At 38.0% G+C, this 72,089-nt stretch overlaps 2 protein-coding genes across 2 annotated transcripts; one reads left to right on the forward strand and one right to left on the reverse strand.

Annotated features, from left to right (window-relative positions):
- Positions 1 to 7,813: 7,813 nt before the first annotated feature.
- On the reverse strand, positions 7,814 to 16,862 carry HINT1 (histidine triad nucleotide binding protein 1). The gene is made up of 3 exons (XM_063087513.1): positions 16,655 to 16,862; positions 14,488 to 14,592; positions 7,814 to 8,136 (listed from the first exon to the last, which is right to left on the reverse strand). Exons 1-3 carry the CDS (start codon positions 16,763 to 16,765, stop codon positions 7,972 to 7,974), a joined length of 381 nt encoding a protein of 126 aa, XP_062943583.1. The 5' UTR covers positions 16,766 to 16,862; the 3' UTR covers positions 7,814 to 7,971.
- A 5,274-nt stretch (positions 16,863 to 22,136) lies between these two features.
- LYRM7 (LYR motif containing 7) lies at positions 22,137 to 43,986 on the forward strand. The gene is made up of 5 exons (XM_063087067.1): positions 22,137 to 22,205; positions 25,917 to 25,989; positions 34,049 to 34,119; positions 38,711 to 38,792; positions 42,449 to 43,986. The coding sequence occupies exons 1-5, from the start codon at positions 22,188 to 22,190 to the stop codon at positions 42,517 to 42,519; spliced, it is 315 nt and encodes a 104-aa protein (XP_062943137.1). The 5' UTR covers positions 22,137 to 22,187; the 3' UTR covers positions 42,520 to 43,986.
- Positions 43,987 to 72,089: the final 28,103 nt, after the last annotated feature.

Genomic DNA, 72,089 nt, shown 5'->3' on the forward strand with positions numbered 1-72,089 from the left:
TCTTTTTAAAGAGAGAGACACAGGAATAGCTGCTGTATATAAGAGAAGTAATTGAGAAAGGATCTTCAAGCAATTAAAAACAGCTTTCACACAAGAGAAGAAGCCACTTCAGCTAACAATGAAGCCCAGTAGGTTGGGAATTTTGGGTGGTCCGAGTCAGCCAAATCTCCAGTAAAGCTCATTCCAAATATTTAGATGCCACTCTTTCCTAATCAATATCCTAACTTCCTCATAAGATATTAGATAAGGCTATGAATTAAACTAATAAAATCTGGCAGTCTTGAAGATCAAATGTTTAGCTTACAACCATTTCAGTTCTTCAGCTGCAAGAATTTATGTCTTGCAAAATCTCTTACTGATTTTTATAGAAGAGTTTACTGTCACAGAAAGTCATTGGATTTCAATTGATGACTTGAGCTAATAATTCAGAATCTTAGCTTGTCATTCTTTTTTAAAGATGTTCCTCAATATCAGAAGCAGTCACAACACCTCCATGTCCTTGAATTCTGCCTACTCTTTATATGGTCCTATGGTGATAGCATTTGGAAGCCCAAAGCCTTGCCTTTAATTGCACATCAGTACAGATGATCAAAGGAAGAATTTAATTAGCTATCTTGCTACTATTTGCCATGGGCTGTGAAAATCCAATTCTTAAATGTTATCTGGATTCTTCTTGCCTCCAATCCAAACTAGGCCAATTAACCAATCCCAGCTCTCCACCACCCTACCCCACTTTTCCCTGAGGATGTACTGCCTGCAACCATTCCTGCTATGAATTTTTCCATCAGTTAATTTCTTGAAACATATCTAGTTGATGGCTCACAGATTAACTAGGAAAATAGGCAGGAATAAAGAGAAATTGTGCAGATAATACTACAACTAAAAATAGAACCAAAGAGCCAGTATATTGGATGCTGCTACTGCTGCCACTGAACACAGGAACTGCAGCTTGCACTGTTGTCTTACTTGGTATTCAACACTGGATCCAAGGGTTGGCAACACAGACACTGTTGTGCCTGCCAACTTGATGTTGTCGCCACCGACACCAGAAAGAAGTCTCCACTGTCCTTGTTTCTTTGTGTCATCAGTGTCAAATTCAAAATCCCAGATGAGTACACCTGATTGGCAGAGCCTAAGTCAAGGGCCTACATCCCAGCCAGCAGAGGAGCTAGAATACTAGGTGTCTCAACTTCTCTTTAGGGAAACAAAGAATCCTTCAAATAGGAAGAGATTTAAAAGCTAGACATCAATAATTACAAATGTCCATTATACATATAATGCTCTGAGCAAATGCCACAAGATATAATAGACACACACAGAGGTATTTTTTTAGCAATACTAAATTTAATACATATAGCACAGTGCCTGTCTCATAGCAGGCACTAAATAAACAGTAATTGCTATTAATACTATCATAATACTTTCATAATTACTATCATAATACTATCATAATTATGGTCATCATTATTACAAAATGTCAACCTATAGGGATCAATGAATAAGGATTAAACAAGATAATAAAAGTCTAAAGTAGACTGTAAAGACCAATAACAAAGAGGACTAGATGGCCCCTCCTGATGCTATGGCACTCCATAAGACCCTCCAGAAATTAGAATGACCCTGGGGATTGGAGGGTGATGGAGTTTGGATGTACTGTCCTCCCAGAACTCATGTGGAAATTTGATCCCCAATGTGGCAGTGTTGGAAATTGACTGAGTCATGGGGGTGGATCCCTCATGAATGGATCAATGTTCTCCCTAGGTGGGGGGATTAATGAGTGAGATCTCGCTCTACTAGTTTCCGTGAGAGCTGGCTGTTTAAAAGACCCTAGCACTCTCTCCCCCCCCCACTCTTTCTCGCTTCCTCTCACCATGTGATCTGCTTGTATCTGCTGGTTGCCTGCCGCTTTCCGCCATGAGTAGAAGCAGCCTGAGGCTCACACCAGATGCAGCTGTCCCAGAATTGTAAGCCAAATAAACTTCTGTTCTTTATAAATTACCCAGTCTCAGGTATTTCTTTTATAGCAACACAAAACGAACTAATACAGAGGGCAAAACTACAAAGTGACTAAAATTAAGTATCTTTCACAATGATGGATGAGAGACTCGAAACAGAAAAAAAATCATTACAGAGAAACAAAAGGAGGTATATTTCTTACATATTTGAATGGTAGGCTGATATCTGTACCCACAATACCTATTTTCAGGTACAAGTACTGGTCAAAAAAGGTGCCTACCTTGACTCCTCCAGGAAATCTTCAAAGGACCTGCCACACTCCCTGTCCCTTTCTATAAGAGTTATTTATACACAAGCCATCATACCAGATTGCCTTGCCACAGTGAAAACTGATCAGTCATTTATAGGCTATCCTGCAGGTTATGAAGTGACCTGGCCCCAGGAGCCTCTGTCCTCTCTTTAGAAATATGAACTGAAGTCACAGAGATACAGAAGTAATTAGTCTAATAGCAGGAGACAAGGAAAATAGCTGAGTCAACAAAATGATGGTGGGGGATAGACTGTTTAATAGCTATATCTTCCTCCCATCCTAGTATGCATGCCCCTTTGCAATGTGACTTCTCCTTCTCCCATGCTGAAGTGAAGTCTATTTCTCAAAACCTTTAAATCTAGCCCAGCCTTTTAACTTGCTTTGACCAACAAAATGTGGTGGAAGTGACATTTTGCAAGTTCTGAAGCCTAGGCCTCAAGAGACATTGCAGCATTTGTTTCCTTTCTTGGAATGCTGCCCTGAGGACAGTATGCTATGAAGAAGCTTAAGGTAAAAGACAACATGAAAAGAGGCCAAACCATTCCAGTTGTCCTAGCTAATTCCATCCCCCTGCCAACCTTCCAACTGGATATAGCTGCATGAGCATACTCAGATGAGATTAAGCAGGACTGCCCAACCAATCCACAAAATCATGAGAAATAATAAACTGTAATTGATTTAAACTAAGTTTGGGATTGTTTCTTACTCTGCAAACCCCATGAAAGGCCATATATAGGGGAATCCAGAGATTCCAAATGACTTCAAGTACCAACCATGAGACATCTGAGTGGGGTCACCTTGATTCTTCCAACCTTCAGCAGAACACAGTAGCATGACTTAGCTCAGGCAAAAGCAGCACAGAAACTTCCCAGTCAGTCCAAAGAATCTTGAAAAATAATCCTTGACTCCTCTCCTTCTCTCAGCCCCATATTTTACCCATTGGAAAATCCTGCCAGCTGCTTGCAAAGGGCATGCTGAATCTAATCACTTCTCATGAGTTCTATCACTAGCATACTAGTCCAAGTTACCATCCTTTCTTTTGTGGATTATCAAATAGTCTCCTAACAAGTCTATTTGGAGTGATCTAAATATTCTATATCTTGATTGAGGTGATAGATACATGACTATATACATTTTCAAAAATTATCAACTGCATGCTTTACAGGGTAGATTTTATTGTACTTAAATTATACCTCAAAAGTCCTGACTTTTTAAAAAGTAACATGAAGTCACCCATGCTTTCAGGTCATCTTCAAAGTACAATAAATCCATGTCAAACCAATGCATTTTTTCCTAGGAGAGGTGCAAAATAATCTATGGTATAAAATAAAGGGAAGAAGCCAGCTAGAGAAGCATCAAAATTTACTCTAAATAGGCAAATGCATATACAAGTCACACTATTTCTCAGAAGCTTATAGAACTGGCTATAATTAATATACTCAGGGAGAAAATTTAATGAGCTAGTACAGGCAAAACTCTCTTTATTAATGATCCTATATATCATAGAAAGCAATTCAAGTAGCAGTTACTATCATCAGCCAGAGTTCTAAAATAGTTTGTTTTACTGCTGAATGAAAAGACTGATATGCAGAGTTTAAATAAGTTCTTGGCACACTTGCAGTACATATTTGAAAGAGAAAAGCTTAACCACCTTTTCTTTTTAACTAAATCCCACGTCATAAGAAAAGGGCTTTTGAAAATGTACTTATTATTTTGTAAGCCATAATGTAAATGGGAAAAAAACTGTAACAGGTATGATAGAATACCAGAAATGAGAGCAGGAGAGCTTCACTTGGAATTAAACTCGTACCCACTACTATTATAGACAAGAAATAGTTGGTGGTCAACAAAATGCCTCCTGATCTTGACTCAGTGTGGGAGAAAAGAGAGAATACAGCCAAATGGTGGCTACTTGAAGCAGTCTTTTCAGCACTTGGGCAAAGTCCAAGTCTGGCTATTTTTCCAGTCATGAAAAGCACTGGCTATCAGTGCTGAGACAGAGACTGCGACCTGTCTCTCAATATCTACTACACCTTTCTAGTTTTGTTCTGGATGGCAAAATACCCAGCCTGTCTGATATCTTGTGGTGGCCAATAATACATAAGTAGAAGGTGTTAAGAAGCCTCTGGAAAGGCCCTTTAAAAAGGGACATAATGCTGACATGACTTTTTGCAGTTTTCCTTTCCTCTTTTTGATGGGAGGATCTGATAGCTAGAGCTGCATCAGTCAACTGCACCATGAGGTGACCTTGAGGATAAAAATCAAGTGCTAAGGACGGCAGAGCAGAAGACAGGAGTCTGAATTCTTGCTGATATCATGAAGCTCCCAAAAGAGCCCTGGATTGCTACTTCAGGGATTCTTTAACTTGAGGAAAATAAGCCTCTATCCTGTTTAAATCTGTTTTTTGTATTATGTAGACTAATTCTAACCTATACAAACAAAAAATACACATTTTAAAATCAAGATTAAAGGGCCGGCCCCGTGGCTCACTCGGGAGAGTGCATTGCTGGTAGCGCTGAGGCCGCAGGTTCGGATCCTATGTAGGGATGGCTGGTGTGCTCACTGGCTGAGCGTGGTGCTGACCACACTGTGCCAAGGGTTGCAATCCCCTTACCGGTCAGGAAAAAAACAAATTCAAGATTAAAGACCACTTTGATTTCCTCAGAGGCTTACTCAAGCAAATTGTCTCAGAGATAAACTAAGTTCCTTGAATGGCCTGAACCTATCACTTCAGATCTAAACCTATCACATTTAATATTAAAGACAGTAGTCATTTCCCATTTAGCCTCCCTCTCAGATCAGTTCAATCAAGCTGTGGTACTATGGTCCCCAAAGAAACTGGCTTACACTCTGCTTACAAGCCCAATTGTTATCTTCAAGTTCTAATCCAATTTATCCTGGTAGTATCAATCTCCTAGCTAATTCTAAGAGCAAAACAATCAAATAGGATGCTATGATTATTAAAATCCCAAGCCACCTTATACAGGTAAGTTCCACCACTCCTGAGTCATGGGTCTTGTATTAATTATAGTAAATACTTTTTTTTTTTTTTTATAGTAAATACTCTTAACTGCAATTACCTAAACCCTGAAATCTCAGTGGTTTCACACAAATAAAATCCAACATGGGTCAGAATGTAGAGAACACTGCTCCATTCAGTCACTTAGGCCTCTCCTCCGCTGGATCCTTTCTGCATCTTGTCTAAAAAGGAAGAAAGAAAGAATGGTAGATAGCATGAAGATTTTTTAGGGGCTTGGAAATGGCATAAATCAGTTTATCACACATCTCATGGACTGGACTACAGGCATATGGCCCCACACAGCTGAAGGGATGCAGGAAAATGCAGTCTAGCTATATGCTAAGGAAAAAATAACTGAGCATTTTGATAATCTATTACTACATATTACTCCAAAACTTAGTGGCTTAAAACAATATTCCCTCTCAATTTCTGTGAGTCAGAAATTTGGGAGATTAGCCAGGTGGTTCTGCCTTGAGGTCTCTTATGAAGTTGTAGTCATGTTGACCAGGACTGCAGTTATCTGAAGGCTTGACTGGGGCTGGGAGATCTAGGTGTTATTCACATGGCTGACATATTACTGCTAGCTGTTGGCAGGCCTCAGTTCCTCTCAACACAGGCTTTTCCAGGGGGCTGCTTGAGTGTCCTCGACCATAGCAGCTGGCTTCCTCCAGAACAAGTGTCTTAGTCTGCTTGGGCTGCTATGACAGATTACCATAGACTGGGTAGCTTATAAACAGTTATTTCTCAGTTCTGGGGGATAGAATGTCCAAGATCAAGGGACCAGCAGATTTGGTATCTGGTAAAGGTTCACTTCCTGGTTCATAAGAGATGGCTTTCTCACTGAGTCTTCACATGGTGGAAGGAACAAGGGAAGTCTTCAACATCTCTTTTATAATGGCACTAATCCCACTCATGAGGGTTCTGCCTTCATAATCACTTACCAAAGGCCCCAACTTCTAATACCATCACACTGGAGATTCAACATATGAATTCTGGGGAGACAAAAACTTTCAGTCTACAGCAGTGAGCAATCCAAGAGACCACAGTGTAAGCTACAATGCCCCTTATGACCTAACCTCAGAAATCATACGCTGACACTTGTTTTACTGTTGGTCACACGTACTAGCCCTGATTCAGTATGAGGAGAGACTATACAAGGGTGTGAATACCGGTGAGGATCCCTGTGGGCTATCTTGGAGAATGGCTTCCACATGAGGTTTGGTGAATATCTGCCACAAGGCAGTTTAAGGCAGAGAGAGTACAGACAGAACCAGCAGAATGACTCAGTGGTTGACTACCTGATTAATACTGGCTTGACTAAATCAGTGGGAAATATAACATGCCTGAAGAAAGCACACTCCACCCTCTTACACATAATAACAAATGCTTTTCTCATTATTTCATTCTTTACTGTGGCACAAATCCCTCCAAAACTCCTCCCCAGACCTTCCCTCAATATAAAATATAAAGCCATGAAAATACTAGGGACAAAAGAATGATTTTTTTAAATCCTCCTGAGATGGGAAAGACTTTATGAAATAAAAAATTGATGCAGTAACTATACAAATATTTTAAATACCATAAAGGAGACAAATTTATTTATTACACATAAAGGGCCAACTTCCCTACTCCCCCTGAAAAACTATTTAAAAATCACTAAGAACAAGAAAAAAATTTTAAGAAAATTTTCAATTAAGTGTTAAAACCCAACTAAAACAGTCTTTTTTAGAGATTAAAAATAGAAGAAACCCATAAGCACAAAGAGAACAGGAGAGGAGACAAAAGCAGACAGGAATAATCAAATAAATTTTGGGAGCTGAAGGTGCCTACATGAAGGAAAGCAAAGAAGCAAAGCTCTTGCCCTGTAGAAACTTAGAAAAGCTAAGATGCATGGCAAGACTAAAAATAGGTTTGGTTGTGAGTCTACATAAGAACTCGGACCCTGAAGTTCCCTCCCACACTCCACAAAACTAGATTCATACAAAACTTCAATATTTTGCTAACACATGCATACACATTTAAAATAGTGGGTTTTCAAATGGGGGAGTGACTTCTAGGTAAAATTTTTCATGTCTTTAAAATAAATATTCAGACAGAGGTTAGATAGCAAAGAAATTCCTATGCATGGTTTCATATGGTCAAAGATTCTGTGCAAACCTACTTTCATCCCTTCCAAATTACTCCAACAGTCCAGGGGAAATATGTTGGTTGGACATAAAGCATTGTTTCTAGACCCAAAATTGTCATTTCTGGATCACATCAATACTCCTTTGTTCTTAAAAAATGAGAGAATTAGATTAAAAAGTCTTCTTCTGGACTAATATTTTAGCCTAAAAGGATATTTCTAAGTTAAAACTAACTTTACAACTCTTGTAATTTGTCTTCAAAAACCAATCACATCATTACAATGTAATGTTCATATGTTTGGTCTTGGGTGGGCGGGGAGGACAAGAAACTTCCAAAATCATGAATCCACCTTCATACATTCCAACAAATACATTTTTAAAAATAATAAATCAAAGGCAGAATTTAGAGAGATTGCAAATCTTTTTATTACATATGAATTTTTTAAAATTATTTCCTTAATCTTTCCATACACAGGCAAAAACAAGTGTGCTGTTTAACATACTAGAACTTGCAAAGTTGATCACTGCCTAGAGTAGGGAAAATTATCCGCAAAACATGCTTAACCAGGAGGCCAATTCATCTGCCGACCACCAAGAACATGGAGATGAACATGATAGACAGATTGTCCCCCATCTGAACCTTCATTCACCACCATTCGATAGCCCTTCTTCAGGCCTAGATCAGCAGCACATTTCTTGCCAACAATCATTAAATGTCCAAGAAGCTGGAAAAGAAAAAAAAGTTTCTTAAGCAGAGGCAATTTACAACTTCTTGCCATTAAATAAATAAAGTTGAAGTTGAAATATCAAATTATAAAACTGCCAAGTTGAAACACACCCCTTTAGACAAATATTTGGAAACTCTTAATCCCAATACAGCATAATTTACAATTAAAAACCTATTAAGATTAGATATTTGGTAGGCATGAAATCTGCTGCTCAATTTAAAAATTTTTTAAATTAAATTAAATTCCAAGAGGTATTTAAGATTTCTTAATAAAGCAAGATATCTTGCTTTCTTCATATGGGAGAGTCAATCAGTATAGGCTTGGTTATGCTGTGGTAACAAACCACCCCAAAATATGATTTACAATAAAGATATATTTCTTGTGCTCTCTACATGATCACCACAAGTTGACTAGCCTCTATATTCTACATCTTTTTGAGACCCAAGCTGATGGAGCAGTCATATGGCAGAGAGAAGAGAGAACAAGGCAAACCAAATGCTGGCTCTTAAAGTTTCTACTCAAAAGACATATATCGCTTCTGCTTGCATTCACAGGCCAAATCAAGTCACATGACCAGGACTGACATCAATAAGGCAGGAAGTATAATTACCCCTAAAGAGTAGAATGAACAATTATACAATCTACCACAAACAGCATTAGGAAAAATTTTAATAGAGACCTGTACCTCCTGGAAAAATCAATTATTTTTCTTTCCTATGGAATCGATTGCATTAATAGACGAAGGGCCATTGAGCCGCTTCAGCATATCACATTTCTACCTTGAAGAAAAATGAGTCTCACTAACTAATCCTTGCTTGGGACCCTTTTTGGTTAGGAATCTTGTTTACTTCTTTTTGATATGTATATCTTCATAATTTGGTGAGAAATGACTTTTATATTTAAATCAGCAAAAGAACCACAATTTTTACCTCATAGCAATTAATTTGAACAAATTCTTCCTTTGGTGGAAGGGTATTCCAGTTGAGATAAAAGAATCCCACCTATCAATGTACAGAAATCTCTTTGCTGCTACCCCCAAATGCCAAGGAAGCAAAGCCTGCTCTGGAAATCAGGATCTTTCTGAAGGCAGAAAACTGAACAGTGTGTGGCAATATTGTTTGCCTACTTTATTTATCTAATAGTGAACAAAAGGTTCATTTTCTCTGTTAGTAACCTTACATGTATCATTGACATTATAGGAATCAAATGATGGCCTTCACCAGAATGGGTAGGCATCTGTAAGATACAGACTACAATGGACCTTACTGCATGAGCACCAGAGTCTACCATCCTAGGGCCTACTACGGCAATAGGAATAGAAATCTAAGACACTCTCTCCTTTCCTTCTTTTCTTACTATAGGAACTAAAGGAGTTACTTTTCCTAAGACCTTGTTAGAATTTTGGGAATACAGGTTAAACCGCCCCCCCCCCACCTTTGTTCTCTTACCATGGGAAATCATAATCAGTGAACCCATAGTTTAAGGTTTTTCACTGGCCAACCCGTCCTGCCTGAACTTTTAACTAGGAAAGAAAGCTTACAACACACAAGTAGACTCCCTGTGCAAATATGGACAAACTGCCATAAATTAAATTTTTAAAAAAAAAACAGAAACAGGATGACCTAGAGTAAGACCAGGTATTTGCCAGAGTACTACAAGTCCCCAGACAATACAGCAGATCTGGCAATGTCCACAGAAAAAACTATAACAGTCACAAGCAAATTATAAAGAGGAAGAATGTTTTGTCACCAAAATTTTGACAACCAAAGAAGTCCCCAGTCAGTCTCAAGAAGGAATGACTATTAAAAGCCCAAACTCAAGAAATTCTACTAGTTAACTTTGAAATAAAGGTTTGAAATGGTAAAAAAATCCCAATTTTAAAGTATTAAATTGTATACAGCATGTACCTATGCTGGTCACAAATTTAATTATGAGTTAGCAGTTTTAAAGCTGGTTCAGTAAATGTCTCCTGGCCAACTGTCTTCTATATAAAAGAGCTGACCTTAAAATTCTTAATTGAAAAAGTTAACTGAGCAAAAATTAATATTCTATTTGTCCTTACAGGTAAGAGCTGCATTTGAGTAAGAAGCTCTGGCCTTAAAATGACATAATTGTGCAATTATACTGAATGTTAAAAATTAATATTCTGAAGTTTTAATCTTTCTGTTATTGTAAATAAGATGGTATTTTACCATTAAGCATTCACTCTAATCTTTGTGATTTATACCAATGTATTAAATTAAAAATTAATGCCCTGAAGTTTCTAAGTTTCAAAAACATTCAATATTTTAATAACTTTTATCATGAAATACTACATACAGATAAAATGTATGAAAACATGAACAATTTAAAGAATAATAAAACAAACATTTACATACCTACCAGATCAAAAAATAGAACATTACCATACCCTTGAGGCTCCCAAGCCATCCTATTCATTTACTTTCTCCATCTTCCCTTCTTCAAAGGTTACAAATCTTTTCTGTTTGTGGTTTGCCTTTTCACTCTCTTTATGGAGTCTTTTGGTGAAAAGAAGTACTTAATTTTAATGGGCTCAATTTAATCAATATTTTTCTTTCATGGATTGTACTTTTTATTTATTGTTAAGGAATCCTTCCCAGTCCCAAGGTCATAAAGATATTCTCTAATTTTGGCTTCTAAAAAATCATTCTTAATAGGTCTTTAATGCACCTGATTTGATATTTATACAAAATATGAGGTTGTGGTCCAATTTCTTTTTTGATATGAATAATAATTATCCACTATTAAATATTCCATCCTGAAATAATGTCTGTGATTTGCTTCAAAACAACTAGGGATGGGAGGTGATATGGGTTAAGCATAACTTAATCAGTATGAATATATTGATAAATGCTGAAGTTGGATGATAGGTATCTGAGGACTGATTATACTTACTATTCTCCTTTCTTCTCTGAATGCTTGAAATTTTCCATAATAAAAAGTTACCAAAAAACAAGAAAAAACAAAATCCTGCCTTTCCTCAGGGATCTGGAATAGTCCTGTCATACTGAGGATACACATATGTGAGGGTCTGTTTCTAGACTCTGTTTTTTGCTCTAAAATTCCATTCTCCTTGGGCGGATACCACTGTCTTAATTACTGAAGCTGTAAAATGAGATTGCTAGGATTAGTCCCGTACCTTGTTCTTTAAGAGGTTTTTGACTATTGTTGAACCTTATTTTGCCTTGAAGGAAAGACAGCACCTTAAAAGTCTATCTACCATTAGCAACTAGGGAAATGCAAATCAAAACCATAATGATATACCACCTCACACCTACCAGGAAGGCTAGAATCAAAAAGACAGATGTAAGTGTTGGTGAGGATGTGGAGAAATTGGAACCCTCAAACTTTCTGATGGGAATATAAAATGGGACTGCAAATTTGGAAAACTGCTAGGTGGTTCCTCAAAAAGTTAACATAATTACCATATGACCCAGCAATTACAGTCCCAGGAATATACCCAAGTAAATGAAAATATATATCCACACAAATACGTGTAACAAATGTTCACAGCAGCATCACTCATAATAGCCAAAAAATGGAAACAACCCAAATATCCATCAAATGATGAATACATTAATAAAATGTAGTCTATCCATACAACGGAATACTATTTGGCCATAAAAAAGAATGAAGTACTGAAACATGCTACAACATGAACCTTGAAAACATTACACTAAGTGAAAGAAACAGTCACAAAAGACCACATATTGCATGATTCCATGTACCTGAAGTGTCCAGAATAGGCAAATCTAGAGACAGAAAGTAGATTAGAGGCTCCTAGGGCTTGGGGGAGGGACTTGGTGAGGTGGGCAAAATGAAGAGTGACTGCTAATGTCTATGGAGTTTCTTTTTGGGAGGAAGAAAATATTCTGAAACTAACTATGGTGAGGTTTGCATAACTTTGAACATACTAAAAACCAGTAAATTGTATGCTTTAAATAGGTGGAGTGTATAGTATATAAATTATATCTCAATAAAGCTGTCTTGTTTTGTTTTTTTAAAATCTACCTATCCTAATTGCTCCAATTAGTGAATTCAAGTAGTCAATGGGGGAGGATCCTTGGGAAAAACACTCATATCCCTTTACAAGACCATAATACCACTTTTTTTTTTATGGAAATAAACGAAAAGATAGTGACCATTGTGCTTAAGTAACATAGGCCTGTCCTGAAAGACAATTGCATTTCTGCACTGAGGGAAAATAAACATCACTCCTAATCCATAGTTAGAACCTTTTTGCTTAGTAGTCCTGTATCTTACTTTTGGTATTTAAGTCTCCTATAAACAACTGAGGAAAAAACTTACTCTTTATGCTTAAAATAAAGGAAACTGAATGTCTGGTCATCGCTTTTGTTAAAATAAAGGGTAAGTAAAATTCTTCAACCCATCTGTCTTTTGATGTCTTGAAATGCTCATCTCCCTGCTTTAAAATAATAGAAATGCCATCTACTTCTCATGAAAAATCATTCCCATCTTTTACGGGCTCAAAAACACCTTACACTTGGTAAACCAGTCTCATGGGGATTCCCAAGACAAATGAAAATGAACAGAGACATTAGCACTGAAAAAACCCACTTGAACTTCTCTTTGTTATTCAAAGCACTACCTTCAAATTACACAGCTTTACACTACTTAAATTAGCAGCTTCATAAAAATTTTAGAAAAAACAAATGTAATTCAAGTAATATCATCATGCTGGACTATGGAGGCATCTTCAGTCTTTCATTAAAAATACCAGGGAATTTTCTTCCCTCACTCTGTCTACTCAATCGCAAAGAATACTGATATTTTAATAAAGCATATAGACATATAATACCGATAAGTTAATTCATAATGAAAATTACGATTACTACAAAACACAGCTTAAAAAAGCAGATGTTTAGAACATTTACCAACCTTCTAAATATTTGGTTTTTTAAATCTGTGAGATTACTTGGGCCCCTTCCAGCTCTAAAATATTGTTTTCTGGAATCGAAGATGACCGGAATAGTTATATTTTTTTAATTCCTTTCACTGATGCATAAATCAGCCATCTGCAACTGAGTTCCAGAAAAGATGCTTCCATAAGGTTCTATCAACAACAAAACAATGTCTAGTAAATAATGATTAAAATAGCCTAAGAAACTCAAGCACTCGGCAAGGTTTCCTGTGAAAAAACAGTTACTCTACAGAAAGCCTGAAAAACCCTGAACTAGGTAAACAAACACCATAAATCTTCACAGAAAGAGCAATTTATCTACAAAGATCAGATGGTGGAAATTTATATATATTTTTGGATAAAAATCTTTCAATGTGAGATAATTCTGTCTTCTTAAACAGTTTACTCAGAAGAATTTACCTTTTATTGACCAATGTTATAAATGGTCAATATAATAAAAAATTGTTATAATAAAAAATTTCAAATTAATCACAATATTATGCAATCCTATCCAATAGGATCTGCGATATTAAAGCCCATCTAACCATGTATTATGTGGTTCCTGGATTGTTGGGCTTTTCAAGTTTTATCTTTATTTCATGGGTTTCCTAATTCCATTTACAGAGCTAAGTAATCAATTCTGACTACCCCCAGCAGTCTCTCTTTCTCTTTCTGGGCTGCTGCCTCTAATCTAAGAGTTGGCAAACTTTCTCTGCAGAGAGCCAGGAAGTAAATATTGTAGGTTGGTGGGCCTCACGGCCTCTATCAAAACTACTCAATTCTGCCTTTGTAGTACAAAAAGCAGCCATGGACAATAATAAACAAAGGAGAGTGGCTGTGTTCCAATAAAACTTTACTTATAAAAACAAGCAGCCAGCCAGATTTGCCCCACAAACCATAGTCAGTCCCTGCTCTAATTTGTGGATTTAGTAACCAAACATTTAGACATACTACGCATGTGTGTTCATAACTGAGAGCTGGAGAGGTTCACTGTGAGTTATATGCATGGACTTTATGATATCCATTTTGGGTAGACACATTTTATTTGGAGTTTTACATACTAGTGATTTTCCTTTTGGTATATGCCTCCAATATTTTTGCACAAATCATCCTTTAGAAGACTTTTCATTACTAGAATTTCAGCCATAATTTCAATACTTTGTATTTATATATTTTTGCCGTGATTCAATTTCTTGTCTTATGACATGCCAATAAAACGTATCTTATTTCTGAATATATATCAGTTTTATCAAAAAAACTGTTTATATATCACACTGATGTAGTAATGATTTTTCTGGTTTTCTTTAGTAATACCCTTAGGAAGATGAAAATGTTACATTACTCTGAGGACAAAATTTAATATCACAATTTAAAAAGAAAGTAAAGTGTGTTAGAAATGTACTTACACTTTCATCATCATCTTCTGCTGCAGAAATCTGGGATATATGTTTCTTGGGTATCACCAGAAAATGTGTTGGTGCTTGAGGGGAGATGTCATGGAAAGCAAGACACTAGGGAAAAGGGGAAAAAAAAAAAATCAAAGTTTTAGTTTATTATCTGGCAGGCTAAAATTTATTCTTTCAACAAGTATTTATTGAGCACTAGCCACCTGGGGAGAGAATGTCCTAGATGCTAAGAACACCTGGTTCTATGGTCCTTTTCATGGAACAGACCGACTTCAAACAAAGTTGTAATTAATTACCGAAGGTCAAACATGTTACAAAGGAAAAGTAAAGGGTGATTATCACAGAAAAACCTGACTTAGATTGGGTGATAAGGGACAGCCACTCTGAGGCAATGACATTTAAACTGAGATCCAATGGATGAGTAGAAATTAGCCATGCTTATCCTTGTCTACCTGTCCAGTCTGATCTCACACACTTGCTCAAGTAACACTGCCCTTCATAGCTCTCCACTCTCAAGGGTCTTTCTTTCAGCCGGTGTTCCCTCTACTGCAATGATCTCTCTCCCCAACCCCAATTTTTGTCTAACTTAAACTGCTATTCATTCCTCCGTTCCCAACATATACAGTTTCTTAAAGAAACATTCTGGTTCCCCTCCCCCTCCTACGTTCCCCAGGTCAGAGTCCCAGTTGTGCAATTTCTTGTTTATTTCCTCTATGGTAGTGATCAGTTTTGTAATTACATATTTGTCTGATATTTGATTAACACGTATTCTTCCCTCTTTACTTAACTACTTAAGAAATATACCTATTCTCTTTTGTAGAACTGAAGAGTGTAAATAGCATTTAGACAAGGCATCTACCACATTAGAAGTGGCTCTAAATATACATACTACATGAATGTTTTTGTATCTCCTGCTCTCTACCGAAGATGGAAGCTGCTTAACAGAACCTATCCATGCTTATTTGTCTCAGGAGTAATTCTGTGTGGTACTCCTAACAAAATGCTGTATCATTTAGAATGCTTCACGCTGTTATACTGTTGGAGTTAGGTGGCTCAAAAGTCAATATTTCGACGATCATTATAAAAAGCAACTGCCAAATTTTAAAAAGAAATGTGCACTTTCTAAAACAAAAGAACTTCTAACTAGTGACAAATAAAGGTACTTAAAATTCACCTCGAGCAACCTAATTAAATCTTAGATAACGTTTAAGTAAACGCTAATAGGATAAAAAGAATGACTTTCTTATACTCCATATTTCTTAAAGCTATTTAACAAAATGTTTACAAAATTTTTTCTACCTAAATCAGCCAACCTCCTGTCCAGCTTTGAGATCCAAACCCATAAAAACAACTGTCCACTAAATAATTTACACAAGGTGTTTCAAAATCACATCAACTGGGATTTCACCAAAGTCAGCGAAAACTACATTCTTAGTCTCTGCATAAAACTGTTTCTTGCCGAATAGAAAAGGAATCATTCAACTGTCTGTAAGTGCAAAATCTTCATACAAGGAGGTCAAAGAAAATCCACTCCCAGACGCGGGCCCATTTCTCGTCCCAGGGGTTAGCAGCACCAGCCTGGGGTCGGGGTGACGAGCCGGCCCTCGGGGAGGAAGCCCGCAGGCCCAGCGGGACGGCGCAGCCCCCAACCCCCAAGCACAAAGCCGTACGGAGCTGCGCGCCGGAACGCCGGGCCTTGGCAGGCCGGCTGTGCGCGGGAGATCGAGGAGATTGGGCCTGAGTCTGGGCGTGATCGGGTTTCTCCCTGTCAGGCAGAGCGCTGGCGAGATTGCGAGATTCCTGACCCAGGCGAGGTCCGAGGCAGCCAGGGAGGCGGCGGGCGCCCACGCGGGGACCCCGGCGCGCCCTTCACACGCGCCCTGGCCCCGCCGTGTGGCACCGAGGGCGCCCAGCGGCCTGGCCCGCGCCCGGGACTGATAACCCGTAACCGGAGCGCCGGCACGCGCCGGCAGGCCGCCTCGGCGTGCCCGCAGCCCTGCCCGCTGGCTGGGGGCCCGCGGCAGAAGCCACGCCGGCCCTGGCCAGGGCGGCTGGGTCCCCTCCTTTCCCCACGACACCCAGGACCCGTCCCTCCGCGGGAAACCACTGTTTCCACGGGCGGTTACCCCCGCCTCAGCCCACAAGTGAGGCGGTGTCCGGTGCCTACCCGGTCATCCTCGAAAATGATTTTGGCTGGGATTTCCTTGCGGATGATCTTCCCGAAGATCGTGTCGCCACCAGGCCTGGCGACCTGAGCCTTGGCAATCTCATCTGCCATCCCGGCCTCCCTCCCGCGCGGCGGCCAGGCAGCTCTGGAGGAGGGAGGAACCCCTGGAGCCTGCAGAGCGCGAGAGCGCGCGCCCAAGCCTGCGCAGGGACCGCCGCTCACGCGCCCGAGCTGGTCCTGCGCGTGCGCACTGGCCACCCGAGCCTCGGGTGCGGCAGACGCGCGATCCGAAAGGGAGAGGTCGAGGAAATGCAGAAGGGAGGTTCCTGATCCGAGGTTCCAAGGTGACGCACCGAGGTCGTTTTTCTTCAGTTCTTGTTTTCCGGCAAGTGGAGTTACTGGTATAAGCTCATTTGCCTACGGATGCTTGTAGGAAAAATCGCATACTGTAACCGAAAAGATTTGATGGTCCAAGCGGTGCTGGCCAACATTTGCTGGTTGAGACAACGTAACACTTCACTTGTCAGCTACTTAAGGTCTCGGCTCCAGCAATTAAGTCCTCCTTCCACTAGGTTTTTTTCTCTTCCTAGCAATGGTTTTCAACATCGACTGCACATTAAAATCACTTGGAGAGCTTTTTAAAATCCCTGTGAAACCTGGCTGCGCCCCAGCTCAATTAAATCGGAATCTCTGGGGATAAGACCCAGGGATCAGTAGTTTGTAAACCTCCGAGACTGTTCTACAAAGAATTTTTCCCAGCAGTTATCAACATAACGTAAAAATGCCCTACCTTAAAGGAAGAAAACCTTCCTTAATCCCACCTCTCCTCTGTATCTTTGCTCCTTTTTAAAAGAGTTTTCATATTGTGTCTATTTTTTCATCTTTCATTTTTGAGCCCATTTTCCTATTGTCAAGGTCACTAAGGACCTCCTCTCCAGTCCTCATCATACTAGACCCGTTGGTATCATTTGCTACTGTTGAGCGTTCCCTCCTTTCAGCAATAGTCTTCACTTCCTGCTTCTCTGGATGCTGTTTTTCCTAAACGAAGAGCCTCCAGTTCCAGACCTTTCAGTGAGTTCCGTTGTTGGCCCTCTTCTTTAGCTAATAATGAACCTTCAAGTGTCCTTATTAAGAAAAATTAACTATGCCTCCTGAACTGCCCTATATGATTACACTTTACAACTTCGTCTTGGTGAAATTATTGATAGCGCTTTCCTTTAATCTCAAAAGTGTCCCATTTGGTACTTTTGCTATCAGAGACATTACTGGGACAATTGGTGAAATATAATGTCTATAAATTAGATAATAGTTTTGAAGTCTTTTTATAGTTACCTTTATTTATATGCTTATATCTCACTTCTTTGTAGAAAACCTGCAAAACAACTTAATGAAGTCATGTTAATTTCCTGTTGTAACCACGGCAAAATTATCGAAATCGTGCCTGGGGGTGGGGCCCTGTAAGTTAGGTTTCTAACATGTTTCCAGGTGATCCAGCTGCTGCTGGCCCTGAAACCATAGTTTGAGAACGACTGATGTAAAGGAATATCTTTGTAGGAAAAAAACCCCACTGAAGTATTTAGAGGTACAGAGGCACCATGTCTACAACTCACTGACAAACAGTTCAGAGGGAAAAAGACATCCATATATACATATGTAGAGAGATAGAAAAGGATAAAGCACTTGTAGTAAAATGTTAACCTTTGGGGAATCTGAGTGAGAGGTTATGCAAACTCTATATTATTCTTGAAACTTTTCTGTAAATCTGTGTAAAGTAAGGCAAATCATAACTAAAGCCAAAATGTTTTATGATTTGTTATTATTTTAGTTATACTAAGTTTCCATTTATATTGTCAGAGCTAGGGCTCAGACCCTCCAAACCCGTTGTACAGACTGGGTCCCCAGACCCCTCACATGCAGGTCCATGCTAGGTAATAGGGAAAGATTCCAGGAGCTGTTGGCAGATAACATGAGTTCAGTCCTCAGCTTCCGCAGCGGCAGCAGCTTACAGGTCCAGCAGTGGCAGTGGCCTTGCAGAGGGTCCTGAGGGCACTAGCAGCAGCAGCCTCCAGAGGCAGTAATGGCCTCCCCATGCCTCCCCCATGGGGGGGCCATCCTAGGGATGGGAGGCACGGTGGATCAGAGCCACTCCTTCCACTTAAGTCCATAACCCAGGACACCTGGGTGCACATGCGCACTTACACTAGACGATAACCAAGGAACACCTGAGCGCATATGCCTGTTTACATCAAATGCTCAGCAAGATTCTGAACATCTGAGGGGCCCTGACCATTTTTCCTATATTTTCAACAATCTGAAATTGTCAAAATAAAAGATTAAAACAAAAAAAAGTGTGCTGTTTTGATAATAAATAATATGGTCAACTTTAATTCAGTCTGAAGGTTTTATCATCTATAGAGTAATGACACTCAAGTATTTGCCTCCTGACCAACCTCTCCCCTTAATTCTAGACTGGTCTATGATATACATTATTGCCTACTCACCACTTCCACTTGGACGTCTACCGTTCTTAAAATCTATTTTAACTCCTTCCACAACAAACAAACCAAAACCTCCTCCTGCAGCATTCTATATCTACCATACTACCATTTGCCCACTTGCTCAAGCCAAAAGCCTTGAAAGGAAAAAACCCCAGCCCGAGTGCAAAAGAAACACACCAGGAGACAGGGACTCAACCAAAGTGTATCGGGCAGGCAAAATGAACAAGCAGGCTGCCCCCTCAGAAGTGGGAGCAGCAGCAGCTAGAGTCGTGGTGGGCCTTTTATATCCAGTTAGGCTGAGCTGGACTGTTCCTATTGGCTAAGAAGGAAGGGGAGGGAAGCCAGCCGGGTTTAAGCTGAGTTGGGATTTTTCTATAAATGGAGAAATTCACGCCCGCAGGAAGGGGATGTGGTGGTGAAGAAGAAGGGAGAGGGGTTTTTTTTGTGATTCTCGGAAAACTTGCTGTCCTAGGGACCTGAAACTCTCCACAGACATTTTGGGTGTTCCTCCCTTCCGCCCACTGCCGTCTTAGACATCCGCTAAAACATAGTTGCCTAACAATCCTTAAATTGTTTCTCTGTACTTTCACCACAGATGAATTTAATCAATTCTCACCTCTTCTATTTCCACTACCCTACTCAAAGCCACTATTATCTCTTGCCTGGAGTACTTTGTAAGCCTACTACTTGGAGGGACTCTCTGCTTCCACTACAGTCAGTTAGCCATACAACACCCAAAATGATCTTTTTGAAGTATAAATCATAATGTCACTCTCCTGCTGGTAGTATTCCAATGCATTTCCATCATAAAGTCCAAAATCCTTAACTTGGTTTACAGGGCCCTATGTAATCAGACCCATGGCTACTTCTACTTCATTTCCTTCCACTTCAACCTTATTGACTGGTTTCACCCAAACTGGGTGTGGAAGACAGAAAATGCCTATGTCCTAATCCCTGGAGTCGGTGAATATGTTACATTATATGGTAACAGGGAATTTGCAGATGTGATAGTTAAGGATCTTGTGGTAGGGAAATGCCTGGTGGGCCCAATGTAATCATAGGAGCCCTTGTAAGTGAAAGAGAGAAACATGAGAGTGAGAGAAAAGATGTGATAGCCGAAGCAGAGGTGAGAATCAGATTTAAAGATGGAAGGGAAAATCAACAGGTGGCATTTTGGAAGTCAGAAGTCCAAATTAGGTTTCACTGAGCTAAAATCAAGGTGTCGGCAAGGTTGCATTCCTTCTGGAGGCTCTAGGGGAGAACCCATTCCCTTGCCTTTTCCAATTATCTACTTTCCTTGGTTTGTGGCCCATTCATCCATCTTTAAAGCCAGCAGCAGGGCATCTTCAAACCTCTCCCTGACTCTGCTCCCTTCTTCCACTTACAAGGATCCTTATGGTTACACTGGGCCTAGTAGACAATCCAAGATAATCTTTCCGTATCAAAATCTGTAATCACATCTGCAGTGTCTCTTTTGTCATATAAAGTAAAATAATCAGAGGTCCCTGGGATCTGAACATAGACATGTTCTGGAGGCCATTATTCTGCCACTACATAGCTCCATGAATTTACATGATGAATATGTTGGAATTTCCTCTTCAGTTCTGGGCCCTACAATTTGAGATGCAGACAAACAAGGACATGTTCCCAGAACAACCAGAACAGTAAAGCCATCTCATTTGTGGACCAGTTGGAGGAACTATACAAATTTAAGATAAGTGAAGCCACAGGACTAAACTAATTTTGGCCCTGTAGGAACTATATTCTCAAATATTAGCAGATTAGGGATTTTGAATAACTTAATACAGGACCCTAGTTAGCCAGAAATTATGACAGTAAGTTACAGATTTTCAGGAAATTGGGCTATGATTCTAAACGGGAAATGAAAATAAAAACCACCACCTTTTAATTATTGTCAGCATCCAGAAGGAACTACAATGCAATGTCACAAGGTCATCTATTGTTTCCTGTATGAAAGACAATACCCAGTACTTAGTTTGTTTATGTTATATGCTTTTCTGCAAACCTTATGCACCTTAATAAAAAAAAAAAAAAACCACAGTCGACTATTATGTTGCTATTCTTGTGATGACTTGCAATATTCTTTAAATTGACATTGATCATTGGCCTTGTAGATCCATTGGTCCAAATCATTCATTAACAAAAAAAATCAATTTTATTTAAAATTTAACCCAAAAGGCTGTGGAAGTAGGGAAGGCAATCAACGATTATAAATAGGAACAAGGTTAAGATACTTCTTCATGCTTACAAGGTCATAAGATATACTTCAATAAATGCCTTATGATTATGATGCCGCTAGTAAAATACCTATTTCCGACCTCTTTATCAGCAAAACCAAGGAGCAGGGCAAGTTAATTAGACAGGACTTAAGAGCAACCAGACTTTGGGGTCAGGCATAACAGATGTGCATCCCAGACCTCTAATTACTAGCCATATGAACTTGAGCAAGTAAGTCAACCTCACCTTCTGGGGAGAATAAATGAGAGAATGTACGAATACAACTTTTAGGGAGTCAGCTCTCCAATCAATGCACGGTGTAGTTGTTAGGGTTTGCATCTTATTTATTCACATTTCCAGAGAGACAGTCGCAACTGGGAAATGTTAAAAAAGGAGGACTCTTTAAGAGACGATCCTAACACCCAAACGAGGTAAACACGTACACGTGCCTCAGGCATCCATTAAATCCCAACTAGATCGACGCGGCAGTAGCTCCCCAACACGGAAGTGACTCTGCCCCGAACTAACATGGCGTCCAGGTAATTTCCGTTCTCCTCTGGCCAGTAATAGGGATTCGCGGCTTCTCGCGGTTTTACCATTTGCCAGCCGCTTAACAAACCCCTCTCCTTTGTCCTTTCGAGGAAGGCGTAGCTACGAAGGAGATGCTGCGTGGTGATTGGTTGCGGCGCGTTAGAAACGTGGTTACAGGGAGTTTGACAGTCCATGCCAGGCATTGATTGGTTGTCGAGAGGCGGGGACTGGACCGCCTGAGAAGTGCCGCAACGGCGAGGAGAACCATGGGTCAGGCGGCCAAGGTGACAGGGCCCGGGAAGGGGGTGGGTGTGATAGCGACGGGGAGGGTAACTTCGTGGCTTTGCGAAGGTTGTCTGGAGTACCTGAAGGCTGGGGTTCAGGACCCTTCACGGAGATGTGGCTGTTGCCGCAAAGGAGCCGGATGAACAACGCCGGGGACAGTCTAGGGCGTGTGCAGGTGCGGAGGAAGCAGGGAGGGACCCGTGTGGTTCCCATTTCTTAGTACTAACGGGGTACGGAGTGTTTATCCGTGACACAAGCCCGCGGCTTGAGTTCTGCCCCGTTTTCATTTAACAGTGTTTGTCTGAGGAACCCATTTCACATCCCTAGGAAGTATAAGAGACGCCAAAGGTAATCCTGAGCTGCAACCATCCAATGAAGTGAAAAGTTTACTCGGATAACCAGAAGGTGCACAGAAGTCTAGGAACCAAGGAAACCGAGTCCCGGTCAAATTACTTGCCGAAAGTAACACTTAGCGAGACAGAGCAGAGACCGGTGAGACCAGAGTGTTCTGCATGAGCTCGGAATGTGCTGGCCCCGCCCGGACCATCTCTCTGAGGACTTGGTCTCAGATTCATTTCTTCTCAAGCCGGTGCACGTTCCTCACCAGTGCACAATTCTCGGGGACAGCCATCTCTTAACCTTAAATATCATCAGCATGGCCGATTGGGACCTGTAGTTGTCACTGGCTGAAAACAGGCAGTGCTTATGGTTGTTCAATAATAAGGAGCCACCAAGCGGTCCTCATGTGCTATTGAGCTTGGTGTTCTTAGTATATTTTAATATACGTCACAATACGAATAGAAACAGAATTGTCCAGGGTTATTCATTCAAAAAATGTATCGAGTATCTATAATAATAATTAGTAGTAGCTAACAGCCAACATTTAGCCTGTATTAGCTAGACATAACAGATGCAACAATAAACTGATCACCTTTGCCTTCAAAAAGAGGTCTAGCAGGTAGTGAGATTTTAAACATTTAATTACTACCGTAATGAGTGCTTCAAATTGAAAATACAGTGTATTTTGTGGGCATATAACTAGGATTTAACCTATCTGAAGGGATGCAGAAAGAAATCTCTCAAGGAACCATAAATTGAGACCTGAAGTTTGACTAGAAACTAGTTAGGAGAAAGAGAAAAGAGCATTTCAGAAAAAGGAATTAGCATATGGAAAGTCCTTGAAGTGGGAAATTGCTTGGTAAACTTGCATACAAATGAGGTTAAATAGGATTCATTCTAAAAACACTTCTGGGGAGACCAACAATGTATAGAAGGCAATTGTGCTAACTGTGGAGGATACAAAGATGACCAGAAGCCTTTGAGGAAGGATGGGACAACAGTGAGTAAGCATTTAATTAGCATACAGTGTAGTAAGTGCCCAGTGCTGTGGATGTACTTGAAAAGGGCATGTAACCCAGACTTAGAAGAGATAGGTAGTGAAACCCAGTACAGAAATTATATCATATATCCTTAAAATTGGCCCATTATTCAAGAAATTGAAGCAAAAAGGCTAACTTGTCTGAGCATATAATAATTGGCAATGTCAGATTTAAACTGAACTATTAAGAATTCACTTTTCATATACACTGCCTAAGTCTACCCAATCAGTATAAGTAAATGAGGAAGAGAAAACAATCTGTAATCTAGCTTTCTGCATTTTAATAAAAGTTTATTAGCTTCAAGATGATATTGGCTCCAACAGCTCTATGGCAATAATGATGACATTTTATTTTTCTTACATTACTCTTTCTTAAATTAGGAATGCAGTTTGTTGTGCTTTCTCTCTTTTATTCTCAAATAGCATGTAAAACCATTAGGTTTACTTACCTCTCACTTTCTTAATCCCATGCAACATGTCTTCCACCACTGTTGCAATATTAAACTGCCTAGGTTTCTATGATCCCTTTAAAGTCCATATTTCTACCAACAATCTCTTCAAGGAGATCTAGGCTTTTACTATAAAGCACCACAAAATTCTCCCAGCCTCTGCACATGACTCAATTCCAAAGCTACTTCCACATTTTTAGGTGTTTGTTACAGCAGCACCCCATTTCCCAATACCAAAATCTGTATTAGTTTCCTATTGCCGTCATAACAAAGTACATACACTGAGTGGCTTACAACAGAAATTTACTATCTCTCAGTTCCGGAGGCTAGAAATCCAAGATCAAGATGACAGCAGGGCCATGCTCCCTGACACAATCAACATAGTTTGGCAGTTGCTCAAAAGGTTAAACATACAGTTATCATATGACACAGTAATTCTACTACTAGGTGTATACCCAAAACAATTCTGGGTAAAATCTTTCCTAGCTTCTTCTTACCTTCTGATGTTGGCTGTCAATTTTTAGTGTTCCATAGCTTGCTGTTTTATCACTTCAATCTCTGCCTCTGTCTACACATGGCTGTCTTTCCCCTGTGTGTTTCTGTCTTCACATGGTATTTTCCTCTTTTTATAAGGACATCAGTCATATTGGATTAGGGCCCACCCCAATGACCTCATTTTAACTTGGTTACATCTACAAAAACCCTGTTTCCAAACAAAGTCACATTTACAGATACCCGGGATTAGGACTTCAGCATCTCTTTTGAGGAGATACAATTCAAGCCACAACAATATGGATATTTCACATTTTATTTACCCATTCATGAGTTAATGAACATTAAGGTTGTTTCTACTTTTTGGCTATTAAGAATAATGCTGCTATGAACATTAGTGTGCAAGTTTTTGTGTGAACGTGTTTTCATTTGTCTTGGATATATGAGGATACTTCAAAAAGTTCATGGAAAGGTTTGTATTAAGTTTGAATTCTATTTTTCCACAAACTTCTTGAAGTACCCTTGTATACCTAGCTTTTAGTCATTTAAACTGTTTCTTCTGGGAACTTGAGAAGTGTGAGGCGACCTCAGCCTGTCTCTAAAGCCTCTTCACAATGTGTCTTTTACCAAAATGCCAGGCTCTTTTCTCTGTTTTGTTGTGGTTTTTCCCATAGACAGACTCAGAATATTCATAAAACTCAGCATTCGACTTCTCTTTTTAGAAATCACAATTAAACTTGCCTAAGTTATCTGAAACATCTTCCTTCTGAGTTTATTACACCTTAAGATGTAATAAGTTCATGGTTTTGTGTGTGTATGATTTTAAGAGCAGATGAAAGCCTCAATATGTTGAGAAAGATGAGAACAAATACATACCACCTTGGTAAAGTTGACACCTTAGCAGACCGGTTTTTGGCAAGAGGATTACTTACTTTTTTGGGGGGTGAGTGGGGCAGCTGGCTGGTACAGGGATGGAACCCTGGATCTTGGTATTATCAGCACCACATTCTAACCAGCTGGACCAACCACCCAGCCCTAATTTTTATCTTTTTAACCATCCTTCTATTGTTTGATTTGTTTCAGATAATTTTGTATTATTTTTGTAAATAAAGCTAATTTTTTTTAAATTTAGGGGGCTGGCCAGTTAGCTCAGTTGGTTAGAGCACAGGTTAGGATCCTCGTATCAGCCAGCCACCAGAAAAAAAATTTTTGTTTTTATTTAAAGATAAATAATCAAGGGAAATTTATGTTAGCAAGCCCTGGTTTTCACCAGCTATTTTGAAAAATAGTCTAAGAAACAAACAGAAAAGGAATACTGTTGAATCTTTAATACGATTATGTAAAATGTGAAATTTTTTCTTTCAAGGTCTGAATTCTCATTTTCTTAACAGGTTTTACAGCTCTTTAAAACACTGCACAGGACCAGACAACAAGTTTTTAAAAATGATGCCAGAGCATTAGAAGGCAAGTACATTTTTTACCCCTTTGGAGCAAGTCTGTTCTTTAGATAGCTGCTGATCTATCCAAGAGACCCTGCTGTGGCCAAGAGCCATCTTAGGGAATGACCTGTCTCTCCCCTTGGTGTTAAAAACACCATAATGTAACTAACTGAGCTAACTGGCCAGCCCTGTTATGTTTTATAAATGTTAGTTTACATTACATTTCTTTGTATAGTAGCTACCTAAAGAAAAAATGTAAAAGATCAAGTTTTCATGAAAAAAAAAAGCCGACAAAGAAACAAATTTTCAGTATTCATCATTGCTTGCCTCATGTTCAAGCCATTAAACCCATTTCTCTGTTACATAATCAAATTTTTACACTCTCTAAGACTAGATACTACCATATTGCTAATGCCTTCTGTCAGTCTAGAAATCACAGCTGCTGTGAAAGAGAATTGATCCCAAATGACTCCAAATTTAGTATCTCACTGTTTTAAGTAGTTTCTATCCTATCTTATCTGGAAATCACAGCTGTAAAGTTTAGGTTCTGTGTTAGTCATGTTTAGTTCCACTCCTCATACATTTCCAAACCTCGTTAAGAGGGCACCTAGGTAAAAGTGTCCCCCTTGTCCCTAGGAATTCAAGTTTCTGTAATTCACCAAAAATAATTTCCTAAATATTAAAGTATGTCATATTATCTGTACACAAACTCCTGATTTAATTCTCAGAACAGCTCTATGACATAGTTACTATTATAATTCCTATTTTTGCAGATGAGAAAACTGGCAAAATGTGAAAAGATTTGCCCTACGTCATATTTAGTAAGAGATGGAGCTGGGATTTAGGTTAAGCACTCTGATTCCAAAGCCCAAACTCTTAACAGCCGTACATATTGAAGTGTGTCGAGTATAGAAGGAAGGGTTTGTGGCTATTCTCTATCAACATGGCATATTTTTGTTGCTTTAAATTTTTTAAGTAAAATAATTATAAGAACAGGTAACACATTGTATATTTACTAAGCACTTTATGTGGATTGTTTCATTAAGTGCTTACAACAATACATTATGTCCAGTCAGATTAGAATAAATTATGCTGCTGTAATGATACCAACGTCTCAGTGATGTATGTGAACAAAAGTTTTAGTTATCACTCACATTACATGTCAGCCAAGTCACTCAAAATTATATATATATCTCCTCTTTGCTGCTATATCTTTAATTATTTGTGTGTGTGTGTGTATAGATGAACACAATTGTATGTATTGAATTTTGCGATCTTAAAAAAACATTTAAACCTAAATTCTTAGATTTATAGAAATAAAGCATTAAATTGGATTTATTACAATTCAGTAGCCATTGGTACACAAATGAATTTGGGAGTAAAAAGCGGGAAAGAAAAAGAGTAATAAAGTACTAAAGGTTTATATTAGGTTTACTTTCAAATTTGTCAACCTGTCAAAAGCTCTCCAAGAGAGTTTAATAAATTGCTTTTTTTTTGTAATTTAATTTTTTTTTTTATTTTATTTTGACAATATACAATGTGGTTGATTATTGTGGCCCATTACCGAAACCTCCCTCCCTCCTCCCTCTCCTCCCTCCCACCCAACAATGTCCTTTCTGTTTGCCTGTCGTATCAACTTCAAGGAATTGTAGTTGTTATGTCTTCTTCCACCCCCCCGGTTTTTTTTGTGTCTGTATGTGTGAATTTATTTAGTTATTCTTAGCTCCCACCAATAAGTGAGAACATGTGGTATTTCTCGTTCTGTGCCTGACTTGTTTCACTTAATATAATTCTCTCATGGTCCATCCATGTTGTTGCAAATGGCAGTATTTCATTCGTTTTTATGGCTGAGTAGTATTCCATTGCGTAGATGTACCACATTTTCCGTATCCACTCATCCAATGATGGACATTTGGGCTGGTTCCAACTCTTGGCTATTGTAAAGAGTGCTGGAATGAACATTGGGGAACAGGTGTACCTTCGACATGATGATTTCCATTCCTCTGGGTATATTCCCAGCAGTGGGATAGCTGGGTCATATGGTAGATCTATCTGCAATTGTTTGAGGAACCGCCATACCATTTTCTATAGAGGCTGCACCATTTTGCAGTCCCACCAACAATATATGAGAGTTCCTTTTTCTCCGCAACCTCACCAGCATTTGTCGTTCAGAGTCTTTTGGATTTTAGCCATCCTAACTGGGGTGAGATGGTATCTCAGTGTAGTTTTGATTTGCATTTCCCAGATGCAGAGTGATGTTGAGCATTTTTTCATATGTCCATTGGCCATTTGTATATCTTTCTTAGAGAAATGGCTTCTTAGCTCTTTTGCCCATTTTTTAATTGGGTTGCTTGTTTTCTTCTTGTAAAGTTGTTTGAGTTCCTTGTATATTCTGGATATTAATCCTTTGTCAGATGTATATTTTGCAAATATTTTCTCCCACTCTGTTGGTTGTCTTTTAACTCTGTTAATTGTTTCTTTTGCTGTGCAGAAGCTTTTTAGTTTGATATAATCCCATTTATTTATTTTTCCTTTGGTTGCCCGTGCTTTTGGAGTCGTATTCATGAAGTCTGTGTCCAGTCCTATTTCCTGAAGTGTTTCTCCTATGTTTTCTTTAAGAAGTTTTATTGTTTCAGGGTGTATATTGAAATCCTTAATCCATTTTGAGTTGATTTTAGTATATGGTGAGAGGTATGGGTCTAGTTTCATTCTCCTGCATATGGATATCCAGTTATCCCAGCACCATTTGCTGAAGAGGCAGTCTCTTCCCCAGTGTAGAGGCTTGGTGCCTTTGTCAAAGATCAGATGGCAGTAAGTGTGTGGGTTGATTTCTGGATTCTCTATTCTATTCCATTGATTAGTGTGTCTGTTTTTAATGCCAGTACCATACTATTTTGGTTATTATAGCTTTGTAGTATAGTTTAAAGTCAGATAGTGTTATGCCTACAGCTTTATTTTTTTTACTCAGCATTGCTTTGGCTATGCGTGGTCTTTTATTATTCCATATAAATGTCTGCATAGTTCTTTCCATTTCTGAGAAAAATATCTTTGGAATTTTGATGGGGATTGCATTGAATTTGTATATCACTTTGGGTAGTATGGACATTTTCACAATGTTGATTCTTTCAATCCAAGAGCATGGGATATCTTTCCATCTTGTATCCTCTCTAATTTCTCTCAGCAGTGGTTTGTAGTTCTCATTATAGAGATTTTTCACATCCTTGGTTAACTCAATTCCTAAGTATTTTATTTTTTTGGTGGCTATTGTAAATGGGCGGGCTTTCTTGATTTCTCTTTCTGCATGTTCACTATTGGAGAAAAGAAATGCTACTGATTTTTGTGTGTTGATTTTGTATCCTGCTACTGTGCTGAAATCACTTATCACAACCAAGAGTTTTTTTGTAGAGGCTTTCGGCTGTTTGATATATAGGATCATGTCATCTGCAAACAGGGACAGTTTGACTTCTTCTTTTCCAATCTGGATGCCCTTTATTTCCTTCTATTCTCTGATTGCTCTGGCTAGTACTTCCAACACTATGTTGAATAGGAGTGGTGAGAGTGGGCATCCTTGTCTAGTTCCTGTTCTTAAAGGAAAAGCTTTCAGCTTTTCCCCATTCAGGATGATATTGGCAGTGGGTTTATCATATATGGCTTTAATTATGTTGAGATACTTTCCCTCTATACCTAACTTATAGAGGGTCTTTGTCATGAATGAGTGCTGAATTTTATCAAATGCTTTTTCAGTATCTATAGAGATGATCATATGGTCCTTGTGTTTGATTTTATTAATATGGTGTATCACATTTATTGATTTGCGTATGTTGAACCAACCTTGCATCCCTTGGATGAATCCCACTTGATCATGGTGAATAATTTTACATATGTGTTGCTGTATTCTGTTTGCTAGTATTTTAGTGAGGATTTTTGCATCTATATTCATCAAGGATATCGGCCTGTAGTTTTCTTTTTTGGTTATATCTTTACCTGGTTTTGGTATCAGGATGATGTTTGCTTCATAGAATGAGTTTGGGAGATTTGCGTCTGTTTCAATCTTTTGGAATAGTTTGTAAAGAATCGGTGTCAATTCCTCTTTGAATGTTTGGTAAAATTCTGCTGTGAATCCATCTGGTCCTGGGCTTTTCTTTGTTGGGAGCCTTCTGATAACAGCTTCAATCTCCTTTATTGTTCTTGGTCTGTTCAGATTTTCTACGTCTTCATGGCTCAGTTTTGGGATCTTGTGTGTGTCCAGAAATTTATCCATTTCCTCCAGATTTTCAAATTTGTTGGCGTATAGTTGTTTATAGTAGTCTCGAATGATTCCTTGTATTTCAGATGAATCAGTTGTAATATTGCCTTTTTTATTTATAATTTTTGTTATTTGAATTTTCTCTCTTCTTTTTTTTTGTTAGCCATGCTAATGGTTTGTCAATTTTATTTATCTTTTCAAAAAACTAACTTTTTGATTCATTGATCTTTTGTGTTGTTTTTTGGGTTTCAATTTCATTAAGTTCTGCTCTGATCTTAATGATTTCGTTCCGTCTGCTAACTTTAGGTTTGGATTGTTCTTGTTTTTCTAGTTCTTTAAGGTGAAGTGTTAGGTTGTTCACTTGCCATCTTTCCATTCTTCTGAGGTGAGCATTTAATGCAATAAATTTCCCCCTTAATACTGCTTTTGCAGTATCCCACAGGTTTTGGTATGATGTATCATTATTTTCATTAGTTTCAATAAATTTTTTGATTTCCTGCTTGATTTCTTCCTGGACCCATATGTCATTAAGTAGAATGCTGTTTAATTTCCATGTGTTTGTATAGTTTCCAGAGTTTCGTTTGTTATTAATTTCTAGTTTTAATCCATTGTGGTGTGAGAAAATACATGGGATAATTCCAATTTTTTTGAATTTGTTGAGGCTTGATTTGTGACCTAATATGTGATCTATCCTGGAGAATGATCGATGTGCTGATGAGAAGAATGAATATTCTGAGGTTGTTGGATGGAATATTCTGTAGATATCTGCCAAGTCCAATTGTTCTAGAGTCTTGTTTAGATCTTGTGTTTCTCTACTGATTCTTTGCCTAGATGATCTGTCTAATATTGACAGTGGGGTGTTCAGGTCCCCTGCTATTATGGTATTAGTGTCTGTTTCCTTCTTTAGGTCTAATAGAGTTTGTTTTATAAATGTGGCTGCTCCAACATTGGGTGCGTACATATTTATGATTGTTATGTCTTCTTGATGGATCAGTCCTTTTATCATTAAGTAGTGTCCCTCATTGTCTCTTTTTATGGTTTTTAGTTTAAAGTCTATTTTGTCAGATATAAGAATAGCTACTCCAGCTCGTTTTTCTTTTCCATTTGCATGGTAAATCTTTTTCTATCCTTTCACTCTTAGTCTCTGTGAGTCTTTCTGAGTGAAGTGGGTCTCTTGTAGGCAGCATATAGTTAGGTCCTCCTTTTTAATCCAGTCAGCCAGTCTGTGTCTTTTGATTGGGGAATTTAAGCCTTTTACATTAAGAGTTGTTATTGAAAAGTGTTGATTTCTTCCCAGCATTTTATTGATTGTTTGGTTGTCTTAGGTGTCTTTTGTTCCTTGCTTTCCGATTTACTGTTTGTTTTCTGTGTTTGTTGGTTCCTTAGGTTGTAGATAGCATTTTTGTTTGTTTTCTGTTCATGAATGCCATTTTTATTATACTAGTGGGTTTTGATTTTTCTTGGGTTTTTATGGCAGTGGTAGTTATTTTTCAGGAACCAAACCCAGTACTCCCTTGAGGATTTCTTGTAAGAGTGGTCGTGTGGTGGTGAACTCCCGCAGTTTTTGTTTGTGTGAGAAATATACTATTTGCCCTTCATTACAGAAGGATAGCCTTCAGGGTAGAGTATTCTTGGCTGGCAATCTCTGTCTTTTAGTATTTTGAATATATCATCCCATTCCTTTCTGGCTTTTAGGGTTTGTGATGAAAAGTCTGATGTTAGCCTGATTGGGGCTCCCTTATAGGTGATTTGACGCTTCTCTCTTGCAGCTTTTAAGATTCTCTCTTTGTCTCTGAGTTTTGCCAATTTGTCTATAACATGTCTTGGAGAAGACCTTTTTGGGTTGAATACGTTTGGAGATCGTTGAGCTTCCTGGATCTGAAGATCTGTGATTTTTCCTATACCTGGGAAGTTTTCTGTCACTATTTTGTTGAATATGTTTTCAATGCAATCTCCTTTTTCCTCCCCTTCTGGAATACCCATGACTCGGATATTTGAGCGCTTAAGGTTGTTTGATATCTCTCTCAGATTTTCTTCAATGTCTTTGATTCTTTTTTCTTTTTTTTTTTGTCTGCTTGTGTTATTTCAAACAGCCCATCTTCAAGTTCAGAGGTTCTCTCTTCAACTTCCGCAGGCCTGCTGGTTAAACTCTCCATTGTGTTTTTTATTTCACTGAAAAACTTCTTCAGTTCGGCAAGTTCTGCTACATTTTTTTTCAGGACATTGATTTCCTTGTACATTTCCTCTTTCAGATCCTGTATACTTTTCCTCATTTCATCATGATGTCCTGCTGAGTTTTCTTGTATCCCATTCAGTTTCCTTAGAATTATCACTTGAAATTCCTTGTCAGTCATTTCAAGGGCTTCTTGTTCTATAGGGTCTAGAGTTTGAGATTTATTAACTTTTGGTGGTGTACTTTCTTGATTTTTTGTATTTCTGGTATCTTTTTTTTTAATGTTTATTCATTGTGGCAGGGGGTTTCACAGTCCACAGGTTTGACACTATTGACTAACTAAAATGTTGCTGTGGTTGCCAATTTGGTATGGCTACCTCCGTGACTGCTCAGTTGGCCTCTAGTGCCTTGTGTGTGTGGTTGCCTCTGGTCTTGGGCCTCTCCGGGGAGCCACCTCTCCGGTCAGCTTGGACTCTGCTGGGCTGCTGGATCACGGGGCCGTAGCACAGGGTGTGTGGTCTCTGCTGAGCTTCCACCTCCTGTGCAGGACTTCTCCCTGTTCTGTGCCCTCTGGCCCGGGCTGCTGGGATGCATCGAGGCAGCACAGAGTGTGTGGTTTCTGCAGAGCTTCCCCTTCCCCTACAGGATGTCTCCCTGGTCTGTGTGCACTAGGCCAGGCTTGGGATGCGGCTGGGTGGCGGCAGTGAAACCTACCTGCTGCTGGATCACACGGTGGCGGCCCCCCCACAGGGTGTGTGGACTCTATGGAGCTTCTGTCTCCCTTGCTGGACGTCTCTGTGCTCCGTACGCATTGGGCCAGGCTGCTGGATCGTGCGGCAGCAGTGTGGTCCCCATGGAGTTCCCGCCTCCCCTGCTGGACGTCTCCCTTCTCCGAGCACACTAGGCGGGGCTGGGGATGGAGCCAGGTGCCTGCGGTGAAGCCTACCTGCTGGATCACGTAGTGGCAGCCCCACAGGGTGTGTGGTTTCTGCCTAGTCTCCGCCTCCCTTGCCGGACGTCTCCCCACTCTGTGCGCACTGGTCTGGGCTGGGAATGGAGCCGGGTGGCGGCAGTGAAGCCTACCTGCTGGATCATGCAGTGGCGGCCCCACAGGGTGTGTGGTTTCTCCCGAGCCTCCGCCTCCCTTGCTGGATGTCTCCCCACTCTGTGCGCACTGGGCTGGGCTGCTGGATCACGCAGTGGCGGCCCCACAAGGTGTGTGGTTTCTGCCGAGCCTCTCCCTCCCTTGCCGGATGTCTCCCCACTCTGTGCATACGGGGCTGGGCTGGGAATGGAGCCGGGTGGCGGCAGTGAAGCCTATCTGCCATTGTGTGACGGTGGCCCCGTAGGGCAGGTGGTCTCTGCGGAGTTTCTGCTTCCCCCGCTGGACGTCTCCCTGTTCCATATGCACTTGTTGTTATCTTTTTATAGTTTAAATCAGTTGATTTGTGGGAAAGAGTGATGCTAGGGACCGTCTATTCCGCCATCTTGACCAGAAGCAGTTTAATAAATTTCTTATTCTTATGCTTTGTTGTACATGGGGGAAAACCATTTCCTATGCAAGAGAAGTAGTCATTCATAATGAATCACGTGTAAGTTATTGGGATGGGAATTATAAATTTAAAAAGCAAGAAACTATATATATATCTTTTTTTCTCTCCCTAGCAGCCAGAATAAAGATAAATGAAGAATTCAAAAGTAATAAAAATGAGACTTCTCCTAAGAAAATAGAAGAGGTACAGTAATTGAGTTTTTTTATTACAATAAAACCCTTACAGATTTTCTTGGCAAAGAGGAAATGATGAAAATAGAGGAGTTATGTGTAATAAAACCCATTATTTGATAGTTCAAGCCATCACAACTGTAGATAACCTTCACTTATTTGGTATGGCTCACCTCCTCAGGGTCATCAGCCTACACCCAAAAGACAACAAGTTGCCCTGTGAAAAGAATATGGAAGTACCCATGGTCAAAGTAAGAGCAACTGTACCAACCCAGAAACCCACAGAAATTCTGTCTTCACCTAAGCAAGTGACTGAAGCTAAGGAGAGTGAGTGTTGTAGTAACTCAGAATTACGGAGGGAACTTCTCTTTTAAAGCTCAACTAAGCAGTTAGATTTTTTTTTCTTTCAGTTCCTATCTTGGCAATGGCAATAACAGCCACAAACAGTTTATGAACTATTCTTGCTTTGCCTTCTGTATTTGCATTTTGGTCACTTGTTCTAGTTGAAGATGCTCTACTGGCACTAGTCTGTTAGCTTCCTAGTACTCTCAGTACATGTTAATTGAAAAATGCACAGTGATTCTTTTCCTGTATAACATGAATTCTGGCATATACATATTGTCTCTATCCTGAGCTTCCTGTGTCTATCTTCGCATAAAGGTAGGGAAAAGACCCTTCAGAAAAGAAGAAATTTTCAGAAGAAAGAAATTTTCCAAAAACTAGAAAATTATTTGCAGGTATAGTTATGAGTCCAAGAATAGGATTGGTAAAAAGGAAGGTACAAATTAAAGAAATTCTTTCATGTTTAGTAGAATTTCTACATGTAGTAGAGAAACATACTATTTTTGAAATAGCAAATACCTTTAATAATCAAGCTAATGAGACAAAGTAAGATTGCCTAAGGATTTCTCTCTCTATATAAAATAAAAAAAGGAAAGATTTTGCTTAAACATTTGATAGGGCAAACGGAATATGTAATTTTTATTCATGGCAGAAATTAAATGACAGTGTAATCAATTCATTATTTGAGAAGTTAAAAGGTATATGAGGAAGTTTATACTATTTGTTAGTCAGTAGACTGATTAATAACAACATGGTAACAATTAAATTTTGAAATTATGATTAAAGATTTTTTTGAGGTATGTTTATATCAAATAAACTGGGAAAATGAACACCCAAATTTATTTTACTTATCAGAGCATTAATTTAACATTAAGCAATCTAGAAATTGGGTATTTGCTATATTCAAATGTGTATTTTGTACTTTCTGCAACTTTGCAAATATTAAGTATTAAACATTGAGTAGATTTTAGATCATTACATTGTAACATATTGGAGGATTTATGAAGTCTTGGTACAAAAAGGAATCTTAGGCATCCTCTAGACTAGCAGTTCTCAAACTTAGTGGTCTAAAGATGTACCCTCTAAAAAATTGAGAACCCCGGAAAGCTGTTTATATCAATATTTACCATATTAGGAATTTAAACAGAATTTTTAAAAATATGTATTAATTCATTTTAGAATAATAATAAACCCATGAGATGTTAATAAATAACAATGTTTATGAAAAATAACTATTTTCAAAAAAAATTAGTGAGAAGAGTCGCATTGTTTTACATTTTTGCAAATCTCTTTAATGTCTGGCTTAATAGAAGTCAGGTCAATTCTCATATCTGCTTCTGCATTCAGTCTGGTGCAGTATGTTTGTTAGGTTGAAGTATATGAAGAAAATTCAGCCTCACACAGCACAGATATGTAGTTAGAAAATGGTAGAAGTATATAGTAGCCCTTTCAGATAATTGTGAATATTCTTTGATACTACACCATGACAAATGGTAATTTCTTAAAGGTTAGTTGCAATATAGAATTCTGTTATGTTAGACCAATGGATTTTTTTTTTCGGGGGGGGGGGAGGATTCATCCAGACCACCTCCTGCTCATCCCCTCTGATCTCCTCTAATCTCTTGTTCCTCATCTAGTCTTGTTTCCAGCCTTAGATCTAGGACTTAACTCAGTTTATGTACCTCCAGTGTGTGAGGAGGCCCACTTTTTTCTCCTTTCTTTACCCTGCCAAGCCCCTTTCCAAGTGTCAGGAGGTGAGGCTTTCTCTCCCACAGCTCTCTCCATGTCAATTAATGGCATCTCCCTCCTTTTTGTGCTGAGACCAAAAACCTTAGTGCTTTCTTTCTTGGCTGCTTTCCTTCCTTTAAACTTAACGTCCAATCTGTCAGCAAATCCTGTTGGCTTAATCTTCAAAATATATCCAGAATTCAATCACTTCTTATTCTCTCCATCATTATCTCCTAAGCCACCGTCATGTCTCCCTGAATTGTTACAACAGCCTCCTGATGGGCTTCCCTGCTTCCATTCTCACTCCCTACAGGCTACTCTCAATACTTTTAATGGCAAATTGAGTCTTTTTTTAAAAAGGCGTATCCCATCACTTATCTACTCACAACCCCCATGGTTCCTCATCCCATTCAAAGAAAAATCTAAAGAGTCTACCATGACCTTCAAGACTGTGTATCATCTGAGCCCTCTTACCTTCCCACCTCAACTTGTTCTGATGTTGGAGATAGCATCTCAGGGGCCTGATAGTCGACCTGAACCCACCCAGTCCTCTTACCAGATTCCTGACTCCACCACAGGGAAGAATTCAAGGCAGAGTCACAATACAAAGTGAGAACGAGTGTAATAGATAAGAAATACAGGTTCCACAGAGAGAGTGCGCATAGCTCCAGAGACTGAGCAGGGCCCACACCAAGTTTAACATAAAAGTAAGTTCAGTGCAAACTTCAAGTCTAACACAAAAGCAAGAAAAACATACTTAAAGTTTAGTACAGGGCCGAGCCCGTGGCGCACTCGGGAGAGTGTGGCGCACGGACGCTCCCCCGCAGGTTCGGATCCTATATAGGAATGGCCGGTGCACTCACTGGCTGAGTGCCAGTCACGAAAAAGACAAAAAAAAAAAAAATTTAGTACAAAGTTTCAGGCTGGCTCAAGAGAATGAGCAGCTGCTTGCTGAAAGTAACTTAGACACAAAGTGAAACATACACACTGCAGGTTGGGGAAGTGCAGGAAAGTGCAGGTTGCCACCAAGAAAGTGAACAATAACCCTGCCTTCAGCTGGGATTTGGCTTTTATAGTTTATCTAATGAACACTTAAATTGAGGGGGTGTTCCCAGTTACATGCACCAGAATATTCTGTGCTCTCTATTGAGCATGCCCAGCCACTGGATTGCATAAGCCAGCCCCCTGCCGGGTATCGTTTTCCCCTGTTGATGCTAGAAATAGGTCTAACTGGCAACAGTAACTTTCCTCCATGGGAGAGCTCAGAAAAGGGGGCCTGAACCCACCCAGTCCTCTTACCAGATTCCAGGCAATGGCTGGAAACCCAGAGGTATGTCCTGAAACCCGGGCCCAGAGAAATTGAGCACCTCCTGTATAAGTACCACATCCCCCTCACTCTTACATTCTCAGTGTCTTCTTTGAGGGTTCTTAAACTTACCAAGGACTTTCCTGTTTCAGGGCCTTTATGCTGTTGCTTCTTCCAGGGATATTATTCTCTCACATGCCCTCAAGGGCTCATTTAGGAGACCAATGAGTTTTAATCTCTTTACCTTTGAATGATTTTTCACCCATGCATGATATTGTAACATCATGCACTGGTGATTTAGAAAATACAGGTTCACTGAGTAATACAGATATTCCAAATATTGACATAGTTCATAATATAATATTTTTAAATTACATCTATTAATATTAATATCCATCTTAGAAAAGTCTTTAAGGGACACTAAATCTTTACTGTGAAGCTGTCAAGCTCACCATGGCAGATACAAGTTCTTCAGAATTCTGATTTTTGCTTGAAAGCTTCAATTTTATCATTGTCAGCAAATACCATCAGTTATTCTCCTTGAAGTGATACACTTACTTCAGTTTTTCAAGAAAATGTCTGCCAATAGCTACGAATGAATAATCAGTTTGTTAGTGGTTCTTTCAATTGAAAAATGGTATTTCCACGGAAAAAGCTCTTCTGCTCACAACTCAAATAATGTAGAATGCTGTAGTATTATGAAAATAATTTTGACCTCAGAGATCCCTGAAAGGGTCTTAAGGTCCCTCAGGGGTCCACAGCTTTGAGAATTGCTGTTCTAGTCCAGTTCTTCATTGTGAATTTGATGAAGTCTGAAACACGAAGAGAGTTAGGTGATTAACCCAAGGCCATCCACTTAATGACAGAGCCAGAGTTGGAATTCAAGAGTTCTGACTCCTAATCTCATATTCTTTCTAGTGTTCAGAACATCCAACTCTATGAAAGAAAGATTAAACACACTTTCTCCACAAATGTGCATTTTAAACACATTTAAAAATACATATTATAACAAAATGCTCTAAATCTCTTTTGAAACAAATTATAGAATGGATGGGTAAAATTCAAAACTATGCACATATTGAAGCTTTCTGTACTGCTTGGAATGGTTATAAAAAGGGAAAAGTGGTATTACCAAAAAAGAAATTGTAGGAAAACTATAGTTTTCAACAACAGTACATTCATATGAAGTACTCAAAGGATTTATTCTACTGTTTGGTTTTCTTAACAGCTGATGAAAACAGGTTCTGATGTTGAATTGTTACTAAGAACATCTGTCATTCAAGGTATTCACACAGACCACGATACACTCAGTAAGTAAAATTAAAGAAAAAATGGTCTCTGACTGCAGTGTATTTTAAAATACTGAACAATTGCAGCACTTTTAATGCTGAGTAGTGAAACAGCTTGATTTTGCCAGGCAATGTAGTATATATATTATATAGATTTAAAGGCCACAGTCTAAAAATGCCAGATTGTGAAGCTTTGTTTTACCAATTTTTTTCTCTTTTTAATTTTTTAAATTTATTTTTTCTTGTTTATCTTAACCCCTGGTTATATTGCAAAACTATAGTTACAAAAGACAGTATGACTATTTCTGTCATATTTATTTGGGATTCTTAATTTTTCTGGCATCATTATCGCTTACCTAGACTAATTCTATTTCTTTACCTTTTACTCTATAACTAGTTATTTTAATTCAGAAGAATTGGGATTATAGGAAATGGAAATATAGTTGAGGATCCTCCATTATACCTGGAGATTTCTGATGGGGTTTCGGGAGAATCTCATTTTACATTTTGTTTTCATTCCCTAAAGTATCTTTGAGGACAACAGCAAAAAAAGATGACATTCAAAATTGTTAAGAGGCTTTGTGTTTTAAGTAGACTGTTGAAGTATAACATGTAAACAGAAAAGTGCACAATTTATAACTGTACAGCTCAGTGAATTTTTACAAAGTGAAATATCCAGATAACCAACATTCACATCAAGCTGTAAAACCTTACCAGCATCTCAAAAGTCCCCTCATGCCTTCACGTTCCTCCCAATCACCCCTCCCCACAAGGATAACCACTATCCTGACTTTTAACACCACGGATTTTGAACTTTATATAATAAAGTGTTTAAACTTTATATAAATGGATTCATATGGGTTACTATTATGTCTGGCTTTGTTCTCTCAACATTATATTGGTAAGATTCATCTATATTGTTGTGTATAGCAACATTATTATGAATATTGTTTGGGCATACCACAGTTTATCCTTCTGTTGTTCTTTGGGTTGCTCCCAGTTTTAGACTGTAATGAATAATGATTCTATGATCATGTTTTTATGTGCCTTTTAGTGGGAAAATGTATATATATGTATATACACTTAAAATGTATTTCTCTTGGGTATGTGTATACATGGAAGTGAAATTTCTGTGTCATGGGATATATGTTTATTCAGCTAACCAGTGTTCCAAAGTGGTTATACAGGTTGAACATCCCTAATCTGAAAATTCGAAATCTGAAATACTCCAATGAGCGTTTCCTTTGAGCATCATGTCAGTCCTCAAAAAGTTTCAGATTTTGTAGCATATCAGATTTTGGATTTTTGGATTAGGGATTGAATTTTCAGCTAGTATGTATTCTGCAAATATTCCAAAATCCAAAACACTTCTGGTCACAAGCATTTCACGTAAAGGATACTCAACCTGTACTAATTTATGCTTCCAGCAGCATCTGAGAACTCCAGTTGCTTTACATTCTCACCAGAGCTATGTGTCTCTTTAATTTTAGCCTTTTTGGTGGATATGTAGTATTGTGATTTTAGTTTGCATTTCTCTGTGACTAATGAAACACAAACACCTTTTCAGATGTTTAGTGGACATTTGGATATTCTCTTTTATGAAGTACCTATTCAAGTCTTTTGCCCATTTTTCTAAGGGATTGTCTGCCTTTTTATTATTGATTTGAAGGTATTCATTTATTCTTCTATTCTCCTGTAAAAGTATTGTACCGCTTTTGTAATACATTACATTGTACAATAATTTGGTGTTTGTCTGTCTTTTCCATTAGATTTTGAACTCCTTGAAGCTGAAGAGACTATTATATATTGGCCTTTGTATCTTCATTTCTTGATGTAATGTTTAGCATAAAATAGGCATATATATTTCATAACTGAAACAAATTATTGCCATTGTTAATAAGTTAAAACCTACACTATAATTTACTCTCTGAAGAAACCTCCAAAGATTTGTTAAAAGCAAGTGAAACAATATAAACAATGGTTAAATAATACTTACGTAACTGGTTTTCATTTCAGTAAGACAGATTTACTGTTTGGCTAATAACATTATTTTTAGTCAGATCAGTTCTTTTTTTATTAAGTGAGAATTTCAGCTTTCTTTTGGGTTAAATTTGTTTTAATGATATATTTTTTTAAAAAAGCTTTTTGTTTTGAAAATAATTTAAATTTACAGAAAAGGTCTAAGAAAAGTTGAAGTGTGTGAGAATTTCCTTTACCCAGGTTCTACAAATGCTAGCATTTGACCACATGTGCTTTATCATCCTTCCCTCATCTTTTTTTTCTGCACTTTCTGAGAGTAAGTTGCACAGACATAATGCCACTGTACACCAAAATGAGCCTTTTTTACATCATGTCTGCCCACTTGGGTTTAGATCTTCTGGAGAATACTTTAGGGTATATTTCTGTAAAATATTTCAATGTATATTTCCTAAATATACAAGGACATTCTCTAATGAACCACAATATAATTATCAAAACTAAGATTTTTAAAAAATGTTTTAATTGTACGTATTTGTGGGATACAGTGTGTAGTTTCAATACATGCATATATTATATAATTATTCACGTAGGGTAGATAGCATAGCCATCACGAAACCAGAATTTTTTTTTTCTTTTTTTTGGCAGCTGGCCAGTATGAGGATCCAAACCCTTCACTTTGAGGTTATCAGCACCACACTCTAACCGAGTGAGCTAACCAGCCAGTCACATGAAACCAGGATATTAACATTGGTATAATACTGTTATTCACATCTTTCCATTTGTCCTAATGATGCCCTTTATGGCCGAAGGAAAAATATTTTCCTCTGATCCAGGATCCTATTGAGAATCACACATTGCATTTAGTCCTCATGTTTCTTTACTCCTGCTTAATCTGGAGCCGTTTCTGTCTTTCTTTGTCTTGCATGATCATGATATTTTGAAGAGTATAGGTAAATTATCTCATAGAATGTTGTGTGAGCATTTTTTGATCATGACAGTTCACCTGGGTTCAGCTCTTCCGGAAAAAAGAAGGCGAAATCATGTATCTCTTCAGAATTTTCTATCTTAAGAGCTTTTTTTTCTTGACTCCAGCAAAATGTCTTACCTAGGACTCAAAGTTTTTTGTGGTTGTTTAATGTTGTTTCTCAATGGCTGCCCTGTTGCCATTTTGGACAGGACAGTTTTTTACTGTGCCAGACTGTCACATAGCAAGAGATTTAGCATCCCTGCCCTTGCCCACTAAATTCCAGTAGCATTTTCCAGTCAGTATGACAACCCAAAACACTCTCAGTTAAGAACCGTTGTTCTATAAAATTTGGAATCTTTAGGAGAGCAGTCTAGCTTTTTCTACAGTAGGTAATATAAACAGATTTTCCAATTGATCGTTTTAATTATCAGTAATCGGCAATCAGATGGCCAATAATGTGTTTTAGCTAAACTCTGTTCAGTCATTTAATTAGTTACATTACATAAGTAAATGATCAAGGGTTAAGTTGGTCATATATGTTTTTATATCATCTGAAATGAGCATTCTATTAACTGTCTCCATTTAGAATCAAGGATTCCACCTTAGATATCAACTGAAATAAAATATCTCTGGAATATTTACTGTTATAAATTTTAGGGGGAAATAAGTGTACTTGCATTTAATTCTAACTTTAATGATGTTAATTATTCTCTTTTTGTTTTTCTTTCAGAATTGGTCCCTAGGAAAGACCTTCTTGTGGAAAATGTGCCATATTGTGATACACCAACTCAGAAGCAATGAATATTCTAGGATAAAACAAGTCTTTGCACTTTTTAACTTTAAAATACATAACTCTGGCAGAAGTCCTGCAAATGCAGACATTTTCCCCTGAACTTGCATATTGAAAAATGAATGAATTAAAGAATAGCTTCATAATTAAACTTCATGTTGACATGACATCACTGAGAACTGCAGAATTTAGTTAAGTATTTCTAAAGGACATTCAATAAGACGACATTTTATTTTCATTTATATTCATTTCATTTTATTTTATTTTTCTTTATAAAGTAAATTAAATGCTTAAGGAGATATACCATATTCAATTCTTTGACCTTGATGAGTATTTTGGTCTTACCATAGCTATTTGAGAATACCATGTTTTGACAAGTTAGTGAGCTTTCCACCCATGTGAAATGCAATTATTAGATTTAAATTATTAGATTAAATTGATGTTTAGTCTCAAAAATATTAAATTGGTCAAAAAATCAGAGTGTACACCAGCTCTCCTCAGAAGGTAGCCTTTGTTTCCTAAAGCACTGGAATTACTTCTGTAGCTAACAGATAATTGTACGGTTTCTTTTTAGAGATAGAGAATATCTCTGTGTTCTCATAAAAACAATTTTTTATCAGTCTTCTGAAGATAAATGAATAAAATATCAAAATCACATAGGGTCACTATGGAATAAAAAAATCCTAATTATTTTAGGAAATGGTGGCCCTTGATCAAATTATGTAATATGGACTTAGTAGAATTAGCGGAATTTAGACCACAATTAGACTTTATTATGAAAATGTAACATATGGCTGCATTCTCTTCATTTTAATCAGTAAAACTTAAATGGCTTCTCCTCTTCCACATTTCCCATCCCTGACAATATTGGCAGTATCACAAAAGGACTTGGCATTCTGCCAATGCTGGGAACTATAAAATCATATTTAATTCTTCTTGTTTCTCTTTTATCTGTGTGTTTTTACCATTCTGTCTTCTCAGTGAACAGTGTGTTTTCTCCCATTTAGTGATGAATTCTCCCATTTGATGACGATGCAGAGTTTTTAATTTTTGCAAGATTCTCAGTGCAAGCTTTGTTTGCGGCAAAACATATTGGTATATTCATACTGGATATAAAATGTCATATTTGAAAATAGTTTCATTTTAGGAGATCAAAAAATTATCAAAATTATTTAGACATAGTACATTTAACATTAAGCCAGAGACTACCCTTAATGCTTCCTAATACTTTTGAGGAGATCATTTAGTAGTCTGTGTAATGGATTACACATGTCAGAAATTTCACTATAATTTTTTTTATCTCCTGTGTATATTTCTTATTATATATATAGAAATTATACCTGAAGAAAAATGAAAGTTGGTTCAAATTTGAAATTTGTTTGCCTTTATAAGAGAATGCTGAAAGTCACTGCACAATCACTGTTTAAATTTCACTGATTTACTGTTATTACAGTGTCTATTATAAATTTTGAGGAAAGGTGGCTGAAAATTTAAATTTAATATACTATATTGTTTCAGTATCATTAAACCTTTTTAATAGTTCATAGCTTTTTTCTTTAACTTGAATTCCCTGGTTTCATTCTTTACTCACATTAATTTAAGTAGTTAATGAGATTTTTTTTATAAACTAATCATTAGTAGCAGTAGAGATTAATAATTTGCATATTTATTTTGTTAAAGCTAGTGGCTTAGAGCTTTTTTTATGATATATATAGATATAAATAGATACAATATTGTAAATTCATGCCTTAAAACTATGCAGTAAAGTTTCTGTGAAATATATCAGCATATCAACACAAGGCTTAAGTGTCACAAAATTCTGAAAGATTTGGCACCCTGTCCTTATATAGCCTAAATTTATGCATCAAATGAATTTTAACTAGATTTTTAATAGTTTCATTGGATAACTTAAGGTAATTCATGAGTTCTTGGGCCTTTTGCAAGATAAGGTTGAGAGTCAGTATTCTTGAGAGTAAACTTCTACACCTATATGGGGTTTAGTTTGTAAACTATTTATAAAAACAAAGTTATTATCTAGGTACCTAATTTCTCTCTTGTACAATGTCATCATTTAAATAAATCTTTTTTATTTAGTTGGTTGAAAAAAAGAAGCAGCTTCTTATGTTCCCACAGGGAGTTGCCCAAATCTAAGATTTCACTTTGACTATTGAATCTAGTGAAAGTGGGGTGTACAAATTCTAATTGCAGGCTCAGAGGCCCAGCAGGACTTTGTAAAACAATCTTTTGGCAAAAGTTAGAAATGGTGTATGGCAGGATGATCAGATTTGGCAAGCATATGTAGGGAAGAATCCTTCACTGCAGATTTGAAGATAGAATAAGGCAAGTAGTTTGCATAACATTTAATTCACAGCATTAAAATTAAGATTTGAGTCAAATTCTGTTTAAGTTGGTTCTTATTTTGCTGTAGTTGGCATCTCTCAACATGAGTATAATGTCCAAAAAGCACATGATAAGAATAGGTGGAATTTCCGTACTCACAAAACAAAGCCATAGCTCAGCAAAGAAATGAAAATTGCAGTTCTTAAACAGTTTTCTAAAACAAAGTGTGTAGATGCAAAATTAATATAGCTGTACTGTATATCAGCTATACCAATGAAATGAAATGGAAAAGAGATCCTGATTATAAAAGTAAACAAAACTATAAAATATCTAGGAATAGACTTTTTAAAAACTGTGACACTTAAATATTAGATACGATGCTTCTAGATAGGACGATTGAGAATTGTGGAGATGACAGTCCTTTAAATAGAACCAATCTAGGACCGACTCTGTGGCACACTTGGGAGAGTGCAGCGCTGGGAGCACAGCAGCGCTCTCGCGCCGCCGGTTCGGATCCTATATAGGGATGGCCGGTGTGCTCACTGGCTGAGCGCGGTGTGGCCGGTCACAAAAAAAAAAAAAATTAAATAGAACCAATCTATTGAAATCCCACCAGATTAACAGATATGTCTACATAAAAAGATAAACTTCCTTATCTTGTGAAAGCTATTATAAATAAAATTTAGAGAAAATTATTTACCACCTATGTAATTAAAATAGTTAAGATATTAAGTGTGCCTATAAATTAGTAAAACATAATGGACAAATGGGCAAATGATATAAATAAGAAATTAACAAAAGGAGAAATACTAATTTTTCCAGTGATCAGAGAAATGTAAATGAAACATTTTTGTTCATCATATTGTCACAAGTTAAACTTACCATATCCAGTATTTGTAAAAATTGTAAGGGTGTGAGGAAATGGGCACTGTCATATTTTTCAAAGAAATGTAAATTATAGGGCATGATTGAGAGGAAAATTGACATCGAAATTTTAAGTATACATACTCTCCAGTCTTTCTCAAGAGCTCACAAGTACTAATAAATGTACACTTGGCATACATATAGAAATTTCTGTGATATTGTAATTTTAAAAAACTGAAAACACCCTAAGTTTCCAAATTTCAGTGGACAATTAAAGAAAATGTGGCTCATCCATATTCTAGAACATTGCACAGGAGTTGAAAAGAATGATGCTCTACACACACACAAGGGTACTTCAAAAAGTTTGTGGAAAAATAGAATAAAAAGATTGTCTGAGTCTTTCCATGAACTTTTTGAAGTACCCTCATATATTTTTTCAAGTGAAAGAAGCAAGCCACAGAATGTCTTCACTATGTATCCACTTGCACACGTACATAGGTACAAATGCATAGAAATGCTAAAAGTGAATAGTCAGGGAGGAAATGAGATAGGGGGAAGGAAGTGGTAAATTGAGGACTTTTATTCTGTTTATTCCTGTTTATTTAAATATTGTTTACAGTGAGTATATCAACATGATGTTTAAAGAACAATAAGCTACTAGTGATTTTTAACTTAAAATTAATTATGGAATATTTCAAATATTAGCAAATAGTAGACACTCATGAACCTAGTTCCTACAGTTGACAGATGTTACATTTTGCCATATTTGTTTAAAGATATTTCTATGAAGCCATAACATCTTATAAAGCTGAAGTCCCACCCTCCTTTTCTTTCTCGTCTCTCTCCAAGGATAATCGCTGTTTTATAGTTTGTGGAATCATTCCCATGCTTGTTTTTATACTTTTACTAAATATGTATATATTCAAAAATAATAGTATTTTGTGGTTTTAAAATATAAATGAATGGCGTTATGCTCCATGCATTCTGCAACTTGCTTTTCACCATACATTAGGTTTTGGAAATTTATATTGTTGCATGAATATCTAGGTCTTTCACTTTTACATTTTATTTCATCGTAAGAATAAACTAGTTTATCCATTTCTCTGTTGTTGAATGATAGTATCATTTCCAGTTTTTTCATATTACAAACAAATTTTCAAAAAGGCCAAGCACATGGATTTTTACACCCGTGTAAAAGTTTATCTGGATATATATCAAGAAGCAGAACTATCGAGTACATAGGGTATCTACACATTCAAGTTTTCCAGAAATTTTTTAATTGCTCTTTAAAGTAGTTGTATTGGTTTACACTCAAATCAACCATGTAAGTGATGTCCCATTTCTCCACATCCTCATTGTTATTGTTATATGTGACTTCTTGTTTTTGTCAAACTGGTGGATATGAAATGGTATCATACTGTTTTAATTTGCATTTCCTGTTTCCTAGTGAGGCAAATCATCTTGTCATATGTTTATTGGCCTTTATGATTTTCCATTATGAATGTGTGTTTATATCCTTTGTCCACTTTTCTCTATTGCATTGTCTGGCTTTTTTTTTTTTTTTTTTTTTTACCAACACTTTATGTATTCTGGGTACTAATCCTTTGGTGGTTATCTGTGATGCAAATATCTTCTTCCACCTATGTGACTTGTCTTTTACCTCCATTTATAATAAACTTAACTGGGCTACAGGATGTCCATATAGCTGGTAAGGCATTATTTCTGCGTGTGTCTGTGAGGGTGTTTCTGAAAGATTAGCATTTCAGTTGTTAAACTGAGTAAATAATATTTCTCTCACCAATGTGGGTGGCATGATCCAATCTGTCAAAGACGAGAATAGAACAAAAAGGCAGAGGAAGGGCAAATTTGCCCTCTTTGCTTGAGCTAAGACATCCATCTTCTCCTGACATTGCTGCTCCTGGTTCTTGGGCTTTCAAATTCAGACTAGGACTTATACCATCAGCCCCCAGTTCTCAGGCCTTCCAACTCAGACTGAGTTACACCACCAGTGTTCCTGTTTCTCCAACTTGCAGATGGCAGATTGTGGGATTTCTCAGACTCTGTAACTGTGTGAACCAATTTTTGTAATAAATCTCTTAGATCTATCCACTTATGGATAGATATAAATATAGATATATCCTATTGATTCTGTTTCTCTGGGAACCTTGACTAATACAATGTTGAAAACAGTAGGTTTGTGAGGAAAGATCAGAAGTTTAGTTTTGGACATGTATTGATTGAAATGCCTATTAGATGTCCAAGTGGAGATGTTAAAAGGACATTGGATATAACATCTGGAGTTCAGTAAGTGATCTGAGCTGGAGATTTAAATTTGGAAGTCATTAGCCTAGATAAAGTACTTAAAATCATAATATTGGATGATACCGTCAAGAAATTGATTATAGATAGAGAAGAAGAAAGGTTAAGGATTGGGTCCTGGGGAATTTTGATGTTAACAAGTTAAGGAGGTAGGGAGCAACAAGCAGAAGAGACAGAAGTTTCCAGTAAGGTAGGTTGAAAACAAGGAGAATGTAGAGCAAAGGCTGGCAAGCCGTGGCTCACAGGCAGCAAATCTGACTCACTGCCTTTTTCTTAAAATGAAGTTTTATTGGAACACTGCTACACATTCGTTTACATATTGTTTATGGCTGCTTTTACACTACAATGGCAGGTTTGAGTAATTACAACAGAGACTATGGTCCACTAAGTCTAAAGTTGCTCTCTGGCCTTTTACGGAAAGGGATTGCTGATGCCAGGTGTAGAGTGCTGGAAGCCAAGTTTCATTGAAGAGGGAGTGATCATCTTTGCCATATGCTGCTGACAGGTCAAGTAATTTGGACTGAGAATTGCCTATTGGATTTAGCAATATGGAGGTGACTTTGATGACTTTGGCAAGAGAGTTTTAGTGAAATTGAAGAAACGTTCTATGCTCATGCTGAGTCTCCCCAAATAAATCTCTCAATTCACTGTAATTACAATTAAAGTTACTGTAGAATTTTTTTTTTTTGAGGAACTGGAAACTTACTAAAAAATTTATGAAGAATAATAAGTTCATAAATAGTTAAATCAGTCAAGACAAAGGAGAGTAAAATTGGATAGTCATATACAAAAAAAAAAAGAACTTCGATCCATACCTCACACCATCTACAAAAATTAACTCAAAATTGAGCATAGACCTAAATGTAAAACCTAAAACTACAAAATTACTTGAAGTAAACAGAACATCTTTGTGACCTTGGTTAGGCAAAGATTTCTTAGGTATAGTACCAAAAGCACAATGCATAAAAAAAAAGTTAATAACTGGACTTTATCAAAGTGAAAAACCTTTTGCTCTGCAAAGGTAGCTGTTAGAGAGTGAAAAGACAAGCCACAGACTGGGAAAAAATATTTACAAATTGTATATCTGAAAAAGAACCTTTACCCAGAATATGTAAAGAACTTTCAATAATAAGAAAAGAAACTAATTTTTAAAATAGATAAATATTTGACCAGACATTTCATCAAAAAAGATACACAAATGAAAAATAAGCACATGAAAAGTTGCTCAGCATCATTAGTCACTGTAAATTAAAATCACAAAGATATTACTACATACCTATTAGAATGGCCAAAATTAGAATGACTGACCATGCCGTGTTGGCAAGCATGTGGAGGAACTGGAACTTTCGTATGTTGCTGGTGGGAATGTAAAATAGCAGAACAACTTTGGAAAACTGTTCAGCAGTTTCTTAAAAAGGTAAACATATACCTTATATCTAATCCAAATTTTCCGTTCCTAGGTATTTACCTAAGAAAAATGAAAGCATCTATCCTTATACTTATTTATAGCAGCTTTATTTGTAATGGGCCCAAACTGGAAACAAACCAAATGTCCAAAAGATGAATGGATAAACAAATTGTGATATATTCATACAATGGAGTACTTCTCAGGAATAAAAGGAAATAGCAACATTCATGCAACAACATGGATGAATCTCAGGATACTTAACCTCAGTGAAAGAAACAGACCCTCAAAGAAGTACAAATTGTATGATTCCAATTATTTAAAATTTTAGAAACTGCAAACTTATTTATAATGACAGAAAGAAGATAGTGGTTGCCAAGGGCTGAGGGCAGGGACACAGGTGGGAGGGAGGGATTCAGAATGGGCATGAGGAAATTTGGGGAGGTGATGGAGGCAATTTCTTTTAACATATTAATTCCCTTTCATTTAATTCCACCTTGCTTTTAAACAGTCCCTTTCCATCAGTCATTAACTTTTTACTGTACATTAATGCTTATTAAAATACATGTACATATACATATATGTATAATTACATATTTAACATTTTCTTGGTTCACCTTTGTTTCTTGAATCCTTCTTTTTGAGTTCAATATTCTTCCTGAAGGACATTCTTAGTAGTTCTTTCAGAGAATCTGTGTCTCTGAAAATATTTATCTTCACCCTTACTTTTGAATAGTTTAGTTTGGTACAAAATTCTACATAGGCTTTGTTTTGCCTTAGCACTTCTCACATACTGTTGGCATTGACTTTTAACCTCACATTTTACTGCTGAGAAGTCTATTGTCTTTTTGCAATTCCTTTTGGCTAATCTGTCCTTGCTTTATGATTGCTTTTAAGATTTTTGTCTTTTCTTTGGTGTTTCAGGTAGAGATTTTATTTTTATCCTACTCAACCCTTTGTGTACTTCGCCTTTCTGATGATTCATGTTATGCATCAATTCTAGAAATTTCTCATCCATATTCAAATATTGCCTCACAAGTACTCTTTCCTTCTGGAGTTCCTGTTAGTCACCTCTCATTGTACTTCATTCTGGTTTATTTACTCAATTTTACAAATTCATTACCTGTTCTAATTCATTACTTCTTTTTTCAGCTGTGTCCAATCTGCTATTTATCCTCCCATAAACTTCTCCTATAATTTCGATGACTTTATTCATTATATTTGGTTTTTAGATCAAATATAATCTTTTATTCACAGTGATTTGTTCTTTAATTATTGTTCTTTATGTATTTCATCACTTAAAGACAATAATTTTATAGTCTCTTTCAGAATGTACTATCTTACCAAGTACCTGGATTTTCAATACTTCTCTTCATTCATGACACATTCTTTCCTCATGTGTTTTGTAATTTTTGATGGTGTGTATATCTTGAATGGCAATTGTTAATTCTATGAGGATCTCATGTGGAGTTGTAGACTGTGGGAATGTCCCTCCAAAGAGATTTTTTGCATGCTGTTGCTGGGCACCCAAGGGTACGTTGGAGATTTCCATACCGTTTAGGTAATTTAAAATTGATTCTAAATCACCACATGGTATGGCGATTCTCATCTCTCACCAGTAATTTTTCCGCTACTCAGAGTCTCTGGAAACTTGCTGTCACTTCTTGGGCTCATGAGTAATTTTTCAGCCCCCTTTCATGGCACTCACAATCTTTTGAAGGGTCCTAGCTTTATGCAGAGAATTCAGTTCTACTCCCTGCTACACTCAAGTCCAGAGACTCATCTTTTGTTGATACATGTAGCTGTTAGGCTTTATTTCCAAGTCCCCTAACAGTCTCCAGGGCTACCTTAGTATCAGCTTACAGTTACACACTGCTTGGCTTTCAGATCTCTTTTCTTTCTGACTTATGGGGATTTTCTTTCTTGTGAGCTCAGCCACATAGTATGTGTGCCAGAATGCAAAGAAATGCTGAAAGGCTAATGGGATCATGTTAAAAAGACAGAAGAGCCAGATTGAAGGGACCATTGTTGGTCATATTTAGGACAATTTATGCATCAAAAATAATAATGACCACAATAGACTAACATATTGCAAAAAAAAAAAAAACCTCATGAGTTCATAAAGACACTCAAAGAAAGGGAGAAAGGAGGAAAAATAAAAAGGGTAAGCTCTTTTTTACCCCTGACTTTCAACTTTTCTCTAGCTTTGAAATTTGTCAAAATAAAATGTTGGAGGAAATTAAAACTGAATTTCATCCAGCATTTTGTTGTGGGAAGGGTTCTAAATTAGCTTAGTTCACGTGTTGCCAAACTCAGAATTCAAGATACTGATTCTTTTAGAAGAAAACAAGTTTCTAAGATGTCTTTCTGGCAATCCATTATTAATATCTCAAGCCTTCTGAGGATAAAAAATCTTATTCAGTGAAACATGATTCAGGCCTTCAGTTTAGGATTTTTTTTTTCTGCTATAATCTTTTTCCTAATTTCAACTGAATACAATTTCTTCATTTATTCAAACAACGTTAACTCAAGACTTGCCCAGGGTAAATCTCAAAGATAGGTGCTAGGGATTCAAAGACAAGACAATTTGGTGGGGAAGACCAGCGAGGAAGTAGGCAAATATGGTGTAGTTGTGCTAAACAGGGATTAAACATAGGGTTTTAAAAATATAAAAATAATTTATTAGAACATGGTTTGTAAAATATAATGAATGTACAATATAATGTGTTTTTAGTCTCTTAAATAACTAGGTATAAAATAATTAACACCTAATACCATTTAAAAGCATGTAAACTGGAATGAGAAAAGCAGGGGGGTTTTGTGAGGGAGAAGTACTTTGGGGAATCTTAAACTTTCTGCCACAAACTGTTTTATGTAGCTTTTTTCTTCTCTTATCTTTTATGCTGGCAACAGAAAAGTGAAAAAGCTACTGTGTTAGATGGAATTCCCAGAGAAACAGACTCTGAGATAGAGATTTGCATGCAGAAGCTTTAAACTAGGGAGTGCTCTCAGGAAGTAAGAGAAGCAAGACTGGGCGAGGGAGTGGTTGAACTACAATGCAGTTGCAAAGGGAGCCTGGAGCTGAAATGCCTTCAGAATTGTTCTGAATTGGGGCAAGGGGACTAGGCTTTTGTTCCTTGGCATTGAAGGTAGGCCTACCCCAGGGAAGAGGCATAACCTCGGTGAGTCCATTTCCTTCACTGGGGCAGCTCCTAGAAAGAGCCATAGCTGTGAGCCTTCAACAGTCAATACTCCCAGGAGCTAAGGAAATGAATGCCTCTTTCTGAAGAAGACATCTGGGTGTTGCAAAGAATCCACCACACCAAATAAGGCCTTTCCATGATTAGCTCGAATTGCCTGGGCAGGAGAAGCAGAACTGTAAAGCTGAGTGTTTCTCTTCTGGGCAATAAGTACCCCAGAGACAATTTGTTGCCTATTCAAACCAAAAGAAAGAAGGCAAGCCCATTGGAAAAGAGCTAATTATAAGATGAGATTCAAAGCGTGTTAATGAATGGGGTCATTCATTCATTCAATAAATTTCTATCTAACATCAGCTGGAGAAAAGCCCACCAAAGAGAGAGGAGACTGGTTTCTAGTGACAGCTCTGTCACTGAAAATGGGGTCTTTGGGCAAATCACTCATCTCTGGGCTCTGTTTCTTTTCCTGTACAATGAGAAAAGTTCAGACTAGATGTTGCATTAGTTAGAATTATTTTAATTGTGAGTAATAGATATCCATTTTACCTAGCTTTAAAGAGAGAGAGAGGGAGGGAGAGAGGGAGAGAGAGAGACAGAGACAGAGACAGAGACAGAGAAACAGAAGAAGGTGAATTTGTTTAAAAAACAAATTTGTCTTGCAGACTCAGGTGTTGGAGCTAAGCTGCAGGAACAGACGGGAGTGCTATGGACAACCCAGGGATGCCCCACCCCTACACCTGCACTCGCTTCATTCGTCACTATTGCTGCTGTCCAGCTTACTCTCTTTTTCAGTTTACATGAAGAAAACAGTTACCAACACTAGCTCCCAAGTTTTCAACTCCTCTATTCAATACAGTAGCCACACTCAGGCTAACATCCCTTGGTCTCAATTCCAAATTGTCTGAGAACAGAGTTTGTTGTCCTTGATTAGATTAAGGGAACAACCTCTGATTCGAAAACCTGTGTCTAGGTAGAGTTTAGTCAGAAAGGAGAAGTTTCCACAAAATATTTAGGGGGGTGCTCAGCAACCAAAATGTCCACTGCTGTAAAATCCTCTGATTTGATTTAAAACAAAATACTACCTAAGTAAAAGTCAATTAATTTCTATCTGATTCTTAAATTATGCTTTAAACAGTCATTTTAAAATTATGATGGTTAATTAAAATATATAAATTGCTAGTGGAAATTTGACAATAAATGAAGGAAGCTGAAGCAGAAAACCTTTAGCAAAATACATTTATAACTCCACTTTTCTATTTAGATCCATAACAAAACTGACAGCGTTCACCTGGTAGTAACATACCAAGAAGTTGCACAAAGAACATTTTCAGAGGGGGAAAACGTTAAGGGTTTAAACCACTTGGACTACGAATAGTTTTTCCTGATTCTTGATTGGTTTATGGCTTAGGCAAATTGCTGATATTCATTCACAATGAAAGTCATAGTCTATAACCAGGACTGTAACTATCATAAGGGTTTGAGAAGAAAGTGACAGAAAGAGGCCATTGACACAGGGTAAGGATACAGTTTACTTTAATTTTAGCAGAGGATACAACTCATCTACACACAGAGGAAGGGACATAGCAGTGTCTCCAGTCCTAGGTGCAAATTTTCCTAACCTTTAAGTCTCTACGAAGATGTCGAGCTGCCACTTAAATGACCTGAGTGTATGAATGATCCAGTCAGCTCCTTCAAGAACTTTATACCACATTAATTCTTCCAAACTGTCCTGGAGACTCTCACCACATGACACCCTGGGGATGGTTCACTGGAGAAGTTGATATTGATTCACTCAGTCTTACCATAGATACTCAGGAAAGAGCTGCAGTAGCATAGACTAGGTGAATAAATATCAACACCACTGAACAATCACCAAGCCGATCAGGCCAGGTGTGTCTGCCTGAGGACTATTCCTATATCAGGTTTTCACTGACAGAAGGAAATAGGCAAATGCATAATTATTTGGTAATTCTGGTGACAGACTAGAGCAGGACTTGGACAAAATCCAGCTCTCCACCTGTTTTTGTAAATAAACTTTGATTGGAATACAACCATGCTCATTCATTTACATATTGTCTATGGCTGCTTTCTTGCTACAGCAACACAGCTGAGTAGTTGCAACAGAGACTGTATGGCCCACGAAGCCTAAAATATTTGCTGTTTGGCTCTTTGCATAAAAAAGTCTGTTAATCCCTGGTTTAGAGACAAAGAAATTAATTTTCTTACTCTATTTGTATAGGCAATCTAGAGCATTCCAAATTTGCCACCTAATTATATGCAATTCTGCTTTTAAAAACATGTTTTATGAATGTGCCTGTCACATAGGCTTGTCTCAAAGACATGATTTAGAAACGATGTTGTTTTCAATAAGTGGTACTGGGTAAATAGGACATCAACATGGGGGAAAAAATCTTGGACCATATCTCACACTACTCTCAAAAATCCATTCCAAATGGTATGTAGATTTAAACATAAAAGAGAAAACAATGAAGATTTTAAAGGAAAACATAGGGAAAAATCTTCATGACACTGGGGTAGGCAAAGAGTTCTTAACTAGGACACAAAAAAAGCACTAACTACAAAGGGGAAAAAAGGTTAATTGGGCTACATTAAACAAGAACTTTTATTTGCCAAAGATACCATTAAGAAAGTGAACAGTAAAATTACGGAGTGGAAGAAGATATTTGCGATACATATATCATCAGACTCAAATCCAGAATATACGAGGGTACTTCAAAAAGTTTATGGAAAGATTTACATTATCTTGAGATAATTATCTTGAGAATAAAATTGTCTTGAGGTAATTATCTTGAGAATAAAAGTTCAAAAACAAGTAAAACTGATATATGATGTTAGAAGTCAGGGTAGCAGTTACCCTTGGGGAGGGGGGAAATGACCAGAAAGAACAAGAGGAGGGCTTAAGGAATGCTGGTAATGTTCTGTTGTTTTTGTTTTATCTGGGTGCTGGTTATATATGGGTGTTCAGTTTATGCACATTCATTGGTTATATGCTTATGATTTGTGCACTATTTTGTATATTTGTTATACTTTAATTAAAATATTTATATTTTTAAAAGGCTGAAACCAATTTATGACAGAAGTCAGGATGGTGGATAACTGCAGATAATGTTTAGGAAAAGGAATAAGGAACTACTAGGGTGTTAGCAATATTGATCTCAGTGGGTGTTGATGTTGTAGACACAGGTTCTTGGATTCCCACATAGCAAATCAGACAATTTCTTTTTAGTTGTGAGTCTTGATATAAGGCCATAAAGGTCTAGACATATGGAACCTCAGTCCATTTATGGGCCCTGTGACATAAGAGATCTGATTGTAGAATGGTTTTGTAATTTAGAGAGCCACTTTGGGGCAATTGTTCCCCATCATCTAGCATATATTGCGGCCAAGCCACATTGCAAGAAAAAATTAGCTTTTTCTTTTTCAGACCATCTAGTTTTAAGTAATTCAAGTTTTTAATATGTGTCTGTTTAGGGATCACTGGAGTATTTCCCATCTTGTCTCCTATGGAAGTGAGAAAAAGACAGCCGGAAAGAAGCTGTAGTTAACTCCATCTGCTGGAACCCCTGAAAGAAGAGTCAGTCATCAAGGAGCAAGCATCTTCTCCTGGTATGATCTCCATCTGAATAAATGAGCAGGCATCCCTGGGCCATCTGCTACTGACTGGGGCCTATCAGAAGGCGTCCCTCTCCAACGCAGCTGTTCTGTCCTTGGATGTCTCGAAGTTGGAGAAATTCTGGGCTACCTCCCGGACTTTGCCCTCTGGACCCTACAGTGTCAATAGGGGCATTCCTTTCTGTCCAAGAGGGGAAGTCCTGGACTTCACCCTCTCTGTAAACCTCTTTTTCCCACAATAAAGCTGGTGCCCAACAATAAGGGTAGGCATGGAACTAGGATGTAGGTCCTTTGGCCCAGCATCTGCATAGGAGATAAACTAATCTAGATGTTTGTCTATGGCCTGAAGAATCCTTGACAAAAGAAACCTAAAGACTATGGCTTGGGGGTTGGGGGTGGGGGGGTCTGGCACTGCCAGGACTGAGATAGGAAAATGCCTATCTCCTCCAATGCCTGTAATCCTGTAGTTGTAGTTGGCAAAACTGGACATGATTAAACATATAAAGGGAAGAGTTAAATTTGGGCAAGGGAACATCCCAGTTAAGAAGTGGAACAAGGTTATGGAAATGAGAAAATCCTCCAGAACCTCAAGGTCACAGAAGAAAGGGACTCATTAGTTCCCACAGGTTAAACAAAATGTTTCCCAGATTTCTTCAAAGGGGATAAAGAAATGTGAAGGAGAGATTCCTGATCGTTTCCCTCAACATATACTTCTACAGCTGTCCTGACTAAATTAGATTCATGTAGCAGACAGTTCCTATCCCAGAAAGAAGACCAAGAAGAAGGCAAGCACCAAAAATCCTGGCTCACCGAGAGTTCTGATTCCATGTGGTCTCAGTTTGTCCCATCGGGGGTGCCAAAATTGATGTCAGAGATGCAGATTCTTGGATTTCCTGAGGGAAGAATCCCATCAGGAACCCTCAGTAATTGCAAGCTCACACAGCAGAGTCACACTCACACTCAAAGTTTATTGCAAAGCAAAAGTACACACAGAAGGGTGCATGGGTGTTTCCTCACAAGCGAGGAGCTCCCCGTGAACTCTTAGGGAAGGGTTTACATGTTGTTCAGGGATGGGATGTTTCTCTATCTTAACTAAAGGGAGGAGTATTCAAGAAAAAGGAGGAGAAAATGGGGTTTAGTTGCCTTTTTGCTTGATCAAGCTCTTTTCTGAGAATTGAAGAAAAAGGGGATTTTTGTATTTTGTGGTTTTGCTTCCTGCTCAGAAAACCACAAGGTTCTGAAGAAGAGCACGCTGATTGATAGGGTGGTTAAGCTGCTGCTGCTGCCTGTCTGCTCAGCCTGAATATCCACGAGCAGTCTCCCTGGGGCAAGTCCCTGCTCTGTCCTGCCTCAGTTGTTACACAGTTGTGTTCACTTTGTTAAAATTCTTTAAGTTTATACACTTGTGATTTATCTGCTTTTCTGTATAGATAGATAGGTAGATGATAGATAGATAGATAGATAGATAGATAGATAGATAGATAGATAGATAGATGATAGATAGATTGATAGATAGATAGATAGATAGATAGATAGATAGATAGATAGATAGATGATAGATGTTGTGCTGCAGTAAAATTTTTTATTTAGAAAGAAAGTGTAATTGATGCTAGATTATTAAACCTCATGATCTTGGCATAGTGACTTCAACATGATACATATTTGAAAAAAAGTTGTTGTTGTTTATAATAGTATAGATTACTCCAGTGAGTGGTAAGCCTATAATCCTGTTATACTTCAAGATTCAAAAATCATCAATTACCATGTAACCAAGTATGAGACTAGGAAGCTCCCTGATAGCAGCTTGTATATAAGTCCACATTTGTTGCTTATCCTGAAAGTACCCTAATAACCTTTTCAAAAGAATAAAATTCTGACCCTTTAAACTAAAAATAAAGTCTGGTCATTTTTTCCAGGAACTGTAGCTCTTTATTACTTCCCTCCACAATAGAGAACAAGTAATACAGAAAAACAGCTCGGTGAGATGGGTCATTAACTATTGTACTCAGAACTTGAGCTGCTATAACATCACTTACAAAAAGATCATGTTGTGGCTTTGCTGTACACACAATGCAGGAAAAGAAAAGTTGTGGGTTGCCACAACAACTGAAATGTAGGTATCTATTGGAATAAGGTTTTGATTATTTCTGCTTATGATCACTCTAATTCCTCTACATTTTATGTCAATATGGCTGAGTAATAGTGATACAGGAATTACTTAGAAGTATTGAATTTCTATAAATGTAAATTGTCAGTGCATAATGCTCTCTGGTCATATGCTTGCATTTAAGTATGTCATTTTCTCTAAGAATAACCCTGTTTTAAAAATACTTTTGACTTTTTTTCTCAGGAAATACTTCTAAGCAAGCAGCAATAACACTTACTTCTATCTGCAATAGCACATTTAGCTAATGTGACTTTATGTACCTTGATAGAATATTCTATTATAGATGTAGAAAGTGAGACAGAACGACAGAAGATAATACATTATTTAAGTTCACAAAGCAAATCAGGGCAGTACTACTACTGGAATTTTGCTCAGGATGAGCCATTCACCGGGTAGTATTTTCATCAAACATTTGCTATGGCCTAATTACTGGAGCACAGTTCTACTATATGTGCCTATATTAGTCCGTTTCTGCTGCTATTAACAAAATACTTGAAACTGGGTAATTTATAAAGAAACAAAATTTATATCTTACAGTTTGGAGGCTGGGAAGTCCACAGACCAGGGAACACATCTGATGAGGGCCTTCTTGTCAGTGGTGGCTCTCTACAGCAACTCAGGGTATCACATAGCAGATGACCTGAGCAAGAAGAGTCTAATCTCCTCACTTGCTCTCCTTTTAAAGCCATCAGAACCACACCCATTACCCCCCATTAAACCACCAACTTATTACTCCATAAATAGATCAATCCATTCATGAGAGTACAGTCCTCATAATCTAATCACCCCTTTAAGACCTCACTTTCTATTACCATAATAGGATATCCCACTCTCTAAACACTGTTACAGTAGGGATTAAGTTTCCAGCACATGAACCTTTGGGGGACACATCCAACCCATAGCAGTGCACATTTGACTATAACCTTCAAGTCATACACACTTGTTTGTGTGTCTGCAAGTCTGAAATGTCTCCAGGAGCAACTCACCAGACACTCTATATGTTCTGCTCATCCATTCTGTCTCCCAGACAAATCAATATTTATTAACATTCTCCTATATGCAAAGCACGGAGTTAGCTGCTATGCAAAATACCAAAGAAGTAAGAAACGTGACCCTGTCCTCAGAGAGCACAATGTAATATTTTCTTGTGTGAGCATATTATCAGTGAAAAACAAAACAAAAAGTGGCCCAAGAATACCAACTCTCTTTTTCCAAAGGATGAAACTTTCATGAACTATTTCTGTTATAGGATGGAGATGCTTCATGCCTAACAGAATGTCCTTGGACTTCTTTGTTTCATTTTTTCCCCTCCTCTACAATTTCTAAAGTAAAGAGGAAAATGTTTCTACTTATGTGCAAAATTCAATTCTCCTTTCTCCTTTTGTTCCTCCATTTGAAGCTCTCTTTTTTCCTCTTGTTTTCCCACTTCCTATCAGCCCTTTTCCATAGGTGAACTGTATAAATTTAATATTTTATTAATTGTTAAGTATTGGTATTGAAAAGAATATGGCAAGTTACCACTGATTTATGTGTGTGTGTGTGTGTGTGTATACACAAAAAGTCAGAAATCACTTAAATAACTAATATGTTAAGAATATTCACAGTAAACATTGTGTACGGTATAGTTTAGCACAATTCGACAATAACAGTCCCCAAACCTTTCAAACAGCTCTGACTCATGATTATATAATGCTCACATGGATGAATGTTCCAGAAATTGTTTGAATTCATAAAGAGTAACTAAAATTTTCTACTTTAATATCTCTGTGATGACAAGAAATTTCCACTCAATCAAATTTTGCTAATTTGGAATGGAATCTCATAATGCAAAGATAAAACAGATTTTTCACTAGGACACACAAAGTAAGTAAGCAGTTCTTGGCAATCCAAAAGGCCCTACATCCTGAGATAGAGTATTCCATAATGGTTAAAAGCATAAGCTTTTGCCACTAGACTGCCTGGGTTGACTCCCAGTTTCCTGACTATGTGTGCAGGGGCAGGGCAGGTTATCTAACCTCTTTGTGTCTCGGTTTCCTCATCGGTGAAGGGAGAATAATAGTGCCTACCTGAAATTACTTAACATATTTGAACTACTTAGAACAGTGCCTACCTAATTGTAAGCATTTAATATGTCAACTATTCTTTGCATTGTTTGATAGTGATATTGAATCAAAGAAATTAGGACTATTGCTAAATAAAATTTAAAACAAAGTTAATGGAGGTGAAGACTCTCACACATCCCTGCACTTGCTCTTGCTTTTGTATTTTTACTGCATGTATATATTGTCAGATGAGTACCCTGCAGTCCTGTTTTGGCCTCAGATGGCACACTATCTCCTACTTGTCCAGCCGTTTTATCTCAGCAGCTTCTTTAACAGAGATGTTACACTGTTGTGGACACAGAGGAGGACATGAGTGGGAGGCATGGCACCCTTAACTTCTCAACAACATTCCCAGCGATTTCCTCAGAAAGACAGATAAAGATGACAATACCATTTTCTACTTTCATCCTGCCACCTACTCCAGTCTTTGCTTCTGTGTTTTGCTGCCAAGCTTCCAGCTTTGTCCTAGATTCAAGTCTTCAGGCCTCTTACCATGAAAGGTATCATAAGTGCTGACTGATTTCTCAGCTAATGTAATTAAATCATTGCCACCCATCCATTTTCTTAAAATAGCAGATTATTTTCTCTCCTTCTTCCTAGCACTGTTTCTTAGCTAATTTAATTGGCTCATCATCACCCTATTCATTTACTTAAAATAGAAAATTGTTCTCTACCCCTTCTTTCTTCTTCCTTTCCAGTCTTAAATAGAACTCAATTGACTATAAGACTTGAATCATTTCTTTCTTTCTTCTATTCCCACCTGACATTTTAATCTAATCTGGAGCATCTTCAGACCAGAACTGAATGCCAGTGACCATCAGAAAGCCCTTTCTCTGGCCTTGCCCTACATATGCCTGGGGCATGTTTTCGGTCCTGTGCCCCTTTACCTCCCTGATTGGGATAGAACATGCTTCTGCAGAATGAGTCCCTGGGGAGGATGTCCTGGGGGCACAGCTGCCAGCTTTGAAGCTGAATTTCTCTTGATCTCACAAACACTTGCTTTCTTGTGATTAACACTATAAATCAGATAAAAAAAAAAATACAACTTTTTACTTAAAAACTCCCCGAAAATGGCTTGTTACCATAGACGAACTATTTCTGTTCTGTTTTAAAGCCAGTCCTCCACTTATGCACTAGATCCTCTCCCCTCTCACCCAATAAAGGGCACTCAAGTAGTTCCTACTTCCTAGCCCATATAATCAATTTTTTACTCTCCACTAAATTGTTTCCATCAGCCTACAAGCATGCTATTATTTCTACTACCTTTAATAAAATGAACAAAAAACTCCTCTTGACCTACTTTCCCTTCTAACTACTGCCCAATTTCTTTACAGCTAAACTTTTTAATAGCCATCTGTAAATTCTGTCTCCAATTTTCCCCTTCCTGCCTTCTCTTGAACCTACTACAATTAGGCTTTTGCTCACACCACTCCATCAAAACTGCTCTTGTCAAGGCCACCGAGTGGCCTCTGTGTTGATCATCCCCATGGTTGATCCTCAGTCCTCATCTTACCTGACCAGCAACATTTTATGACATCGGTCACTCTCTCCTCCTTGAAGTACGCTCTGCATCTGGCTTCCAGGATAGCATGCTCTCTTACTTTTCCCCCATCCTCCCTGGCTGTTTCTTCTCAGTATCTGGCCACCTTGATGTCTTCTCTCTAACCGCTTAGTGCTGGAATACCCCTGGCTCAGTCCTGGGCCCTCTCCTCTTCTCTGCGCACACTTACTCCCTTGATGAACTCATCTGCTCCCGGTGCTTCAAGTGCCACCTCTAATCTGACAACTCCCAAATGTATCTCTCCAGTTCAGCCCTCTCTCTTGAACTCCTGATTCACAAGTCCAACTACCTATTCAACATTTCCACTTGAATATCTAATAGGCATTTCAAATTTTAGAGGTCTCAAACAGAATTCCAGATCTTAACTTTTCAAACCTGTCCCATCTACAGACTTCTCCATCTTTATAATTTGGATATTCATGGCAACTCCGTCCTTCCATCTGCTCAGGTAAAAAATCTTAGAGTTATCTATGACTCCTCTCTATCTCTCACATCTCACATGCAATCTGTCAGGAAATCTGATTTTGCTCTCCCTTCAAATATACACAGAATCTGACCACTCGCTACCTTCTTGGTTTCTACCCTGTTCCGAACTACCATCCTCTCTCATCTGGCCTTACGCAATAATCTCCTCCCTATCTCTCTTCCTCTAATTCTCAAAACAGCAGCCAGAGTAAGTTTTCAAAATGTAGAACAGATCATGTCATTTGTCAGTTCAAAATCTTCCAATAACTTCTTGTTTTACTTGGAGTAAAAACCAAAACTCTTACAATAGGCCCAACATCCTGCCTGACCTGGCCTCCCATGATCTCTCTGACCTTATCTCTTTCTACTCTCCCCTCACTCATTGGCCTCCTTGCTGTTACTTGATCACCCCAGGCACACTTCTGTTTAAGGATCTTCACTCTGGCTATGCCTCTGCCTGAAATGCTCTTTCCCCAGAGTCCCCCTTAGCTAACATCCTCTCTTTCTTCATGGCTTCCCTCAGTGAGGGAACCTTCTCAGTGAGACTCACCCTAACCATCCAGTTCACTACCCTGCTAGGCGCATGCACACACCCACACATGCACACACTCACACACTTGCGTACGCAATCACTCACCACCGGCACTTCTGATTGTCCTCACCCTCTTATGCTTTTTCTTTTTTCCTGTTGCAGTCATCACCTTCTAATATATAATATACTTATTTATTATATCTGTTATTTATTGTCTGTTTTCCCACTAAAATATAAGCTCGAGGGCAATGATCTTTGTTTTTTTCACAGATGTACTTGAAGCATCTTTCACAGTAAATGCATTTGATAAATAGTTGATATATATGAGAGAAAATTATATATACATATAGAATGGTGTTTCAGAACAGGAGAGATGTGTGTGTGTGTGTGTGTGTGTGTGTGTGTGTGTGTGTGTGTGTGTGTGTGTGTGTACACACAAGAAAATGAAGAGCCATTTCTCTCTGATAATGCCAAATGACATTTTAAAATTCCTGGAGTGGAGGGACCATCCTCCATGTGTTAGTGCGGAGTGAGGCCCACACCCACTGCTGGGTCTGTTCATATTCACTGATTGAGCCACAAGTTTAGGCATCTAGGGAAAAAAAAAAGTATTTGAACTATGTTCATGATAGGAATTCAAACTGAGTGGAAAACAACTAGGTAAAAGAAAGTGGATTATGAAGCTCCAGGAAGACATCTGGCACAATAAACCAAACTCAGAAACAGGGCCTGAGATTTCAGGAGGATGCCTGGGTGCAGTGTAAAGCCTCTGACCCAACCTCCCATCTCCCTCAATCACCATCCTAATCACCAGCGTGGATGAATGTGTACAGGAGAGTGTGTGGATAGTACCAAAGTTCTGACTCCTTAAACTGTGTAACATCTCAGACCCAAGTGGCCTTGACGGGGGACCCTCCTACAAGAGGACAGAGCACAGGGAAGAGGAGACTGTTTCCCTACCCATTTTAGAAAAGAAAGGTGAGCACTATAGCACAGGACAGAGTGGTGGTGACAGCGAAGTGGCTGACTGGCTGCAGAGGGTGAAGTAAGTGCAGCAGAAGCAAGAGAAGACAAAGCCAGAGGTTGGGCAAGGTTGCAGGACAGAGCTGCAAGGCAGGCAGGAGCAGCACCCAGTAGATGACATCAGCCCGGCCACAGCCCACGTGGAGGGGCCAAGTAGGGCATCTAGGGACAGCAGCACAAGCCACAGCCTGAGGGAGAGAATGGGGTACGGATGAAGCAGCTATGCCGGGCTCTGAGGGCAGAGAGCATAAACACTAGCTGCTGTGTACAGTGGCTTAGGTGGAGCACTGTGCGGCAGCTCAGAGGAGAGCTGTGGTGTGAAATGGAGCAGCAGCCTGGCTGGAATCAGAGTGGTGTCCCATAGCCCAGGGGACCCAGAGCAAGTAAAGGAAACTCACACACAGTGGCTTTGCCTGATTTGTGACACTATATGACAACCTCTAAAAATCCCAGACATATGTCCATAGGAGAGAACCTCTGAAGGGGTCCAGGACTTTACAGTTATGTGTATCAGAGCTTTCAAACTAATGGAATTCTGGGCATAAATATTAATGTGACTTTATTTGTACCCACAAGCCAGGGAATTCTAGGGACGTTCAGAATTTCATAATTGTTTATGACTGGCTCTATCTCATGTGGTAGCAAGGTCAAGATTTCTGAAAAACAAACACAGGGGCTAATCCTGTGGGTGACTGAATTATGAGGCACTTTGAATTTACGACCTGATAGAGTTATTCTTTTTTCAAGTATGGCATTGATTGAAGAAAAGTGGGACTTTGGAAATTGATATGGGGACTCTATGGGAAGATTTGAATGAAGCTTAGTCTTTGGCCTCTAGATTCTGCCAAGTTTCTTTGCTAGTAGAGGTGGCCCTTCTTCCCTGTCTGAGAAGATCAGTCTCTCCTTGCCTGAAGAACCTGAGTGGCTTTGCCGGAGACAGATCCCACTTAGGACCTATCCCCACCATCTCTCACTGTTTCTAAACCTATGGCCTCAGGAGGTCAGCTACAAAGTGGAACTTGTGAGAAGGAACCAAACACATCAACTTTGATGGATAAAAACATATGGAATATGTTGGGAATCCTAAGAGTGTCGGATCAGGGTAGAAGGAATGCAAAGCAGGATCAAGCCAAATTTATTGATATGTGTGCATGAAGCAGTGGTTCTGGATTTGATGTGTTAATTCAAGAGACAGAAAGTGGCTTTAACAATCTGCTTGACTGTTCACTGAAACCTGGAACCAAAGGACGACAGCCTCCTCGAATGGCAAAGATCAATAGGCAGTGCTTAATTGCCAAAAATAAGGTGGGTGTGGTCAATGTAATGGAGGGCAAAACCGAAGTAGTAATTAGAAAGTGTCAACCCACAGAGAACTTTGGTGTTGACTAATTGCTTGTGGTGTCCCTACGACAGAATTAGATAGGCAATCTACTGACATCACACTTTAGTATAGTAATTTACATCATTTGTATTTCATATTGCTATGGCTTGAATATTTGTCCCCTCCCAAGTTCATGTTAAAACTTAGGTGCCAATGTGGCAATATTAAGGAGGGAAGTCCTTTAAAAGGTGATTGGATCACGAGGGATCTGCCCTCGTGAGTGGATTGAGTCAATCATGGGTTAATGAATTAATGAGTTCATGGATTAATGGATTATCATGGGAGTGGCACTAGTGGCTTTAGAAGGAGAGGAAGAAAGCACATTAGCATGCTTTTACTCCCTTGCCCAATGATGCCCTGCACTGTCTTGGGACACTACAGAGTCACCACCAGAAGGAAGGCCCTCACCAGATGTCCCCCATACACCTTGGACTTCCCAGCCTCCAAAACTGTAAGGAATAAATTCCATTTCTTTATAAATTACCCAGCGTGTTAGTCTACGTCTGTTGCTGATAGCCAAATACCTGGAACAGGGTGATCTGTAAGAAAGTGAAATTTATTGCTTACAGTTTCAAAGGCTGGGAAGTCCAAAGTCCAGGGAACACAGCTGATGAAGGCATTGGTGGTGGTGACAGTGACCCAGGGGTCTCACATAGCAGAAAATGGTGACATACAGAGACAGAGATAACTCTTCATGTGCTTTCTTTTTTAAAGCCCACAGAAACACGCCCTGACCACCATTATCAATCCATTCACTATGACATGGCCCTACGACCTAATCACCTCTTCAAGGCCCCATGTTTCAATTACCATAGTAGGATTTCCCACCCTCACTAGTTACAGTGGGAATTAAGCTTCTAATGTATGAACTTTGGGGGACACAATTCAACCAATCCACAGCACCCCGTTTCAGGTAATCTGTTGTAGGTGACAGAAAATTGACTGATAGAAGCATGATTTGAGTAAGCAGGAAAGCTCTAGGTTTGATGAGCAGGAGCCTTACTTTAATCACACAGTGGAGTCTTGGCCTCTACACCAATTCACAGACTTGGAGAGGAGGCCAGGTTCCCTGAGGAAAAACCCTGATACACAGCCAAATATTTATACCATAATTTTCCTCCTGATTTTCCCCAAAGGGACCTGCAGTTGTTTACCAGGGTGATGTGCACTGGAGAAAGAGGAATAAACAAACTTTGTGGAGATTACAGAATACCGGCTCTAAACTGGCCTAACTCCCAGAGGACCAATGCACCACCATAGTCCACCAGTCAGAGTAGGCATTTATGAAGGTCAGGTAATTACTGGAGTTTTGGTTTTGATCCACTTCACAGCAAGTTCAGTAGGTTCTTGAATTCACCCTATGATTATTTATCCAGTTCTGGCATACATAGTTGGAATAGACTTACTCAGCAGCTGGAAGTAGCCTCACATTGGTTTCCTGACTCTTGGAGTGAAGGTTATAATAGTAGGAAAGTCCAAATAGAAGCCACCACAACTGCCTCTACTTACCATATAAGTACTCTTACTGGTTTGCCTCCCTGATCAAACCCTGACTGATACAATTACTAACTCAGACTATTCTAAAGCTTACCTGGGGTACTAAAATGATTCTAGCCATATACAGTCAGGCAGAAATATGAAATAAAGACTGATGTTTTGGTCAGTTCAGCAGCTAGCCAATCCAGAGGGGACATTATCATATCATTACTATTAATGGAACTTTAAAAGAAGATCCCTTTACAAAACGTGGTCTTATAAAGAAGCAGGACTTTATAGCCATGAAATCTAACTTATACAGTTTGTAGATCATGACTCAATATCAGGTTGAGTACATTTGTTTTATAAAACTAAAATCAAACACTAATTTATAGAATTTTATTTTACTTTGGACATTTGTTTTAGTATCCTTTGGCAACTTTTCTTGCCAAGTATGAAAGTGAAAAGTTCTACTTATTTGGGTTATTGAAATTCAGTGGCTTTCAAATATAGAATAGTTCAACAATTTCCACAATTCTAGAACTGAAGATTGTATAAGGAAAAGAAAATTTTAGAATTAACAATGGCAACCACTATTTTACTGATTTTATAGTAAATGTGGATGGGTGGGGCATTTGTTAGGGTACATAACTGCCTTCATGGTTAATAATCATATTAGACATGTATTTCATTGTCTGCGCAACCTACAGCATTGTAGAAAGAACCTGCCCAACAGACTATAAACATAGCGCAACCTTGATCCCTGATGACTTTCTAGTTCCCATGAAGTACTTAGAATTTTGGCTTCAGTCTTTGGCTTCTGTGAGACTTTTATCCTTTATCTGAGTTATTCAAAGGCTCTGTTCCATACAATAAAAACAGTTCACTCTAAAAGTAATTAAGAATATCTCAATCTTTCTAGAGTGCAAATATCAGCAGCCTTAGCTCCTCACTTTCTTTTAGGGCATACATACTTGAATGTTTGTGTCACCCCCGCCCCAATCCATATGTTGAGTTCCTAATCCCCACTGTGACTACATTTGGCAAGGGTCCACTAAGGAAGTAATTGAAGTTAAATAACTAGAAGGGTGGCCTTATAAGAAGAGACACCAGAGAGCTTGTCGGCTTGCTCACTCAAGGCACATGCACTGAGGGAAGACCATGTGAGGGTGCAATGAGAAGGTGGCTATCTACAAGCCAGGAAGAGAGCCCTCACCAGAAACTGAACTGTCCAGAACGTTGATCTTGGACTTCTAGCTTCCAGAACTAGAACTTCTGTTTAAGCCATCCAGTCTGTGGTATTTGGTTATAGCAGCTCAAGCAGACTAATACAATTCTGAAGTTCTTTTAGAAGAATATCTTCAAGTTTCTTTTTTTTTAAATTTTAATAAAGTACACTTTATTTTTTATTTCATGGCTCATCTCTTCAGTATCCTGAAGTTTCTGATTTCCCAGAGTGCTGAAGTCTATTTAGAGCAAAATCAACTCATTTTCATGGAGAGAACCAGTCTCTTATTCCTAGAATTAACAAAGCTTGTATAGAATTATAATTACCTTTTCTAAATCAGACTGTGAAACAAGCTCATTGAATTATGGTACAAAGGAAAGGACATATAATACTATCAAATTATTGTGATTGTCTCAAAAATATATTTTCTTTCCTTTAATATTTACTAAGCATTAATATCCTATAAATCTCCCTCTATATCCTATAATTTAATATACTATGAATTGTTTTTTTAGCAATTTAAGAGAACTGTGAGTTCTGCCCTAAAGTAGTTTTCTTTTTATATAAAAGAGAAAACTCTAACAGATGTCTTTGTATACAGCTCCAAGATTTAACACTATCATTTTAACATTTTCTCTTTGAATATTCTTTGTAGTGGATTGAATTATGTCCCCCTGAAACTCATTGAAGCTTGAATTGTGTCCTCCAAGTTTTATGTATTAGAAACTTGGCCCCCCACTGTGACTATTAAGAGGGTGGGAAATCCTATTATGGTAATTGTAAAGGTGGGGCCTTGAAGAGGTGATTGTAGGACGATTCCCTAGTGAATGGATTAAAAATGGTTGTCAAGGGCATGGTTCTGAGGGCTTTAAAAGAAGAGGAGATTCTGTCTCTCTCTCTTGTTCTCTCGGCTTCCACTGTCTTGCAGTGTGAGACCCCTGGGTCACTGTGGCCACACCAGACAGACTTTGGACTTCCCAGCCTCAGAAACAGTAAGCAATAAATTTTGTTTTCTTTATAAATCACCCAGTCTCAGGTATTTTGTTATAAGCAACATAAACAGACTAATACATCTTTCTTTTCTTTTAAGAAATAAAACCTTTCTGATATCACTTGTCAGCATGCTATTGATTTTTGTTTAATTATCTAATACCCAGAAGTACTTGAAGTTGGTAACTAAGAATTGCCAAATATCCTATTTGTTCTCATGACAACTCTGTTGCCTTCTTTTAATTCCATATAATTAATTTCTTTTGTGTTTATTTTATTGCCCAGAATAAGGCTTCCAGTACAATGTTAAGTGCGAAACATTGAGGGTAGGTGTTTTTGTCCTATATTTGTCTTCACAGGAAAATTTTCTAATGTCTCACCATTAATAGTGATGTTTGTTGCAGTTTGCTGGATAACTATTTCAGTTATAAACCAGATGCAAAAAACAAAACCACTTTAGGTATTTCAAACAGAGGGAAGTTAGCATAGGGAAATAATTACAAAATTATTGAAAAGGCGGAGGAGCAAAATGGTGAAAGTGGTGTTACTCAGAGCCCAGGAATGCTGTGCTTCTGGGCAGCTGGGGCACAGCTGCTGCTGCTGCTGCTGCTGTTGCTGGAACCAGAAACAGAAAAAGAAAACAAATGGCTTCTCTCCCTTTGCCACCTTTTAAATCCATGCCATTGTCTCTTGTTGGCAGAATCAAACCAAACCACAGCAGAGGAGTACGGGAGATGTAGTTGTCAGGCTTCCAGCCCCCTGTGATAGAGAAGAGAAAATTCTGGAGCAGGAATGAAGATGACAGCTAAAAGTCAGATAAACAGCGCAACATCCTTCTTCAGATTAGGAAGTTTCTGACTATTCATAGTCTTCTAAGGGTTTTTATTATGTTTGCTTTTTTTGCACCTATTGAGATGATAATATGGCTTTTCTTTTTTAAACTCTTGATGAGAATAATGAATTATGTTAAAGATTGTCTCATTAAATCTTCTTTGCATTCCTGCTATAAGGCCCACTTGATCATGATGCATTTATAGACATATATACACACATATGTATATGTTTTCTATGCATGTATTTATACATATATGCTAGGTTTTATTTGCTAACATTTTGTTTAGGGCTTTATTGACCTTTAATTTTCCTTTCTCTATGCTATCCTTGTGTGATTTTGTGTCAAAGTTATACCAGTTATATCAGTTTGTGTCCTTTCCCCACTTTTTACTTCTCTGAAAGATTAACTGTTATTTGAAGTTTGTTTTTTTTTAAATCTCCTGTAAAACTCTAAGCCTAGTGCTTTATTTATTTATTTATTTTTCAGGATAATTGGTATATTCAACATTACACAATGTAATCATTTTTGTGGCCCTTTACTGATTTCTCACTAGCCCCCCTCCCCCTCCCCATTTCCCACCTCTGGTGGCCTCAGTTCTGTTCTCTCCTTTTAAAAGTTCCCAAATTATTGTGATTGTTGTATCTTTCTTTCTTTCTTTCCTTTTTCTTTATTTGTTTATTTTTTTTAGCTCCCACTCATGAGTAAGGACACACAGTATTTCTCTTTCTGTGCCTGTAAGCCTAGTGTTTTAAATGAGGGTATGTTTTATATTAGTGGTTTTATGTTCATTTGTATTTTTCTTCCTTTTTGAATCTGCTTCTGAAATTAATATTTTCCTAGGAAATCATCTTTTCTAAAGGTTTTCAAATTTGATAGCATAAAACTGTTAAAAGTATTTTATTATGTCTTTAAATTCCAATTCTATCAATCAGTTTTTGCTGCATAACAATCCATGCCAAAACATAGTGTCTTAAAACAACAAACATTTATTATTTGTTGTGATTCTGTGGGTTGTCTGAATGGTTTCTTCTTCTCTGGCCCAGTTTGCCTGGGACTGAATGGTCTAATCTAACATGACCTTTTTCATATCTCTGGTGGTTGGCAAACTGGTTGGTCTAGAGGGGCCTATCTGAAATTATCTTGTCTTTTATTCGTGAATTTAATCAGTTCACATTCATTGTAATTTCTGATACATTTGATTTTATTACTACCATAGCAATCCTATCTTGTGCTTTTTGTTTCTTCCTTTTTGCCTTCTGTTGAAGTGTTTAACTTTTCTTTACTCTTATTTTATTACCTTAGTTGACACATAGTAATTGTACATATTTACAGATTACAGTGTGATATTTTGATACCTGTATACAATGTGTAATCACTATCATCTCAAACAGTGATCATTTCTTTGTGTGGGGAACATTCAAAATCCTCTCTTCTAGCTATTTGAAAATATAGAATAAATTATTATTAACTATAGTCACCCTACAGCGCTATAGAGTACTAGAATGTATTCCTCCTATTTAGCTATAATTTTGTTAACCAATCTCTCCCTAACCCCTTCTCCTTCCTACCCTTCCCAACCTCTAGTTACAACTATTCTACTCTTTACTTCTATGAGATCTACTTATTCAGCTTCCACATATAAGTGAGAACATGCAATATTTATCTTTCTATTCCTGGCTTATTTCACTTAACATAATGTTCTCCAGGCTTATCCACGCTGCTGCAAATGACAGGATTTCATTCTTTTTTATGGCTGAATAGTATCCCGTTCCACATACTTTTTGTCCATTCATCTGCTGATGGACCTTATTTTATTTTAGAATTATATATCTTATATTTATTCTTCCTTACTATTTCTCTCAACTACCTTTCTACTTAACTTTCTTTTTTTTTTTTTTTTTTTTGTCTTTTTCGTGACCGGCACTCAGCCAGTGAGTGCACCGGCCATTCCCATATAGGATCCGAACCCGCGGCTGGAGCGTCGCCACGCTCCCAGCGCTGCACTCTCCAGAGTGCGCCATGGGCTCAGCCCAACTTTCATCATTTTTCATGTTATTGTTCTC

This window comes from Cynocephalus volans, chromosome 2 (genome assembly GCF_027409185.1).
Source record: "Cynocephalus volans isolate mCynVol1 chromosome 2, mCynVol1.pri, whole genome shotgun sequence".
Lineage (NCBI taxonomy): Eukaryota > Metazoa > Chordata > Mammalia > Dermoptera > Cynocephalidae > Cynocephalus > Cynocephalus volans.

Bases quoted from the DNA above. Each gene is read 5' to 3' on its own strand.
- HINT1 (XM_063087513.1), bottom strand. From the start codon at position 16,765: ATGGCAGATGAGATTGCCAAGGCTCAGGTCGCCAGGCCTGGTGGCGAC. The intron at 14,593-16,654 runs GTAGGCACCGGA...CCTTTTCCCTAG, and splicing joins TCATTTTCGAGGATGACCGG to TGTCTTGCTTTCCATGACAT. The intron at 8,137-14,487 runs GTAAGTACATTT...TTTCTTTTCCAG, and splicing joins CAGAAGATGATGATGAAAGT to CTTCTTGGACATTTAATGAT.
- LYRM7 (XM_063087067.1), top strand. The intron at 34,120-38,710 runs GTACAGTAATTG...TTTTCTTAACAG, and splicing joins CTCCTAAGAAAATAGAAGAG to CTGATGAAAACAGGTTCTGA. The intron at 38,793-42,448 runs GTAAGTAAAATT...TTTTTCTTTCAG, and splicing joins CACAGACCACGATACACTCA to AATTGGTCCCTAGGAAAGAC.